This window comes from Oratosquilla oratoria, chromosome 28 (genome assembly GCF_046742065.1).
Source record: "Oratosquilla oratoria isolate Oo_2021 chromosome 28, ASM4674206v1, whole genome shotgun sequence".
NCBI classification, from domain to species: domain Eukaryota; kingdom Metazoa; phylum Arthropoda; class Malacostraca; order Stomatopoda; family Squillidae; genus Oratosquilla; species Oratosquilla oratoria.
Genome location: NC_134804.1, coordinates 16,682,163 through 16,754,251, shown reverse-complemented (window position 1 = coordinate 16,754,251; position 72,089 = coordinate 16,682,163). Strand labels below are relative to the sequence as shown.

Genomic DNA, 72,089 nt, shown 5'->3' with positions numbered 1-72,089 from the left:
AGTCTTCCATCCAATTTAGCAATTTACCTTGTATTCCTCCTTCATATTCTAATTTCTTAAGCAACTTCTTATGTGGTACTTTGTCAAAAGCTTTTTTTAGGTCTAGAAATGCACAATCAGCCCATCCATCTCTTTCTTGTATTATATCTATTAGTCTTGAATAGAAACATATTAAATTGGTGACGCATGATCGTCCTTGTCTGAATCCAAATTGCCTTGGATTTAGTACGTTGTTTTTTTCCAAGTATTTTACCCATCTACTTTTGATAATTCTTTCACATATTTTTGCTATTGTACTTGTTAGAGAGACTGGTCTATAGTTGGTAGGTTCTTCTTTATTTCCTCCTTTATATATAGGTACTATATTTGCTTTTTTCCAATCTTCTGGAACTTTTCCTTCTTTTAAGGAACTGCTTATTATGCTATGTATTTTGTCTGCCAGTTCATTCCTACATTCTTTCAGAATCCAGTTTGCTATTTCATCTGGCCCATGCGATTTTCTGACATCAAAATTACCCAAGTGTGTCAATATTTCATTCTTCGTTACTTCTATTTCTTCCATAGGGGGGACTTTTTCCTTCCACTCAATCTCTTCAGGTTGTATATTTTCCCTTGTAAACACTGATTTAAAATGTTTGTTCATAATTTCTGCCATTTCCATTTCCTCAGTGTATTCAACTCCTCTTGTCTTAATTTCTCCAAGTCTTGTTTGTTTTTCAGTTTATTGTTTACAAATCTGTAGAATATTTTTGGTTGATCTTTACACTTTTCTATAACATCTTTTTCATATTTTCTTTTTTCCTCTCTGCACTTTTGTACATATTCATTTCTATAACCAGTATATATTTTCCATTTTTCAGGTCTTCTGTCTTTTTTCCATCCGGTCCAGGCTTTGTCTCTTTTGTCTTTTAACTCCCTACAACTTTTGTTGTACCAGCATTTTACATATTCTTTTTCTTGTTTTTGTCTTGGGACATACTTTTCCACTCCTTCTTTGTAAATTTTTGTCAAAATATTCCATTTCTCTTCCACTGATGTTTCTTCTTTGTATATTTCTTCCCAGTTTTCTTGTTGGAAGAATTCTCTTATTTTATCAAAGTTTGTTTTTTCATACATCATTCTTCCTTTTCTATATTGTTCATTTCTTTTCATATATTTTTCTTCATTAAGTTCCAGTTCAATCAATATGTGGTCACTTTTACCTATTGGTGTTTTATATTCAATCTTGTCCACTATTCTAGGTTCAGATGTAATTATTAAGTCTAGCCTCGATGGTTCTTCTTCATTTCTATACCTAGTGTTCTCTTGTATCCATTGTGTCATTGAATGGTCAGTAATCATCTCAAGTAGAGCATTTCCCCATGAGTCATCACCACTCTTTACTGTCATTTCTTCCCAGCAGATTTCTTTGCAATTAAAGTCGCCCATCATAACTATTCTTCCTCCGTCTTCCATTATTTTAGTTAATGCTATCTTTGTGTCCTCTAACATACTTTTATGTTCACTCTCCTCCCATGAGGCTGTTTTCGGAGGCACATAATTGATCACAAATTTTCTGCTCTTCTTATCTCGGTCTTCCACTTCTATCATAATCATCTCTACTGTATTCTTTCCATATATGACACCTTTCACGTTTATATCCTTCTTTGTCAGGAACATAACTCCACCCCCTTGTTTTTTCTCTCTGTTTCTAATCCAATAATTGTATGTATCATGTCCTACACTGTTGGGTGGTAGTGGGCCTTTTAATTTTGTTTCTACAATTCCCATTATGTCCGGTTCTTTTTCTTTCAAATAATCATTCAGTTCATTCAATCCTGTTATCAATCCATCTATATTTGTGTAAGACACTCTTAGTTTTCTGCCACTTCCATTGTGTTCTCTGTTTCCCTTATGTTTTTCTTTAGTATGTCGAACTGCTTTATTTTCATGTTCACTACTCTCCAATAGAATCTCTCTTTCTCTGACTCCGTTCTTTCCTCGTTTTTTGCCTTAGCTTCAATTCTTTTCTGCTTTTCTGCCTCTCTTTCCTCCTTATTCATTTCTCTTTTTATCCATACCTTTTTATATTGATCATTTGTTGCTAGTTTCCCTGTCTTGGATAGAATTTTCTCTGCCGTTGTTTGTGACCTGAATTTAATCTTAATTGGTCTGGTCTTATCTGTACTATATTTTCCGAGTCTGAATTTTTCCTCAATTTCCTTTATAATTTCTGGTTCATCTTCCTGGACTAATTTTAATAAACTGCTTACCCTTTCATTTTCCTCCTTGATTCTTGCGGTTCTATCTGGGTTATGTTTCTCTTCCATTCCTAATATAATTATACATTTCTTTTTGTCAGCTAATTCTCTTACTATATTCTCCTTCTGTCTCATCACTTTAATAACTGAGTCTTCATTATGTTCTTTCAATTGCTGTTTGACTATGTCAGTGAATGAAACCTTATTCCCTTCTTGAGTTATTCTCCAATTTTTAGCTTCTGTAGCTATTTTCTCACTGTTTTCATTACTATTCTTCTTCAATTTCTCATTCTCCTCCTTTACATTTCCTAACTGTCTTTTTAGGTCCTCTACTTCTTCAGTTAAGTTTCTGTTAGCCTTCTCTAGTTGTTCCAATCTTTCAATTCTCTGGAAAATGGAGTCTACATTACCTAACTTACGTTCCAAGTCCTCGATCACCTTATCAACTCTCTCCTCTAGTCTTATCAGTCGGGGGGGGGGTTGTGTCCCCCCCACCCTCTTTAAATCCCTGGAACATATTCTCGTCACTTTCTACTGTATTTCTCCTCTCTATACTTCTAATCTTTACATTTTTATTTGCCATTTCGTCATCCGGTGGTCGTTTCATGTTGACCTTACGCCCGTCTGCCTGGGCCAAGTCCTCCACATCCTCATTTCCTTCCATTTCCCCAGCAATCCCTCCCCTTCTCCTCTTTTCCTACTTACCTACTGCCTCACGAGCAATTTCCCCCCCCCCCTGCAAATACAAAAAGGCACTTCTCTTTGCGTTGGTATCCACAATCTGCACTTTTCTTCAGAGCGTTCGTCAAGCCGTCCGTTCGTTGAAAGTGTGTGTGTGTGTGTGTGTGTGTGTGTGTGTGTGTGTGTGTGTGTGTGTGTGTGTGTGTGTGTGTGTGTTTACCTAATATTTTACGGGAAGGGGAGCTATGCTCGTGGTGTCCCGTCTTCATATCTCATTTTATCTAGACTGTTTTTAAATTCGTGTATCGTTTTTGCACACACCATATCCTCATCTAACTTGTTCCAAACGTCTATTACCCTGAGGGGAAAGCTGTTCTTTTTCAGGTCTCTTCTATAACTGTCTTTCTTGATTTTCTTTCCGTGTCCTCTTGTATCTCTACCATCCCATTTTATTGGATCCTCTCCATCAATACTTTTTATGCCTTTCATGATTCTATGAATAGTTATCAAGTCTCCTCTCTCTCTTCTTTGCTCTAATGTCTGTAGCTCAAGTTTTGCTAGTCTCTCTTCATATGATAGTTCTGAGAGTGTTGGTGTCAATTTCGTAATTGCTCTTTGTATTCTTTCAAGTTTTGTTATACTTTTTTTTTTTTTTTTTCTTTTTTTTTTTTTTTTTTTTTTTTTGTACTTGGTGACCACGTCGTCGCTGCATATTCCAATCTTGGTCTTATCAAAGTGACTAGTATTTTCTTCACCATTTCTTCGTCCAGGTATGTAAATGCTACTTTGATTGTTCTTATCAAATTATAAGTTTCTTAAAAAATCTTGTTTATATGTTTCTCGGGTGACATATTATTCATAATAATGAGTCCCAGGTCCTCCTCATTTTCTACTTTTTTAATTTCTTAATTTCTTTCTCTCCTAATTTATATGATCTAACTTCTTTTTTTGCTTCTTCCAAATTACATTATACTACACTTCTTAATATTGAATTCTATCTCCCACTTCCTACTGCATTCCCATACTTTATTGAGATCACTCTGTAGCGAATCACAATCTTCTTCAGTGTTCACTTTTTTCAACAATTCTGCATCGTCCGCAAAGAAGCTCATATAACTTTCAATTCCTTTATCCATATCATTAATATATATAGCAAACATTATTGGGGCCAGAACTATTCCTTGTGGAACTCCACTAATCACTTCATCCCAATTACAGTGTTTGTCTCTTATCACCACTCTCATTTTTCTTTCATGCAAGACGTCTTCCATCCACTTCAGCAGTTTACCCTGCATTCCTCCTGCAGTGTCTAATTTCTTTAACAACTTCTTATGTGCAGGCACCTTATCAAAAACTTTTTTCAGGTCTAGAAATGCACAATCAGCCCATCCATCTCTTTCTTGTATTACATCTATTAGCCTTGAATGGAAACACATTAAGTTTGTGATGCATGATCGTCATTGTCTAAATCCAAATTGCCTTGGATTTATTACTTTTTTTTCCAAATGCTTTACCCATCTAATTCTTATCATTCTTTCACAAATTTTAGCTATCGTACTTGTAAGAGAGACTGGTCTATAGTTAGTAGGGTCTTCCTTGTTTCCCCTTTTATATATTGGTACTATATTTGCTCTTTTCCAATCTTCTGGAACTTTTCCTTCTTTCAATGAACTGCTTATTAGACTATGTATTTTGTCTGTTAGTTCATTCCTGCATTCTTTCAAAATCCAGTTTGCCATTTCATCTGGTCCATGCGATTTTCTGACATCGAGATTACTCAAGTGATTCATTATTTCATTCCTTGATACTTCTATCTCTTTCATAGGGGGGACTTTCTCCTCCCACTCGATATCTCTAGGTTGTATGTTCTCCCTCGTAAACACCGATTTAAAATGCTTGTTCATAATTTCTGCCATTTCTATTTCCTCTGTGTATTCAACTCCTCCTTGTCGTAGTTTCTCTAATTCTTGTTTGTTTTTCAGTTTGTTGTTTACAAATCTGTAAAATAGTTTTGGTTGATCTTTACATTTTTCTATGACATATTTTTCGTATTTTCTCTTTTCTCTGCACACTTGTACATATTCATTTCCATAACTAGTATGTATTTTCCATTTTTCAAGTCTTTTGTCTTTTTTTAATTTATCCAAGCTTTATCGCTTTTGTCTTTTAACTCCCTAAATATTTTGCTATACCAACACTTTACATTTTTTTTTTTTTTTAACATACTTTCCACTCCTTCTTTATAAATCTTTGCCAAATTTTCCATTTCTCTTCTGTTGTTTCCTCCTTGTGTATCCTTTCTCAGTCTGCTTTTTGAAAGAATTCTCTTATTTTATCAAATTTTTTTCATGCATCAATCTTCCCTTTCTATATTGTTCGCTTTTTTTCCATGTATTTTTCCTCGTTTAGTTCCAGTTCAACCAATATGTGGTCACTTTTACTTATTGTTGTCCTATATTCAATCTTGTCCACTATTTCGGGTTCTGATGTGATTATTAGGTCCAATCTCGATGGTTTTTCATCATTTCTATACCTAGTGTTCTCTTGTATCAATTGTGTCATTGTATGTTCTATAATCATATCAAGTAGTACATTTCCCCATAGGTTGTCTCCACCCTTTACTGTCATTTCTTCCCAGGAGATTTCTTTACAATTAAAGTCACCCATTATAACTATTCTTCCTCCATCTTCCATTATCTTATTTAGTGTTACCTTGTGTCTTCTAACATATTTTTGTGTTCTCTCTCTTCCCATGAAGCCGTTTTAGGAGGTGCATAATTTACTACAAACTTCCTGCTCTTCCCATCCCTGTTCTCCACTTCCATCATAATCATCTCTACTCTATTCTTTCCATATGTGACATTCCTCATATTTATATACTTCTTAGTCAGGAACGTAACTCCACCCCCTTGTTTTACCTCTCTCTTTCTAATCCATAATTATATGCACCATGCCCTACACTGTTGGGTTCAATCCTGTTATTAAGCCATCTATATTTGTGTAAGACACTTTTAATTTTCTGCTACTTCCATCGTGTTTTCTGTTTCCCTTCTGTTTTTCTTTGCTATGAACCATTTCCTCACTCTCATATCCACTACTCTCCAATAGAATTTCTCTTTTTCTGACTCTGTTCTTTTCTCGTTTTTTCCTTAGATTCTAGTCTTTTTGTTTTCTCATCCTTTCTTTCCTCTTTATTAATTTCTCTTTTTATCCATACATGTTTATATTGATGACTTTCTGCTAGTTTCCCTGTTTTTGCTAAGATATTCTCTGCTGTCTTTTGTGACCTGAATTTAACCTTAATTGGTCTGGTCTTATTGTATTTCCCTATTCGATATATTTCTTCAGATTCTTTCCTTGTTTCTTGTTCATCCTCTTGAACTACTTCTAATATTTTGTTTACCTTTTCCTTCTCCTCCTTTACTCTTGTAGTCCTATTTGGATTATGCTTCTCTTCCATCCCTAATATAATTATACATTTCTTTTTATCCACTAAGTCTCTTACTATATTCTCCTTCTCTCTCATCACTTTAATAAATGCGTCCTTAGTTTGTTCTTTTATCTGTTGTGTCACTATATCTTTAAATAAAATTTTGTTGTTCGTTTGAAGAAAAAAATCCAACCCTGTACTTCTTTTGCTATGGACTCTTTATTCTCTTTATTCTTCTTCTTTAATTTCTTATTCACATCTATTACTTCTTTTAACTGTCTTTTTTAATTATTCGGTTTCTTTAGTTATGTTTTGATTCTCCTTCTTTAGTTCTTCCAATTTATCAACTCCTTACGTAATCCTTGTAAATTGGCTGAATCTAACCTCCCAATGTTCGGTTATTTTCTCTAGTTTTTCCTCTAGACTTGCTAATCGGGGGAGGTTGGCATCCCCCCACCCTCATTAAATACATGGAAATTATTATCTCCACTTTCTATTGTGTTGTTCTTATCTATATTTCTAAACTTAATGCTTTTACCGATATTTTCGACTTTACCTGCACCGTCTGCAGCCCTCTTGTTGACATTTCTTCTGACGTCTGTGGGCGCCCGTCGTCTCCTTCCTCATTTCTTTTCCATTTCCCTCAGTAACCCCTCCCTTTCTCCTTTTTCTTCGCCTTCCCACTACACTACGAGCTTTCCCCTTCCCTACTAATACAATAAAGGTACTCCCTCGTCGTTGAGATCCACGAAAATTGCACTTCATTTCCGGAGTTTCAATCTTCGCCGTGAATCCGACGTACGTGTGTGTTTGTGTGTATATAAGAGGCTAGTAGAAATGGGTTGAAACAATGTAGAAGGTGTGGGTTTAATTTTTATGAGTTGGATGTTTGGTAAACAAAATTTCGTAAGCGAGCGGTTGTATAATTTCATTCTCTGCTTAGAGTAATAAAAATGGCCGGGGGTCTGATTCCCATTGATTACATATATATGTTTTGCTGACTTGTAACCTAAGTGAGTTATGTGGTGATTCAAGATTACTAAAGTAAACAACATTGCATATAGACTTGTAACAACGAACTTGATTGGGGGAAAGGATGTAGGAAAACATTCAATTGGTTCGCGAGTGTAAGATCACGCCCTTTTGGGAAGATCTTAAAGATAAAGACAATTGAACAAAATAATCATAACATCACAGCAAAACTTACGTAGGGCCTAAAATGGGTGTTCTCGGGAGTGGTGGATGAGATTGTATATCTATATATATGTTCTACCTATATATATATATACATACATATACCAAGGCTTTTTTCCCCTTACAAGGGAGGTAGCCAAAAAGGAAAAGGCATAAAATTATTTCCACCCATTCCATCCCTGAATACAATCCACACCCCTCCACCCTCCCTCTTATCTTAGCACCTCCTGAATGACGGGTCATCCCTGCACCTTGTCCACTGCCCTGGGTCAGAAGCAGTGTCACAAGACACAGCACATCCACAGCAAGGCCGCTTCATTAAATCGGCGACCCCCCCTCCCCGTCCCCCCATTGCATAAAAGGAGAAGACGGGGGAGAAATCCCTTCGGGCTGCATCAAATTTTGCTCACACATACTACCTCACCCCCCCATCCCCCCGCCCATTCCACCTCATGCAATCACAACATCATCCATATACAACCATTCTCCATTCACCCCTATCTTCTGTCCTCTCCCGTCCTTCCTCAACAGACATTCCCCTCTTCCCCAAAGCCCCCTTCACCCCATTCATCCACCTGATCCTAGGACGTCCCCTCGTGTTCATTCCCTCCACATCTGCCTTCCATACCTCTTTTACTAGTCTTTCTTCACTCATTCTTTCCATGTGTCCAAACCATCCTAATATTCTTTCATCAACCCTATCTCCCAGCTCCCTTTCCACCCCTGTTCTCCTCCTCACCTCCTCATTTCTCACTCTATCTAGCCTAGTAACCCCCATCATACTTCTCAGACACCTCATCTCAAACACATTCAAACTCCTTCTCTCTTCTTCACTTATGTTCCATGTTTCTGCCCCATACAGTGCTGTTGGCACAATCACTCCTTCATACAGTCTCCTCTTCGCATCCATTCCCAAATGTCTATTCCTCATTACACTCTTCAATCCACCAAGGCATTTACTCGCTTCTCTCAATCTACATTCTACCTCCACCTTCACTCCACCTTTTCCTGCCACATTTGCACCCAAGTATCTAAAACTATCCACTTCCTCCAGTCGGTCCCCCTTAATGCTCACTTCCAGTCTACAGCCACTTTCACCCCTTGTACATCTCATCACCTTACTTTTACCCACATTTATCTTTATCTTTCTTCTATCACATATTCTCCCAAACTCTGTCACCAACTTCCTCAATCACTCCTCCGATCCTGCCACAAGTACAGTGTCGTCCGCAAACAACAGCTGACTCACCTCCCACTTTCCATTTTCTTTAACCATCTCCAATCCCTGACCCACTACCCTTGCATTTACCTCTCGCACTACCCCATCCATATATAAGTTGAACAGCCAGGGTGACATAACGCATCCTTGACGAAGTCCCACCTTTACCTCGAACCACTCACTCTCTCCATTTCCAATCCTGACACAAGCTCTACTACTCTCATAAAAACTCTTGACAGCTCCCACAAGCTTTCCTCCTATCCCGTATATCTGCATAACCTCCCACAGTGCCTTTCTGTCTACCCTATCATAAGCCTTTTCCAGATCCATAAAAGCCAAAAAAAAAAAAAAAAAAAAAAAAAAAACACCCTTCACCTTTCCTATAGCTTTCTCAAATATCTGTCTAACCACAAAGATCTGATCTACACAACCTCTACCTGTCCTAAATCCACACTGTTCCTCACCAATTACTCCTTCAGTTCCTCTCCTAATCCTCTCAATCAAGATCCTCCCATAAGCCTTCCCAACTACACTTAACAAGCTAATCCCTCTGAAACTACTACATTCACACTTGTCCCCTTTTCCCTTGTAAAGAGGAACTATACAGGCACTACTCCAGTCCTCCGGCACTCTACCCTCTCTCCAGCAAACATTAAATAACCTCACCAGCCAGTCCACCATCACTGTACCTCCCTTTTTCAGACATTTTTTCATGGCATCCATCCAGACCAGGTGCCTTACCTGCTTTCATCATCTTAACAACTGCCTTCACCTCATCTTTCCTTATTTCTCCTCCATTTTCCTCACTCATCACTCTCATTTTCTTCGCATTTCCCACTGCAGCTATCTTTCCCTCCCTATCCTCCTTCACATTTAGCAACTTCCTAAAATATTCAGCCCATCTTCCCCTTACTGCCTTCTCTTCCATTATCATCTCTCCATCTGCACCTTTTACCTTTTCTTTTCTACTTGATTCGCCTCCTCTTCCTCCCTTGATTTCTTGATTTCTTTCCAAAACATCTTTTTATTACTTTCAAAAATTTCTGTCATACTATTACCCCATTTCACATCTGCTCTCCTCTTTGCCTCCTTTACCTTTTGCTTTACTTCTCTTTTCTTTTCTTTGTACCTCTCATATGACTCCCTCGTCCTATTTTGTAACCAATCTGTGAAAGCTCGCTTCTTCTCTTCTACAACCTTCTTTGTTTCCTCATCCCACCATTCACTACCCTTTCTTCTATTTCCCACTGTCCTTCTTGTTCCACACACCATCCTTGCACACTTTATGACTCCCTCCTTGAACCATCCCCATTCCTCCTCCACACCCAGCTCTACTCTATCCTTCACTCCCTCCCACTCCTCCTTCAGCTTCTTTTCGTACTCCTTCTCCTTTTCCTTTTCCCTCTTTCTCCATTTATCCTCCACTCTCAACTTACCTTCCACCAAAAAATTATCTGATATTCCCCCACTCTCTCCCCTTAGCACATGTACATCCTTAACTCTTCCTATCATAATCCTATTTACCACTACATAATCCATTAGCGCTCTATCTACCACCCTTCCCTCCACCACCCTCTCCCATGTGTACTTATGCTTGACTTTCTTCCGAAACACTGTATTTACTATCATCAACTCTCTAGACACATTTCCACCATCAACTCTCCACTACGATTCTTTCCTGGAACTCCACATTTCCCAACTACTCCATCGATTGGATCATTTCCTACCCTATCATTAAGGTCTCCCAGTACTATTACATTGACATTTCTTCCTAAATCCTCTATGCACTCATTTAAATCTATCCAAAAGGCCTCCCTTTCTTCTACACTCTTCTCACTGCCAGGCCCATATGCACTTACAAAAACCCACATCTCCTTTCCCAGTTTCACCTTCATCCACATTATCCTTGAGGAAACCTCCTTCCCCTCCACTACACGTTTACCTATCTCTTCACTTACTAGTATAGCCACTCCTTCCCTCCCTCGCCCTCTCTTCACTCCTGAAAACCTCCCACTTACTCTCCCAAACTTACACTCACCCTTCCCTTTCAACTTAGTTTCACTCAAAGCCAACACATCCATTTTTCTTCTCACAAACATATTACCTATCTCTTCCCTTTTACTCTCATCTGTACCACATCCACGCACATTAAAAGACCCAAACCTTAGGGTGCTGGTCGGAAAACTCCCAGACCCTCTTATGCCTTTACTTTTTCGTTTAGGAATGTCCCCTGTGGGGCTACAAGGAGAAGGATGCCTAGTCCCAATCCCCGTCCCTATATATATATATATACCAAGGGCTTTTTCACCTTTACTAGGGAGGTAGCCAAAGTCAAAAGGCTTATACCCACTCCCACCCATTTCATCCTCACCCATTCTACTCCCATCCACCACATTTTCTTCCCTCTCATCATGGCTCCTCATGGGTGATAGGTTGCTCCTGTATCTTTCCCACTGCCCTGGGTCAATAGCAATGCAGCAAGACACAATGAATCGGCGATCCCCCCCCTCAGGCTCTACTATCGTCAAAACTCTTGACTGCCCTTAACAGATTTCCTCCTATTCCATATATCTGCAATACCTCCCACAAAACCTTCCTGTCTACACTGTCATAAGCCTTTTCCAAATCCATAAAGGCCCAAAAATATCCTTCCATTTTCCTAAAGCTTTCTCGCATATCTACCTTACCACAAAAATCTGATCTATGCAACCCCTGCCTGTCCTAAACCCACACTCTTCCTCACCAATTACTCCTTCTGTTCCTCTCCTAATCCTCTGAATCAGAATAAGCCTTCCCAAATACACTCAACAAACTGATCCCCCTGAAACTACTACACTTATACTTGCCCCTTTTTCCCTTGTAAAGTGGAACTATACAGGCACTCCTCCAGTCCTCTGCCCTCTTTTAGACAAACAATAAACAACCTCACCAGCCAGTCCATCACTGTACCCCCCTTTTTTTATACACTCCACATGACACCCTTCTAACTCAGGTGCTTTACCTGCTCTCATCATTTTAAAAACTGCTTTCACCTCATCTTTTCTTATTTCTCCTCCATTTTCCTCTCATCACTGTCATCTTCTTAGCACTTCCCACTGGAACTACATCTCCCTCCCTATCCTCCTTCACATTGAGCAACTTCCTAAAACACTCTGCCCATTTTCCTCTAACTGCCATCTCTCCATCAGCACATTTCACCTTTTTTCTCCACTTGATTCACCTCCCCTTCCTCTCTTAATTTCCTTCCAAAACATATTTTATTACTTTCAAAATTTCCTGTCATACTTTTACCCCATTTAACATTTGTTCTCCTTTTTGCCTCCTTTATCTTATGCTTTACTTCTCTTTTCTTTGAACCTCTCATGTGATTCCCTCGTCCTATTTTGCAACCAATCTGTGAATGCTCGTTTCTTCTCTTTGATAACTTTCTTTGCTTCATCCCACCACTCACTACCCTTCCTTCTATTTCCTGCTGTCCTCCTTGTTCCACACACCATCTTTGCACACTTTGTGAGTACCTCCTTGAACCATCTACATTCCTCCTCCACTCCTAGTTCTACTCTATCCCTCACTCCTCTCTCAGCTTCTTCTTGTACTCCTTCTCCTTTTCTTTCTCTTTTAAACAGTTTACTCTAAGCACCTCCCTACTTTCTGTCCTTTTCCTCTTTCTCCATATATCCTCCACTCTCAACTACCCTTCTACCAAAATATGATCTGATATTCCCCCACTTTGTCCCTTAAGAACATATACATATACATACACACACACACACACACTTCAACGAACGGACGTCTTAGAAGACGTTCTGAAGAAAATTGAAGTTTTGTGGATCCCAACGCAAAGAGAAGTGCCTATTGTATTTACAGGGTGGGGGAAATTGCTCGTGGGGTAGTAGGAAAGTAGGGAAAGAGGAGAAGGGGAGGGATTACTGAGGGAAATGGAAGGAAATGAGGAAGGAGTAGACTTGGCCCAGGCAGACAGGCGAAAGGTAAACAAACGGCCCCCAGACGACGATGAAATGTCTAATAAAAATGTAAAGATTAGAAGTATAGATAAGAGCAATACAGTAGAAAGTGATGAGAATATTTTCCAGAGATTTAAAGAGGGTGGGGGGGACACAACCCCCGACTGACAAGACTAGAAGAGAAGGTCGATAAGATGATCGAGGACTTGGAGCGTAGGTTCGGTCATGTTAACAACATTCTACAAAGAGTTGAAAAATTGGAAGAACTAGAAAAGGCGAACAAAAACTTAACTGATGAAATAGAAAACCTGAAAAGACAGTTAAAAGAAGTAAAGGTGGAGAATGAGGAATTGAAGAGGAATAGTAAAGAAAACAGAGAGGGATGGAAGTCGATAAAAGAAAACAGTAAAGTTGCATTTACTGATATAATTAAACAGCAAATGAGAGAACAAACTGAAGACTCAGTTATTAAAGTGATGAGACAGAAGGAGAATATAGTAAGAGACTTAGCTGACAAAAAGAAATGTATAATTATATTAGGAATGGAAGAGAAACATAACCCAGATAGAACCTCAAGAACCAATGAGGAAAATAAAAAAGTAAGCAGTTTACTAAAATTAGTTCAGGAAGATGAACCAGAAATTATGAAGGAAATTGAGGAAAAATTCAGGCTCGGAAAGTATAGTACAGATAAGACCAGACCAATTAAGATTAAATTCAGGTCACAAACGACGGCAGAGAATATCTTATCCAAAACAGGGAAACTAGCAACAAGTGAACAATATAAAAAGGTATGGATAAAAAGGGAAATGAATAAAGAGGAAAGAGAGGAAGAAAAGCAGAAAAGACTTGAAGCTAAGGAAAAAAACGAGAACAGAACGGAGTCAGAGAAAGAGAGATTCTATTGGAGAGTAGTGAATATGAAACTAAGGCAGTTCGACATACAAGAGAAAAACAAAAGGGAAACAGAGAACACAATGGAAGTGACAGAAAACTAAGAGTGTCTTACACAAATATAGATGGATTAATAACAGGATTGAATGAGCTGAATGATTATTTGAAAGAAAAAGAACCGGACATAATGGGAATTGTAGAAACAAAATTAAAAGGCCCACTACCACCCAACAGTATAGGACATAAAGCATATAATTATTGGATTAAAAACAGAGAGAAAAAACAAGGGGGTGGAGTTATGTTCCTGACTAAGAAGGATATAAACGTGAAGGGTGTCATATATGGAAAGAATACAGTAGAGATGATTATGATAGGAGTGGAAGACAGAGATAAGAAGAGCAGAAAATTTGTGATAAATTATGTGCCTCCGAAAACAGCCTCATGGGAGGAAAGTGAACATAAAAGTATGTTAGAGGACACAAAGATAACATTAAATAAAATAATGGAAGATGGAGGAAGAATAGTTATAATGGGCGACTTTAATTGCAAAGAAATCTGCTGGGAAGAAATGACAGTAAAGGGTGGAGACGGCTCATGGGGAAACGCTCTACTTGAGATGATTACTGACCATACAAAGACACAATGGATACAGGAGAACACCAGGTATAGAAATGAAGAAGAACCATCGAGACTAGAATTAATAATTACATCTGAACCTAGAATAGTGGACAAGATTAAATATAAAACACCAATAAGTAAAAGTGACCACATATTGATTGAACTGGAACTTAATGAAGAAAAATATATGAAAAGAAATGAGCAATATAGAAAAGGAAGAATGATGTATGAAAAAACAAACTTTGATAACATAAGAGAATTCTTTCAACAAGAAAACTGGGAAGAAATATACAAAGAAGAAACAACAGTGGAAGAGAAATGGAATATTTTGACAAAAATTTACAAAAAAGGAGTGGAAAAGTATGTCCCAAGACAAAAACAAGAAAAAGAATATGTAAAATGCTGGTACAACAAAAGTTGTAGGGAGTTAAAAGACAAAAGAGACAAAGCTTGGACCAGATGGAAAAAAGACAAAGGCCTGAAAAATGGAAAATATATACTTGTTATAAAAATGAATATGTACAAACGTGCAGAGAGGAAAAGAGAAAATATGAAAAAGATGTCATAGAAAAGTGTAAAGATCAACCAAAACTATTTTACAGATTTGTAAACAACAAATTGAAAAAACAAACAAGAATTGGAGAAATTAAGACAAGGAGTTGAATACACAGAGGAAATTGAAATGGCGGAAATTATGAACAAACATTTTAAATCAGTGTTTACAAGGGAGAACATACAACCTGAAGAGATCGAATGGAAAGAGAAAGTCCCTCCCATGAAAAAATAGAAGTAACAAAGAACGAAATATTGAAACATTTGAGTAATCTTGATGTCAGAAAATTGCATGGACCAGATGAAATAGCAAACTGGATACTGAAAGAATGCAGGAATGAACTGGCAGACAAAATACATAGCATAATAAACAGTTCATTGAAAGAAGGAAAAGTTCCAGAAGATTGGAAAAAAGCAAATATAGTACCTATATATAAAGGAGGAAATAAAGAAGAACCTACCAACTATAGACCAGTCTCTCTAACAAGTACAATAACAAAAATTTGTAAAAGAATTGTCAAAAGTAGATGGGTAAAGTATTTAGAAAAAAACAACGTGTTAAATCCAAGGCAATTTGGATTCAGACAAGGACGATCATGCGTCACCAATTTAATGTTTCTATTCAAGGCTAATAGATATAATACAAGAAAGAGATGGATGGGCTGATTGTGCATTTCTAGACCTAAAAAAAGCTTTTGACAAAGTACCACATAAGAAGTTGCTTAAGAAATTAGAAACTGAAGGAGGAATACAGGGCAAACTGCTTAATTGGATGGAAGACTTTTTGCAAGAAAGGAAAATGAGAGTAGTGACAAGAGACAAACACTCAAAATGGGATGAAGTAATAAGCGGTGTTCCGCAAGGAACAGTTCTGGCCCCAATAATGTTTGCTATATACATTAATGATATGGATGAAGGAATTGAAAGCTATATGAGCTTCTTTGCAGATGATGCAAAACTACTGAAAAGACTGAACACGGAAGAAGATTGTGAATCACTACAGAGTGATCTAAATAAAGTATGGGAATGGAGTAGGAAGTGGGAGATGGAGTTCAATACAAAAAAGTGTAGTATAATAGAATTTGGAAAAAGCAAAAACAGAATAACAGGAGCATATAAATTGGGAGAAGGAATAAAAAATGTAGAAAATGAGAAGGACCTGGAAGTCATTGTTATGAATAATATGTCACCTGAGAAACATATAAATAAGATTTTTGGAGAAACTTATAATTTAATAAGAACAATCAAAGTTGCATTTACATACCTGGATGAAGAAATGGTGAAGAAAATTCTAATCACCCTGATAAGACCAAGATTGGAATATGCACCAATGATATGGTCACCAAGTACAAAAAAATGTATAAAATTTTTTTGAAAGAATACAAAGAGCAATTACAAAATTGGCACCAACACTCTCAAAACTATCATATGAAGAGAGACTAGCAAAACTTGAACTACAGACACTAGAGCAAAGAAGAGAGAGAGGAGATTTGATAGCTATATACAGAATCATGAAAGGCATAGAAATTACTGATAGAGAGAATCTGATCAAATGGGATGATAGAAATACAAGAAGACACGGAAAGAAAATAAAAAAAGACAGCTATAGAAGAGATGTGAAAAAGAACAGCTTTCCTCACAGAGTAATAGACAGTTGGAACAAGTTAAATGAGAAAGTGGTGTGTGCAAAAACAATACATGAATTTAAAAATAGTTTAGATAAAATGAGATATGAAGACAGGACACCACGAGCATAGCTCCCCTTCCCGTAAAATACAACTAGGTAAATACATATATATATATAAATATATATATATATATATATATATATATATATATATATAATACATATATACATATATAATATATATATAGATATATATATAATATATATATATATATATATATATATATATATATTTATATACACAGTGGTACCTCTACTTACGAAATTAATTCGTTCTGGAAATCGTTTCGTAACGTGAAAATTTCGTAAGAAGAAACGCTTTTTACCCTATAAATGCCCTAATCGGTTCCAAGCCCCTTAAAAATCGGACATAAATTTTTTATAGATTACAAAAATGCATGAAAACCTGTAACAAATACATGTTAGAATTAAATTACTGCACAATAAACATAAAAATGAGAGTTGTACATAATGTAAAGATTTTTTTTTTTTCATTTAATTTTTCTCATGTTTTAACTGCTATTGTTGTCACCTTTCGCCTTCTTCGGTTCAGGTTCACTCTCAGCAGTGGTTTTTGCCTGACATTTTGTAAAGAACCAATCCAAGATCGTTTGCTTTTGTCGGCTTTTAACAATCTTTCGAAAATGTGCAAGGCAAACATCATCATAGTGAGCGATAGCCCGACTAGTGAACATTTTTTCTGGGTGATTCTTTTCAACAAATTCCGAAACTTTATAGAATTTTCCTAAAATGTCTTTTATTCGGGCTGTCGGAATAATGGCTGCCTCTTCTTCGTCTTTACTGAACTCCTCTTGCACTGCCGTGTGTTGCATCGCCTCCAACTCCCTCAGCTCCTCCGTCGAATGCTCCTCGTGGTACTCCTGAATCAACTCGTCGATGTCCTCGTCATTCACCTCAAGCCCCATGCACTTTCCCAGCGAAACAATTTCGTCAACTTCAGGCTCAACTTTACCCTCCAACTCCACCTGGAACCCCTCAAAATCTCGTGGGGCAACAGCATCGGGTCACAGCTTTCTCCAAGCCGCATTAAGGGTACGCCTGGTCACCTCCTGCCAAGCCATGACGATTATCTTGAGGCAAACAACAATATCGAAGTGCTGCTTCCAAAACTCACGAAGGGTAAGCTGGGTGTTTTCAGTGATGTCGAAACACCTCTTGAACAAGTGTTTCGTGTAGAGTTTCTTGAAGTTCGAAATGACTTGTTGGTCCATGGGCTGGAGGATAGAGATGGTGTTAGGTGGGAGGTACAGCACCGGGCGGGTGGGCAGGTGCATTATCGAGAATGAAGAGGCAATTGATGGGGAGATTGTTCTCCTCTAGGTACCTCTTAACAGCAGGGCCAAACACCAAATTGACCCACTCAACAAAAAATTGTCTGGTAACCCAGGCCTTGGCATTGGCCCTCCATAGCACCTGAAGTTTTTCTTTTAACATTTTGTGGGCCTTAAATGCTCTGGGATTTTCGGAGTGGTACAACAGCAGGGGCTTGATTTTACAATCCCCACTGGCATTGGCACAAAGGGCAAGTGTAAGGCGGTCCTTCATGGGTTTGTGGCCTGGCATTTTTTTCTCTTCTACTGTGATGAAGGTACGGCGAGGCATCTTTTTCCAAAAAAGGCCAGTCTCGTCACAATTAAAAACTTGCTGTGCAACGTAGCCTTCATCGATCACCAATTGTTCAAATTTTCGCACAAATTCGTCGGCCGCTTTCTGGTCGGCGCTAGATGCCTCGCCATGCCGAACAACAGAGTGAATTCCAGTCCTCCTTTTGAACTTCTCGAACCACCCACGCGATGCCTTAAACTCCTGGTGTGGTTCTTGCGCCTAAGTTCCCTCGCCTGCATCCATCTTTACGAGGTCATTAAAGATGGCGGTCGCCTTTTCGCAAATTATGGTCTCGGTCACTGTGTCTCCAGCTATCTCTTTCTCCTTTATCCACACGAGTAACAACCTCTCCATCTCATTGTTCACTGCCGACCTCCTCTTCGAAATGACAGAGAGGCCTTTGGAAGGAGTCGTAGCTTTTAGGGCTTCCTTTTGTTTTAATATCGTGCCGATCGTAGGTGGATTACGGCCATATATTTTGGCGAGATCAACCAAATGCATCCCTTTTTCGTACTTTTCTATTATCTCTTGCTTTGTTTGTATGGACAAAACAACTCTCTTCTTCTTCTCACCACTTTTCTCCATCACTTTCTTGGGGCCCATAGTGAATAAAAGTTAATACACACACGTAAAGTTGCAATAAACACTAACAAAAGCTGACGAAAAACTGTCCGAATACTTCGTGCTTTACTGAATTTCGCTAGTGTGAGACTGAGGCTTCGGTGATCCTCGTGGGCCGACGGGAAAACGAAGAGGATTCTGGGTATACGCACATACACACAGAGGTCCCTCCTAGCCAATGGGATGCCAGGAAGATGCTGGGTAATAGCCAATGGCAGAGCAGCTCGGACACGCCACTCTTAAACCAAGATACAGGATGCTACAAGTATGTTTACGTTCGGTAGACTCTGGGAGCTGTGAGTAGCAGCGCGTATTTTGAAATTTTCGCCTTTTGTATCCTGAAATTTCTTTCGTAACAAGAGGCAATATTTTTCCGAAGAAGTGTTTCGTAACCTGAAAATTTTGTATGTAGAGCCTTTCGTAAGTAGAGGTACCACTGTATATATATTACATATACTGTATATATATATACAAAGAGCATTTTTCCCATTATAAGGGAGGTACCCGAGTCAAAGGCATGTACCATTCCATTCCCCTTTCCTCACTCTTATCTTATTTCCTCATGGCTGACAGGTCATCCCTGTATCCCGCCCACTGCCCTGGGTCAGAATCAATGTAGCAAGACATAGTACATCCACAGCAAGGCCGCTTCAATCAATCAGCGACCCCCCTTGAATTTAATGGAGTATGGTTACATTTTACTGAAAAAATATTATTGCAATGTCTGACTACTTTCATTTAATTTTTCGAGCATTTTTTTACTATTCCTTCATGACAAATTAGTTTCATTGGACCCCCAGTTACCTGTGGGACCTAGGCCAATGGCCTACTATGCCTATAATTAAATCTGAACCTGATCTTTTTCCTAATCCCTTCACATTTACTTCCTGTACCACCCTATCCATATACACATCGAAAAGCCATGACATCATAACACAAACCTGGTGCAGCCCCACCTTCATCCCAAACCATTCATTCTCATTACTCACAACCCTAACACAGGTTCTACTACTCATGGAAAAGCTTTTGGTTCCCTTTAACAATTTTCCCCTTATCTCATATATTTGCAATACCTGTCTACAGTTATATACTTTCTCTGTATCCAATAAATGGAAAAGCTTTTGGTTCCCTTTAACAACTTTCCCCTTATCTCATATATTTGCAATACCTGTCTACAGTTATGTACTTTCTCTGTATCCAATAAATAGAAAAGCTTTTGGTTTCCTTTGACAACTTTCCCCTTATCACATATATTTGCAATACCTGTCTACAGTTATATAATTTCTCTGTATCCAATAAAGGCCCAAAAAACATCTTTACCTTTTGCCAAAAACTGCTTTCACATATGCCTTACCACAAAAATTTTATCCACACACCCTCTACCTTTCATAAAATCAAAGTTCCTTACCTATTACTCCCTCTGTTCCTCTCCTAATCCTCTAAATTAACACCCTCCAATATGCCTTTCCAAACACACTTAATAAACTGATCTCTCTAAAGCTACCGCATTTACATTTGTCCCCTTTTCTTTTGTAAATTGGAACTATACAAGTACTCCAAATCTTGAGCCTGGTCTGACGGCCAGCCCTCCAGAGCATTTTCAGGTGGAGGCATGGGTATTCATGGGTACTTAAGACAGGTAGCAAGAAAATTATTCTTTGCTCTGTCTATATCACATGACAATCACTCATAAATAAACACTCACTGTTGGTAGCCATCTTTTATTATGGTAAAAAAGCATATAAGGTGACAATCATTAATACTTTATTCACAATTACCTTGAAATTACAACTCTTTAACAATTATATGACATATTTTGTTTCCAAGGCCAATTTTTTTTGCACTTCATTATCACATATAACAAGTGAAAAATAGTAGGTTCTTACTAATACTCTTAAGCTAGAGTCTTTTCTACAGAAATTACAACAAAAATACTTCTTGAGCCTATGCCAGAATAAAAAAACTTGTTCATATAATATTCTTCAGATCCCATTAAGGCCACCTGATCCCAAACTCCTTCAATACACTCCATCCACATGTTGTACTTCAAGATCCAAGTTTTCTTCCATTTTTAAGCCTATCGGTGATGGATAATCCCTCCAATTTGTCCATGTGTAGCCCCAGTACTTTGGGTTAGCAGCCTTGTCAAAAGGTTTATTTCTTGGAGGAACTGCAGTGGCATTGTACTTTTCCAGAAACCCATGGAGAACATTCATGATATCAGAATGGTCCTCTGACAAATCATGATACTCACAAGGATCTGTAGGGATGTGGAAGAGGCAGGGACTGGTAGGGTCTTGGCATGACTTTGTGGCATCAGAGGGCACTGGACCACATAACACCTGTGAATTCAAAAGTTTAGAATTTAGTCTCAGATTTCCCATGATTTTAGGTATATTTGATATTTATCTTCATAAATAAATGGTATCTTATGTGTTGCAGAAATTTAAATTATAAAAAATATATATTATTTAATATATAAACAAATCTTAATGGTTCCAACCTTATTTTTCATTACTGTTTAGGAGTAAAACATACATCAATAAGATCTTCATATCAAAATTGACTGTTGATGTTTCCTACAAATATCCTGGCATATACATACATATACCAAAGTCTTTTTCACCCTTACAATGGAGGTAGCCAAAAAACAAAGGCATAAAAACCACTCCCACCCATTCCCTCCCCTACATACTCCACTCCCCTTACCCTCTTCACTCCCTCTTATCTTGGCACCTCCTGGAGGACGGGTCATCCCTGCATCTTGTCCACTGCCCTGGGTCAGAAGCAGTGCTGCAAGATACAGCACATCCAGCAAGGCAGCTTCATTAAATTGGCGAACCCCTCCTCTCCATCCCCTCATGCAGGAAAGAAGACAGGAAGAAATCCCTTCGGGCTGCATCAATCTATTTCTCATACATACTCCCTCACCCACCATCCCCCACCCATTCCCCCTCATGCATCACAGCATCATCCAAACACAACCATTCTCCATTCACCCCTATCTTCTGTCCTCTCCCATCCTTCCTCAACAGACATTCCCCCCTTTCTAAATGCCCCTTTCACCCCATCCATCCATCTCATCCTAGGTCAATCCCTCATGTTCACTCCTTCCATCTCTGCCTTCCATACCTCTTTTACTAGACTTTCTTCACTCATTTTTTCCATGTGTCCCTGCCTGGGGTATTGGCTGCATGTTACTGTGACAAAGTAACATGCAGTTGATACTTTAGGGTCTATATGGGACAGCCCTACAGACCAGAGTCAAACATAATTTTGTCTATGATAGAGGAGGACTCTGTTCAGAGAGCAATGACGACGCTTTTATTATACTGTGACTGTCAGTCCATTATGCTGTCCCCCAACCCCTTGTTACTGTCCTGTACCATAACTCTGAATATTCATTTCCTTTTTTCGCCTACCCTATGGTGGGGGGTAGATTACTACCAACAACTATTCCCACTTGAATCATAAAGAGGCGAGAAAAACGGGACAGGGATTAGACTAGGCATCCTTCTCCCTACCCCACAGAGGACATTCCTAAAAAAAGTAAAGGCATAAGAGGGTCTAGAAGTTTTCCAACCAGTACCCTAAGGTTTGGGTCTTTTAATGTATTTACATACATACATACATATACCAAAGGCTTTTTCCCCCTTAATCAGCAACCCACAAATATATACACTATCACAAATCCCATATCATACCTCAGCAGCTTTCCTTGTCTCCAGAATATTCTTGAAGGCTTTTGGGATGACTGTTTTAACTGCATCAGCAGCTGGAGATTCTAAGATTTGGTAGAATATATTTTCAAGTTTTGTTTCCTTTGCTGTTTCATTTCTGCCAGATGGACCATACCAGCCATTCCATCGCAAATCACTACCCATGGGCCCTATGGAAACAAAAGTTAATAATCAATTTTTCTGTCTGAAATATCTGATTGCAGATAAAATTAGCCCTGTCACTGCAGCTGACAACTTCTACACTTATTCTATCTGCCACCAGATTATTTTATTCATCTAAGGAAAAAGATGAATAGAAAAACAGTAGCTGTTATATTATTCATATTCACAAAGTAGATACAACAAATGTATACTAATTTTCTGATAAACTCTACACACAAAGTATGAACATGAATGAACTTCCTTTAATATCTGAACCAATGCATCCATTATCATTTATATAGTTTATATTGTCATGATTCAAAAGAAGCAAATGCCAAATGTTTGCAAATGGTACTTACCTTTTTTGAAAGGGGGTGCAGTTATGTCAAAGCACACACCATTATAAAGATATACTGGGCACTGGGTGATATAAGAACATTTACTATTGTTGTCATACTTTCTTCAATTCACAATCTCCCTCCATTCATTAATATTTTTTGCACTCTCTCTTCCCTGCTCAACATAAATACCATATGCATTCACAAAAACCCACATCTCTCATTCCAGTTTCACCTTCACCTACACAAACCTTGAAGATATTTACCACAACTCCACCACACACTTTCCTATTTCATCACTCCCCTTCCCTCCCTCACCTCCCTCATCATTTCTGACACTCTCCCCACCACACTCCCAAACTCAAAATTACCTCTCCCTTGAAAGAGTTGTTCTAAACCAGGTACAGGTAATTCATGAATCTAAAAAAGTTAATAATAAACAATATATTCTGTCCCGATTAATTTTGTAACTTAATATGCTTCAGTGCTTGACATGACATTCCTCTTGCATCCAATACATCCTTTACCACATCTATCTACCTCATTCTTGGTCTTCCCCTTAGTTCACCCCATTCACTTCTTATTATCCACTTTTTTCAGTATTTCTTCATTCATTCTTTCCAGATACCAATACCAAGAATGCTGAGATGGTTTGGGCATGTGGAAAAAAATGTGTTAAAAAATATCAAAAGGGTGTGTGTGAGGCAGTTGTCCTCACATCTTCTCACAACCCCTCAATCTACATGATGCCCCAGGGAATCAATTGCATCACCCTTCCGCATGTGTGTGTGTGTGTATGTGTATGACATGCACAAAAAATTGTAGAATCTGAAACTTACTATATACAAGCTTCCAGTCACCAACCCTGATTGCAGCACCTCCAAGCATTGGGTCAATATTAATCAAGAACTCAATGCGAGGTGATATTTTGTCATTAACTAGGGAGTTCCACATATCCATTCCATCAATTGAGCCAAGAGCCTGTGAATTTCCACCTGCAATATATTGAACTTTCTATATAACCATGGAATAAGTTGCTTTATGTTAAGCAATGCATTTAAATGAATAATGTAAATTAACAGAATAACATATGTAATAAAACAAATATGTAACCCAACTGGTCAATAACAATGTATTCGTACACATTATTATGAATTCGATCACCTATATGAAAGGACCAATGATGGGTACTTGGTAGTGGTGTTACCACAAAATGGACAGCAGTGAATCCTTTCCCTGCTACCCATTTTCAAATCTTGTCAACCTCTCCTCACCTCCATCTGGAAGTGCAGCCTCAGGGGGCTGGCACTCAGTCTTCAGACCATGACCAAGATCTCTATCTATTTTTACTGTATTTCTTCCTCCTATTCATATAATGAGAGTTGTCAACCAGCAATTGTTCCTTTCCTCTTACTACATTTAGTCAGTGACAGAAACAGTCCCACACTAATACAACACAGACAACAGTCCATAATTTCATCCCAGAGCTATTGTAGGGCAAGAGGTTTCCAGTTTGTGAGGCTAGAGGTAAAAATTACTACTATTATTACCCATAAGAATAAAATGCTAACAATTAAATTTACTAAGTCCTTTAGACATGCAGCTATTTACTCCCTTTAATTTCATATATTCAAGCTTAATGGGTCTGTCTTTATATTAAAACTAGAGCAGAGATGGGTGTGGAGGAGGAATGGGGATGGTTCAAGGAGGGAGTCTTAAAGTGTGCAAGGATGGTGTGTGGAACAAGAAGGACAGGGGGAAATAGAAGAAAGGGTAGTGAATGGTGGGATGAGGAAACAAAGAAGGCTGTAGAAGAGAAGAAGCGAGCATTCACAGATTGGTTACAAAAGAGGACAGGGGAGTCATATGAGACATACAAAGAAAAGAAAAGAGAAGTAAAGCAAAAGGTAAAGGAGGCAAAGAGGAGAGCAGATGTGAAATGGGGTAGGAGTATGACAGAAAATTTTGAAAGTAATAAAAAGATGTTTTGGAAAGAAATTAAGAGAGGAAGAGGAGGCGAATCAAGTAGGGAAGAAAAGGTAAAAGGTACAGATGGAGAGTTGATAATGGAAGAGATGGCAGTGAGGGGAAGATGGGCAGAATATTTTAGGGAGTTGCTGAATGTGAAGGAGGATAGGGAAGGAAAGATAGCTGCAGTGGGAAATGCGAAGAAAATGAGAGTGATGAGTGAGGAGAATGGAGGAGAAATAAGGAAGGATGAGGTGAAGGCAGCTGTAAAGATGATGAAAGCAGGTAAGGCACCTGGTCTGGATGGATGTCATGCAGAATGTCTGAAAAAGGGAGGTGCAGTGATGGTGGACTGGTTGGTGAGGTTATTTAATGTTTGCTGGAGAGAGGGTAGAGTACCGGAGGACTGGAGTAGTGCCTGTATAGTTCCTCTTTACAAGGGAAAAGGGGACAAGTGTGAATGTAGTAATTTCAGAGGGATTAGCCTGTTGAGTGTAGTAGGGAAGGCTTATGGGAGGATCTTAATTGAGAGGATTAGGAGAGGAACAGAGGGAGTAATTGGTGAGGAACAGTGTGGATTTAGGACAGGTAGAGGTTGTGTAGATCAGATCTTTGTGGTAAGACAGATATGTGAGAAAGCTATAGAAAAGGGGAAGGATGTTTTTTGGGCTTTCATGGATCTGGAAAAGGCTTATGATAGGGTAGACAGAAAGGCACTGTGGGAGGTGTTGCAGATTTATGGGATAGGAGGAAAGCTTTTGGGAGCTGTCAAGAGTTTTTATGAGAGTAGTAGAGCATGTGTTAGGATTAGAAATGGAGAGAGTGAGTGGTTTGAAGTAAAGGTGGGACTTCGTCAAGGATGCGTTATGTCACCCTGGCTGTTCAACTTATACATGGATGGGGTGGTGCGAGAGGTGAATGCTAGGGTAGTGAGACAGGGATTGGAGATGGTTAAAGAAAATGGAGAAAAGTGGGAGGTGAGCCAGCTGTTGTTTGCGGACGACACTGCGCTTGTGGCAGGGTCAGAGGAGGGATTGAGGAAGCTAGTGGCAGAGTTTGGGAGAGTATGTGATAGAAGAAAGCTAAAGATAAATGTGGGTAAAAGTAAGGTGATGAGATGTACAAGGGGTGAAAGTGGCAGTAGACTGGAAGTGAACATTAAGGGAGAGCGACTGGAGGAAGTGGATAGTTTTAGATACTTGGGTGCAAGTGTAGCAGGAAAAGGTGGAGTGAAGGTGGAGGTAGAATGTAGATTGAGAGAAGCGAGTAAATGCCTTGGTGGTTTAAAGAGTGTAATGAGGAATAGACATTTGGGAATGGATGCGAAGAGGAGACTGTATGAAGGAGTGATTCTGCCAACAGCACTGTATGGGGCAGAAACGTGGAACATAAGAGAAGAAGAGAGAAGGAGTTTGAATGTGTTTGAGATGAGGTGTCTGAGAAGTATGGTGGGGGTTACTAGGCTAGATAGAGTGAGAAATGAGGAGGTGAGGAGGAGAACAGGGGTGAAAAAGGATTTGGGAGACAGGGTTGATGAAAGAATATTAGGATGGTTTGGACACATGGAAAGAATGAGTGAAGAAAGACTAGTAAAAGAGGTATGGAAGGCAGATGTGGAGGGAGTGAACATGAGGGGACGTCCTAGGATGAGGTGGATGGATGGGGTGAAGGGGGCTTTGGGGAAGAGGGGAATGTCTGTTGAGGAAGGAAGGGAGAGGACGGAAGACAGAGGTGAGTGGAGAATGGTTGTATATGGATGATGATGTGACTGCATGAGGAGGAATGGGCGGGGAAGTGGGGGGTGGGGTAGTATGTGTGAGTAAATTTTGACGCAGCCCGAAGGGATTTCTCCCCGTCCTCGCCTTATATGCAAAGGGGGACGGAGAGGGGGGGTCGCCGATTAAATGAAGCGGCCTCGCTGTGGATGTACTGTGTCTTGCGACACTGCTTCTGACCCAGGGCGGTGGGCAGGGTGCAGGGATGACCCGTCATCCGGGAGGTGCTCAGATGAGAGGAAGGGTGGGAGGGGTGTGGAGTGTATTTAGGGGTGAAATGGGTGGGAGTGTTTTTATGCCTTTCCCTTTTTGGCTACCTCCCTTGGAAGGGGGAAAAGGCCTTGGTATATGTATGTATGTACAATACATCCCTTGAAAGTCAATCACAAACCACTAGTCTTTTCTCAGAATCAGTAACAAGTGTAGTGTCATTCACAAATATGAAATTTGAGACAAAATATGAAAGAGGGAATTCCTAAACTTTAAAGATAGATCTAGTTTTAATAAAGTCTATCATAGTATTAATGTAATGTTGCTTCAAGTTCTATGCCATAAGATTGTTGTAGTAGGAGAGAACCAATAGCCAGTTGTCAGCTTTCTCTGTCCAGAAAGATGAAGGAAATATAGTTGAAATTGATAAAGGAAGATCTTGGGCCTGATCCAGAGACCAAATGATAATACCTCCAGATGGAGGTGAGGATGTTAATGGACCCTCATTTGTAGGTACTTATTGGTCTCTTGTCTGGCAATTAATCAATGACCTCCACTTCTTAGGTAATCTGCATCATCTAGCATCTGTCACAAGATCTATATAATGTGTAATGGTTGCAGTGAAAATTATAAAAATTATGCCTATAAACACACCATCACAGATGCTATATCTACAACAAAACAAAAATAAATTTGTCAAGCATTTACCAGCTGCTGAAACAAGTGTCGGCAATATGTCAGTGATGTGCATCATGGAGTTGTACACACGTCCTGGCCTCTTCAGCAATGGAGACCAAATAAATCCTGCTCCCCTTACTCCACCTTCCCAAAGGCCAGATTTTACCTATGAAGAGTGACAATGTAAATATGCATTTCAGGAAAATTCTAAGATGTTTGGTTAAATATATACATCACAAAAAAATATGTATACAAAAAAACAATCATGGTTTGGTCATGTTATGAAAATAGATGGGATTTCATATCTTCACAAAATACACAAATAAGTAGTGCTGAAACTGAAAGAACCATGGCCTTCAGGTAATTGGCAATGGCTTCTGGGTGGGTCCACAATTCACTCAGTTCAAGATATATTGTGTTGCTGTCTAGCAAGTGTTACTGTGAGGCACTGTAATTTAGTATGTGTTCTGTATTTACTTAATTGTAGTACACAGGAAAGGATCAACATTCATTGGGTCCTATCTCCTACTCTAATTTATCCTACCTAGCTTCAAATTCATGTTAAGTTCCAATTGATTCTATATCCTTGATTTCCAATTATCATATTGTTGTGGTGTGGTGGTTGCATCTGGGGCAGATGAAATTTGTGGCCAGGCCTATTCTGTGCTGGTATTGTTTCAATACTGGATGGTGTCCTGATTGCATGCATCCCAGTATGGTTCTTACAAGGTGTGGGAGGGTTTTCTTCTGAGAGTTGTTGGTAGCATATTGAGTTTGTGTGTCTGTGTGTATTTTACCAAGTTGTGCATACATACATATACCAAAGGCTTTTTCCCCCTTACACGGGGGGTAGCCAAAAAGAAAAAGGCATAGAAATCACTCCCACCCATTTCATTTCCCATATATTCCACTCCCCTCCACCCTCCTATCTTGGCACCTCCTGGATGACAGGTCATCCCTGCATCCTGTCCACTGCCCTGGGTCAGAGGCAGTGTCACAAGACACAGCACATCCACAGCAAGGCCGCTTCATAAATTCGGTGACCCCCCTCTCCGTCCCCTCATGCAGAAAAGGAGAAGATGGGGAGAAATCCCTTCAGGCTGCATCAAATTTTTTCTCATACATACTTCCTCACCCCCCATCCCCCACCCACTCCCCCTCATGCATCACAGCCTCATCTATACACAACCCTTCTCCATTCACCCCTATCTTCTGTCTTCTCCCGTCCTTCCTCAACAGATATTCGTCTCTTTTGTAAAGCCCCTTTCACCCCATCCATCCATCTCATCCTAGTACGCCCCCTCATATTCACTCCTTCCACCTTCGCCTTCCACACTTCTTTTACTAATTTTTCTTCACTCATTCTTTCCATGTGTCCAAACCATCCTAATACTCTTTCATCAACACTATCTCCCAGCTCCCTTTCTACCCCTGTTCTCCTCCTCACCTCCTCATTTCTCACTCTATCTAGCCTAGTAACCCCTTATCATACTTCTCAGACATCTCATCTCAAACACATTCAAACTCCTTCTCTCTTCCTTTCTCATGTTCCATGTTTCTGCCCAATACATTGCTGTTGGCACAATCACTCATTCATATAACCTCCTCTTAGCATCCATTCCCAGACATCTATTTCTCATTACACTTTTTATCCCAATTTAGTAAGTCTTCTCTATCAAGGACTTCCATACCCCTCATGATTCTATAGATGGCCAACAAATCTCCTCTTTCTCTTCTTTGTTCCAAGGTTGGTAACTCTAGTTATGACAATCTCTCTTCATATGACAGTTTTGAATGTGTGGGGGCCATCTTTGTAGTTGCTCTTTGGATTCTTTCAATTTTCCTTATATTCTTTTTGGTACTGGGAGACCATAGTGTCACTGCATACTCCAGTCTTGGCCTTATCATTTCTTTGTCCAAGTATGTAAATGCCACCTTTGTTGATCTCAGCAAGTTGTAGGTTTCTCTGACAATTTTGTTTATCTAATTATCAGGAGACGTCCTTTGTGAAGATTACTCCCAGGTCTTTTTCAAATCCCACTTTCTTTACTTTCCTTTCACCAATTTTATGTTGTCCTGATATCCTGTCTTTACTTTTTCCAAATTCCACTATACTACATTTCTTAATATTGAAGTCCATTTCCCACTTCTGACTCAATTCCCAAACCTTGTTCAGATCTCTGCAGTGACTCAGTCTATTTCAGTATTCACTTTTCTCAAGAACTTTGTGTCATCAGCAAAGAAGCTCATGTAATTATCCACACCTTTGTCCATGTCATTCACATAAACAGCAAACATTATTGGAGCCAGTACCAATCCCTGTGGAACTCCACTAATCACCTCTTCCCAAGTAGTACTCTAATCTTTGATCACTACTCTCATTTTTTTCCATGCAATAAATCTTCCATCCATTCCAGTGGTTTACCTTGTACCCTTCCGTTTTCAGGTTTCTTAATAGTTTTCTATGTGGCACTTTATCAAAAGTTTTTTGTAGGTCTAGGAAAGCACAATCAGGCCATCCGTCCCTTTCCTGTATTATATTTAATAGTCTTGAGTAAAAACAAATCAGATTTGTGGCACATGATCTTCCCTGACTGAATCCAAACTGTCTTGGGTTTAGTATGTTGTTCTCCTCCAGATGTTTTGTCCATCTATTTTTGATAATGTTTTCGCAAACTTTAACTATGGTACTTGTAAGAGAAACCAGTCTATAATTTCTTGGGTCTTCCTTGTTTCCTCCTTTATATATTGATATGATGTTGGCCTTTTTCCAGTCTTCTGGTATTTTTTCTTCTTTAACCCCTTCCATACGGTACCGCATACGTAGGCGGCATGAGGAGCAAGTGGATACGCGAGGCTGCCATATTGGCGTCTTGATTATATTTATTGTAGTTGCCCCTGCGTAATGACATACTCTCTAAACTGTCTTCATCACATTTTCTATGGTTATCAAAATTCACGGGTGAAAGAGAGAACGATCTATATAAGCAGTGACTATATTTTATGATGCGAGTATTATTACGACACACTGTACGTCTGGCAGCTAATGCTGCCCGCGAGATTTTGGCCCATACTGAAGAGGTTAAGTAAGCATCTTATATATTTTGCCTACCAGTTCTTCACTCATTCTTTCCATGTGTCCAAACCATCCCAATACTCTTTCATCAACACTATCTCCCAATTCCCTTTCCACCCCCGTTCTCATCCTCACCTCCTCATTTCTCACTCTATCCAGCCTAGTAACCCCCTACCATACTTCTCAGGCACCTCATCTCAAACACATTCAAACACCTCCTCTCTTCCTCTCTTATGTTCCATGTTTCTACCCCATACAGTGCTGTTGGTACAATAACCCCTTCATACAATCTCCTCCTAACATCCATTCCCAAAAGTCTATTTCTCATTGTGCTTTTTAATTCTCAAAGGCATTTACTTGTTTTTCTCAATCTACATTCTACCTCCACCTCTACTCCTTCCTTTCCCACACAAGTATTTAAAACTATCCACTTCCTCTAGTCTCTCTCCCTTAATACTCACTTTCAGTCTGCTGCCACTTTCTCCCTTTGTACACTACATCACCTTACTTTTACCTACATTTATCTTCAACTTCCTTCTTTTGCACACCTTCCCAAACTCCGTCACTAACTTCCTCAATCCCTCCTCTGGTTCTGCCACAAGTGCAGTGTCATCAGTAATCAACAACTGGCTTATCTTCCACTTTTCTCCATTTCCTTTAACCATCTCCAATCCCCGACCCATTACCCTTGCTTTTAACCACTTCACTCCGGGACTTAAATCTCGCGGGCAGCAGCCAATGCCAGCCGTATGACGTGTCGTAATAATACTCGCATCATATAGTCACCGCTTATATCGATCGTTCTCTCTTTCACCCGTGAATTTTGAAAACCATAGAGAATGTGATTAAGGGCAGATTAGGGAGAATGTCAAAACGCAGGGGCGACTACAATAAATATAATCAAGACGCCGATATGGCAGCGTCGCGAATCCACTTGCTCCTCATGACGCCTACGTGTACGGCACCGTATGGTAGGGGTTAACTTTCGCACTACCCATCCATGTATAAATTGAATGGCCAAGCCAACATAACACATCTCTGGCAAAGTCCCACCTTTACCTCAAACCACTCTATTTCCAATTCTAACACAAGCTCTACTACTCTCATAACAACTTGACTGTTCTTAACAGCTTTCCTCCTATCCCATATATCTGCAATACCTTCCTGTTTACACTGTCATAAGCCTTTTCCAAATTCATAAAGGCCCAAAAAATCATCCTTACCTTTTCCTAAAGTTTTCTCACATACGAGTGGCAGCGAAATTCGTGCCGAATCTGCTGACGGCGGCGCAAAAGCAACTTCGTGTTGAAGTCTCACAGGATATGCTGGACTCCACAAACAATGACCCCGACTTCATGAATACCATAATCACTGGTGATGAGTCCTGGGTGTACGGGTATGACCCAGAAACCAAACCCCAGTCGTCATTTTCCTTGCAATGAAAAACTGCCAAGAGTACTACACATTACCTCATGCAAATGCTGCTTGCCAGCAACTGACGCTATCGACAGGTAGGAAAAAATTAACGCATGCGCATGAAGGTTCAAGGTCAGCTTATGCAAGCACACTTGATTCAAATCCATCAGGTTTTTGCAAAAAAAAAAAAAAAAATATTAATAAAGTCGGATACTTTTCCAACAAACCTCATATGTCTTACCACAAAAATCTAATCTATGCAGCCCCATACTGTTCCTCACCAACTACTCCCTCTGTTCCTCTCCTAATCCTCTCAATCAAAATCCTCCCATAAGCCTTCCCAACTACACTTAACAAACTGATATAGTTCCCTTGTGAAATGGAACTATACAGGCACTCCTCCAGTCCTCTGGCACTCTTACCTTCTCTTAAAAAAACATTAAATGACCTTACCAGCCAGTCTACCATCACTGTATCTCCTTTTGTTAGACATTCTGCATGACACCCATCCAACCCAGGTGCTTTACCTGCTCTCATCATTTTCACAACTGCCTTCACCTCATCTTTCCTTATTTCTCCTCAATTTTCCTCACTCATCACAGTCATTTTCTTAGCACTTACTACTACAACTACTTTTCCCTCCCTATCCTCCTTCACATTTAGCAACTACCTAAAATACTCTACCCAGCTTCCTCTTACTGCTGTCTCTTTCATTATCATCTCTCCATCTGCACCTTTTGCCTTTTCTTCTTTACTTGATTTGCCTCCTCTTCCTCTCTTAATTTTTTTCCAAAACATTTTTTTATTACTTTAAAAAAATTCTGTCATACTCTTACCCCATTTCACATCTGCTATCTTCTTTGGCTCCTTTATCTTATGATTTCTCTTTTCTTTTTTTGTACCTCTCATATGGTTCTCTCTCTCAGAGTAAATGAGAACTAGTAATACAGCAGTGACTTTATATTTTATCATGTGAGTAGTGTGATGGATCCTTCATATGGCAGCCGATGATGTGTGTGAGAATTTGACTCATACCGAAGTGCTTAAGAGCAGTCAAGAGTTTTTACAAGAATAGTGGAGCCTGTGTTAGAATTAGAAATGGAGAGAGTAAGTGTTTTGAGGTAATAGTGGGACTTCAACAGGGAAGTGTCATGTCAGCATGGTTGTTCAATTTGTATGTGGATGGGGTGGTGTGACAGGTAAATGCAAGGATAATGGGTCATGGATTGGATATGGTTAAAGAAAATGAATATAAATGGGAGATAAGCCAGTTGTTGTTTGCTGACGACACTGCACTTGTGGAATTCGAGAAGGGATTAAGGAAGTTAGTGATGGAGTTTGGGAAGGTGTGAGAAAGAAGGAAGCTGAAGATAAATATGAGTAGAAGAAAGGTGATGAGATGTACTAGGGGAGAGGATGGCAGCAAATTGAAAGTGAGTATTAAGGGAGAGAGGCTGGAGGAAGTGGATAGTTTTAGATACTTGGGTGCAAATGTGTCAGGAAAGGGAGTGGAGGTAGAATGTAGATTGAGAGAAGCAAGTAAATGCCTTGAGGGATTAAAAAGTGTAATGAGAAATAGACATTTGGCAATGGATGCTTAGAGGAGATTGTATGAAGGTGTGATTGTGGCGACATAGGCTGGATAGAGTAAGAAATGAGGAGGTGAGGAGGAGAACAGGGGTGGAAAAGGAGTTGAGAGATAGGGTTGATGAAAAAGTATTGGGATGGTTTGGACACATGGAAAAACTGAGTGAAGAAAGATTAGTAAAAGAAGTGTGGAAGGCAGAGGTAGATAGAGTGAACGTGAGGGGACGACCAAGGATGAGATGGATGGATGGGGGTAAAAGGGGCATTGAGAAAGATGGGGACATATTGTTGCAAGATGATTGAAGGGAAGATTCAATCCTTTAGATGTCTAGCGTACACACACGCACACATTTGGTGTAAGATGGAACATCTGAAAGCTTCAGATAACTCCCGAGGGACCCACCATTTTGGTCGGATCTGACAGTGGTCAGTGGGGTCAGGCACTTCTGACCTCACCTGGACACCTGGCCAAGCAATTGAAAAATCTGCATCCAACATTGCCAAGATAGGAGTGAGTGGAAAATGGTTGTGTATGGATGATGCTGTGATGCATGGAAGGAAGTGGATTGGGGATGGAAGGGAAAGTTAGGGAATATGTTTGAATGATATTTTCATGCAGCCTGCAGAGATTTCTCCATGTCTTGTCTTTTGCTACATGAGGGGACAGAGAAGGGGGTTTGCCGATTAAATGAAATGGTCTTGCTATGGATGTGCTGCATCTTGCTGCACTGCTTCTGACCCAGGGCAGTGGACAAAATGCAGGGATAACCCATCATTCAGGAGCCAAGAAATGAGGGAGGGAGGAGTGGTGAATTAGAATGGAGTATGTGGGGATGAAATGGGTAGGAGTGGATTTATGACTTTGACTTTGGCTACCTCCCTTGTAAGGGAGAAAAGACCCTTGGTATATGTATGTATTTACCTAGTTGTATCTACCTAGTTGTAATATACGGGAGGGGAGCTATGCTCGTGGTGACCCGTCTTTGTATCTCTCCGCATCAAGTTTTATCTTAAAATCTTGTATAGCGTTAGCACATACTGTTTTGTTGTCTAATTTGTTCCATGTATTTATCGCTCTGTGTGGGAAACTGTTTCTTTTCAAGTTTTTTCTATAACTATCCTTTTTCAATTTTTTTCCATGTCCTCTTGTTTTACCGTTGTCCCACATTAATAGGTCGTTCCTGTCTAAAACTTCCATTCCTTTCATTATTCTGTAGATAGTTAGCAAATCTCCTCTTTCTCTTCTTTGTTCCAGAGTTGGTAGGTTCAATTTGGATAGTCTTTGCTCATATGTTAGTATATATGTATCTTTGATACCTTGACATCAGTTAGACAACACAACAAATATTAAACTGCAAGAACATGCAAACCTACTTCAGTGAACTAGAATAACTGTTTACACAAAACAGGATATTGATGTCCTCTAATAAATCTTCAGCTACACTAGTCTCCCCAGACAAACATGAATCATCAGTACCCTGTGGTCAATGAATAGACAGCACCTACCACTAAATACTGAGTCCATTTTGGGATTAAAGCATGCATACATTTGTCCTTTACACAAGGAACACCATAGTGAAGACAACCAAGAGATTTAATGTGTTCAGACTGGAAATGTTATCAATTTACAATTAACTTACTCCTCTTAATGGCCAATTAGAAGCAGCATTCTGATTGAAACCTTCAGCTGGTCCACCATTGTCTGTGGTGAATAATATGATACTGTTGTCCAACATATTCTTCTCCTTTAGAGCCCCAACAACTGCCCCAACTGATTCATCAAGCTTCCATAACATACCTGTAAGAATAAACATAATATGACATTGTGTACTGATTTCCCCCTGTAAGGGATACTGACTACATAAGTTTTATGAACCCAATATTTTTCTTTTTGGCTACCCCCCATGTAAGGGGGAAAAAGCCTTTGGTATATGTATGTATGTAATATTTTACATATTTAGTGACACCCCAATGGACCAAAGTAAAAAGCATTTTTGTAATTATGATTGGAAACTAATTTCCATTCACTCAGGAATGAATCACTTAACTTCTACTAACAATCTTTTCAGGAACACTTTTTCAACCTCCCCTTTACTACTCCCTATGACTCCACCTATTCATCTTCCCTTGACATGAGAGGTAGCCAACCAAAACTTGCACCTACACTCCACCCATCCCACACCTGTTTTCCTTCTAAAAATCCCTTAGTTCCTAAATTCCTATTTGTCTGGTATGAGCAACATTGGTTAATTTTTTAATTGAGATTTCCACTGTTAACTTTAAGCCATTGTTCTAGCTTATTCATGTAGGCCCAGGTATTTTTTACTGCTATTCTGTATTTACTATGCAGAACTATTATTGTCAGGTTATCTGCATATGAGAGAACACTGATTTTTAGTTAAGGCTCTGGGGTTAGGTGATCACTCATGAAGAGATTGAACAATACAGGCATAAATATTGCACCCTAAGGGACTCCCTTGTATAGTCTTTTTGTTCCTGATATTTGGTTGTTTTGGGTTACTCTGTTCTCATTACCCTTTAGGATAGTATGTGTCTAGGAACCTTGTCAAAAGCCTTGTTTATGTCAATGGCTACTATAATGGTTCTTTCTAGTGGGGCTTTTTTTGTTAAATCCTTCCAGCACTTGCGTGATATTTGTGATCGGTGTGCTAGTAGAGCACACTTGAATAAATGTTGGTTGGGGGAGGTAGGTATTTCAGTTTTGTTTCTTCTTGCTATTACCCTTTCCAGGAGGTGCCAAGATAAGAGGGAGGGAGAAGGGTGGAGGGGAGTGGAATATATGGGAAATGGAATGGGTGGGAGTGGTTTCTATGCCTTTTTCTTTTTGGCTACCCCCTGTGTAAGGGTGAAAAAGCCTTTGGTATATGTATGTATTACCCTTTCCATCAGCTTAAATATTGTGGATCATGAGGTCTGTATGATTCAGGGTTTTCAGAAGGTTTGTTTGGTTTCAAAAATAGGATTATGCTAGTTTTTCTCCAGATAAAAATATCAGTTAATGCTCTTATGGCTGTTTGGCCAAGGTGGCAAGTTTCAGTGTTTCACATTTTCAGTGCCGACAACAGTGCATGAAGTGGAGACTTAGAGTTTAAGAGAGGCAGAGAGGAGAACTTTAAATGTGTATGAAGCTAAACATCTGCAAAGTATGGTGGGGTGACAAGGTTGGATAGAGGGAGAAACAAGGGGATGAGGAGGAGGAGAGTGGGGATGGAAAAGGAGATGGGAGATAGGTCTAAAGAAAGAGTTTTGGGATAGTTTGGACACATGGAAAGAATGAGAGAAGGAAGTTTAATGAAAGAGATATGGAAGACAGAGGTGAATGGAGTGAACTTGAGGGGATGACCGAGACTGAGATGGATGGATGGGGTGAAAGGGGCTTTGAGCAAGAGGGGAATGCCTGTTGACCAAGGAAGGGAAATGGCAGGAGATAGGGGTGAGTGGAGGGTGTCTGTATATAGATGATACTGTGATGCAAGGGAGGGAGGGGGCAGGGGATGGAGGAGGGGTGGAGTGGGGAGTGCTTATGTGTCAATGATATTTTGAAGCAGTCCAAAGGGATTTCTCTCTATTTTCTACATGAAGGGATGGAGAGGGGGGGTCACTGATTAAGTAAAATGGCCTTGCTGCATTGTTTCTGACCCAGGGCAGTGGTTGGGAGACAGGGATGACTCCTCATCCAGGAGGAGCTAAGATGAGTGAGAGGGAAGGGTGGATGGTAATGGAATGGATGGTAGTGGAATGGATAGTAGTGGAATGGATGGAAGTGGAATGGGTGGGAGTGGGTACATGCTTGTTGACTTGGCTACCTCCCTAATAAGGGAAAAAAAGCCCTTGATATATAGATAGTTTCAGGTGGAGGTTTGAGATTCTGTATGGGTCTTCAGTTTGGGAATTTTATATTCTCTTTACAGTCCCTCCTACATCTTTACTGATGAAATATCAATAACTTACCTCTACATTTGATGTGAAATATTACTAAATTACCTCTTTACATTAGTTACATGAAATCTAAATGTACACAAAGACAATAATTTAGCAAGTTAATCATACTTTTTTGCCCCAACTCTATATAGGAAAAAAAATACAAAAAGAGGGGTTCCTAGTCCCTTCATTCCATCCCATTTAGTTACCTTTTATGGTATGCAGGAAAACAAGATGGAAGTACTCTTGTCCCCTGCTACAGGGTGAGCACAAAATTTAATTACCAGCAAATTTTCGACGATGTTCATTTTCTATATAAGAGAACTTCTTAACAACTTCCGCAGGTGCTTGCAGAGGAGCATATGGGTTGGCTGAGTGCACAGCCAAGTGTGCAAGATAGAGGAACAGTGGAGCTGAAGTGTTGTGTTGAGTAATAACATGAACAGCTTCCTCAGTAAACAAATCAGTTGTATATTTACCTGCAATTAAACACCAAGAACATGTATCTGCAAAAATAATTCATCAGAGAATAAAATTGAAAAAACTGACAGTAACGAAAATATAATTGCTCTTTAAGTCACACTAATAAACTTGTTAAAAGATCAAATATGCTGAAAAGAAAAATAAAACTATTCATATAGAGAATTAAATAGACATACCATAAGCATCCCTGGCAACACTCATATTTCTTCTCATATCATAACCCCAGTATCCAGGCTGAAATATAAACACAAAAATAAATATCAAATATCATACCAATATAAATACATATTTCAGAGAAATCTCTACAGTCAAGTTTGACGTTTTGTGATCAACTTCATCAAATCTTTAAAACAAGGTGAAACTGAAATATAAGCTTCAATACAGAAAAACAAACTTAAAAAAGCAACTCCAAAGTAATAATTATTTTTCAGATAAAAAAGGAAATAATTACTTTGGCAAAACTGGTCACTCTAAAGTAAAAAGTAAATCATATTGCACATGATTTCTGGAAGCCACCATCTGACAGACATCACCCTTGACCTCAATTTAGATGACAAAGCACAATAAAACCACTCACAAGTCACATTTACTTGCCAACATTTGGATCACCATTCAGTACTAAAACAATTTATATTTTCTATCTAAATATGTACCAATGGCCTCTTCCCCATTATAAGGGAGGTAGCCAGCCAAAGCATGTACCCACCTCCACCAATTCTGCTCCCATCCACCATCCATTTGTTTCCCTCTCATATTAGCTCCTCATGGATGAAGGTTCATCCCTGTCTCCTGCCCAGGTCAAAAGCAACACAGTAAGACACAATGCATCCACAGCAAGGCCAGCTACTCCATTTACACATAGACCCTCCATCCTCATGCCCTCCAGCAAAAAAATAGAGAACATACATACATACATATACCAAGGCTTTTTCCCCCTTCCAAGGGAGGTAGCCAAAAAGGGAAAGGCATAAAAACACTCCCACCCATTTCATCCCTAAATACACTCCACACCCCTCCCACCCTTCCTCTCATCTGAGCACCTCCTGGATGACGGGTCATCCCTGCACCCTGCCCACCGCCCTGGGTCAGAAGCAGTGTCGCAAGACACAGTACATCAACAGCGAGGCCGCTTCATTTAATCGGCAACCCCCCCTCTCCGTCCCCCTTTGCATATAAGGCGAGGACGGGGAGAAATCCCTTCGGGCTGCGTCAAAATTTACTCACACATACTACCCCACCCCCCACTTCCCCGCCCATTCCTCCTCATGCAGTCACATCATCATCCATATACAACCATTCTCCACTCACCTCTGTCTTCCGTCCTCTCCCTTCCTTCCTCAACAGACATTTCCCTCTTCCCCAAAGCCCCCTTCACCCCATCCATCCACCTCATCCTAGGACGTCCCCTCATGTTCACTCCCTTCACATCTGCCTTCCATACCTCTTTTACTAGTCTTTCTTCACTCATTCTTTCCATGTGTCCAAACCATCCTAATATTCTTTCATCAACCCTATCTCCCAAATCCTTTTTCACCCCTGTTCTCCTCCTCACCTCCTCATTTCTCACTCTATCTAGCCTAGTAACCCCCACCATACTTCTCAGACACCTCATCTCAAACACATTCAAACTCCTTCTCTCTTCTTCTCTTATGTTCCATGTTTCTGCCCCATACAGTGCTGTTGGCACAATCACTCCTTCATACAGTCTCCTCTTCGCATCCATTCCCAAATGTCTATTCCTCATTACACTCTTTAAACCACCAAGGCATTTACTCGCTTCTCTCTATCTACATTCTACCTCCACCTTCACTCCACCTTTTCCTGCTACACTTGCACCCAAGTATCTAAAACTATCCACTTCCTCCAGTCGCTCTCCCTTAATGTTCACTTCCAGTCTACTGCCACTTTCACCCCTTGTACATCTCATCACCTTACTTTTACCCACATTTATCTTTAGCTTTCTTCTATCACATACTCTCCCAAACTCTGCCACCAGCTTCCTCAATCCCTCCTCTGACCCTGCCACAAGCGCAGTGTCGTCCGCAAACAACAGCTGGCTCACCTCCCACTTTTCTCCATTTTCTCTAACCATCTCCAATCCCTGTCTCACTACCCTAGCATTCACCTCTCGCACCACCCCATCCATGTATAAGTTGAACAGCCAGGGCGACATAACGCATCCTTGACGAAGTCCCACCTTTACTTCAAACCACTCACTCTCTCCATTTCTAATCCTAACACATGCTCTACTACTCTCATAAAAACTCTTGACAGCTCCCAAAAGCTTTCCTCCTATCCCATAAATCTGCAACACCTCCCACAGTGCCTTTCTGTCTACCCTATCATAAGCCTTTTCCAGATCCATGAAAGCCCAAAAAACATCCTTCCCCTTTCCTATAGCTTTCTCACATATCTGTCTTACCACAAAGATCTGATCTACACAACCTCTACCCGTCCTAAATCCACACTGTTCCTCACCAATTACTCCCTCTGTTCCTCTCCTAATCCTCTCAATTAAGATCCTCCCATAAGCCTTCCCTACTACACTCAACAGGCTAATCCCTCTGAAATTACTACATTCACACTTGTCCCCTTTTCCCTTGTACAGAGGACCTATACAGGCACTACTCCAGTCCTCCGGTACTCTACCCTCTCTCCAGCAAACATTAAATAACCTCACCAAACAGTCCACCATCACTGCACCTCCCTTTTTCAGACATTCTGCATGACATCCATCCAGACCAGGTGCCTTACCTGCTTTCATCATCTTTACAGCTGCCTTCACCTCATCCTTCCTTATTTCTCCTCCATTCTCCTCACTCATCACTCTCATTTTCTTCGCATTTCCCACTGCAGCTATCTTTCCTTCCCTATCCTCCTTCACATTCAGCAACTCCCTAAAATATTCTGCCCATCTTCCCCTCACTGCCATCTCTTCCATTATCAACTCTCCATCTGTACCTTTTACCTTTTCTTCCCTACTTGATTCGCCTCCTCTTCCTCTCTTAATTTCTTTCCAAAACATCTTTTTATTACTTTCAAAATTTTCTGTCATACTCCTACCCCATTTCACATCTGCTCTCCTCTTTGCCTCCTTTACCTTTTGCTTTACTTCTCTATTCTTTTCTTTGTACGTCTCATATGACTCCCCTGTCCTCTTTTGTAACCAATCTGTGAATGCTCGCTTCTTCTCTTCTACAGCCTTCTTTGTTTCCTCATCCCACCATTCACTACCCTTTCTTCTATTTCCCCCTGTCCTTCTTGTTCCACACACCATCCTTGCACACTTTAAGACTCCCTCCTTGAACCATCCCCATTCCTCCTCCACACCCATCTCTGCTCTATCCTTTACTCCCTCCCACTCCTCCTTCAGCTTCTTTTCGTACTCTTTCTCCTTTTGCTTTTCATTCAAGGAGTTCACTCTAAGAACCTCCCTACCTTTTGTCCCTTTCCTCCTTCTCCATCTATCCTCCACTCTCAGCTTACCTTCCACCAAAAAATGATCTGATTTTCCCCCACCCTCTCCCCTTAGCACATGTACATCCTTAACTCTTCCTATCATAATCCTATTTACCACTACATAATCCATTAGCGCTCTATCTACCACCCTTCCCTCCACCACCCTCTCCCATGTGTACTTATGCTTGACTTTCTTCCGAAACACTGTATTTGCTATCATCAACTCTCTTTCTAGACACATTTCCACCATCAACTCTCCACTACGATTCTTTCCTGGAACTCCACACTTCCCAACCACTCCATCGATTGGACCATTTCCCACCCTAGCATTAAGGTCTCCCAGTACTATTACATTGACATTTCTTCCTAAACCCTCTATGCACTCATTTAAATCTATCCAAAAGGCCTCCCTTTCTTCCATGTTCTTCTCACTGCCCGGCCCATATGCACTTACAAAGACCCACATCTCCTTTCCCAGTTTCACCTTCATCCACATTATCCTTGAGGAAACCTCCTTCCACTCCACTACCCCTTTACCTATCTCCTCACTTACTAGAATAGCCACCCCTTCCCTCCCTCGCCCTCTCTTCACTCCTGATAACCTCCCACTTACACTCCCAAACTTACACTCACCCTTCCCTTTCAACTTAGTTTCACTCAAAGCCAACACATCCAACTTTCTTCTCACAAACATACTACCTATCTCTTCCCTTTTACTCTCATCTGTACCACATCCACGCACATTAAAAGACCCAAACCTTAGGGTGCTGGCCCGAGGCCCTCCAGCACCCCTTATGCCTTTCCTTTGATTTTTAGGAATTTGCCCCTTGGGGCTACAGGGAGAAGGATGCCTAGTCCCTCTCCCCATCCCTTTCTTCTTGCCTCTTACGATCCAAGTGGGAAAACTTGGTGGCAGTATTCTTTTCCCCCACCACAGGGAATTCCCCCAATCAGAAAGAGAATACTCAGAGAAATGGTACAGGACAGCAACAAGGGGTTGGGGGACAGCATAACAGAGGGACAGTCGTAGTATAAAAGTGTCATCATTTCTCTATGAACAGAATTTCTTCTATCATAGACAAAATGATGTGTGGCTCTGGTCCGTAGGGGCGCCCCATATAGACCCTAAAGTATCGACTGCATGCTACTTTGCCACAATAACAAGCAACCAATACCCCAGACAAGGAGAAATCCCTTCAGGCTGCGTCAAATTATCACCCATACACAACCATTCCCCACTCACGCCTCTTCCCTGGACATTCCCTACTTGCTCAAAGCCCCTTTCACCCCCATTCATCCATTTCACTCTTGGTCTTCCCCTCAAATCCACTCCATCCACCTCTGCTTTCTACAATCTTTTTGCTAATCTTTCCTTACTCATTTTTTTCATGTGCCCAAACCATCTCAATAATCTTTCATTAGTCCTACCTACCATCTCCCTTTCTACCCCTGCTCTCCTCCTCACCTCTTCATTTTGGACTCAGCCCATCCTTGTAACCCCCACTATATTTCTCAGACATTTCATCTCAAACACATTTAAGTTTCACTAAAACAATATTGATACAAAACAGACTTGGTCCCACACACTATATACCCAAATGCTCAAATCACACAAGATTAATCAATGTGTTGCCCCTGGTCTCTCTTGTAGAAGATCCAGTCTTCTAAACAGAAAACACTAAGTACTGCCCAACAGTCATCAAACACATACAACAGTATCATAATTCATCACTGAGAAATAATAACAATAAGTGTTGCCTCATAATTCACTGACTGGAAACCTGCAGTCTCATTGCAATCTGTAAAGGTTCTTGGGCTCTCCAACAGATCTCTCTTGGAGGAGACACTACACTGTTGCTTGTGTTGCATGACTGTAGATCTGTTTATGTCACCAGTTGGCAGAAAGAAAAGGAGGGAAGCAGTTGCCAGTTGTTAGCTCTCCTTAGGTGAAAACATGGAGGAAAGACAGTCAAAGCTAACTGAGAGATTTTAGACTTAATCCAGAAACAATAGAAAACACCCTCACACACCAGTCAAGAACCACACTAGCACGCCTGTGCTCAGGTCACCATAACTCACTGAGACCGTACCAGCACAGAATAGGCCTAATTTAAAATATGTTATATAAATACTGTTAACTTCAGTAAAGTAGTTAATCCACATAAAGTACAAACATATATTAAAGGCTTTTTCCCCCTTAAAAGAGAAGTAGCCAAAGTCAAAAGACATAATTCCACTCCCACCCATTCCACTCCCATTCACCACACCTCTCTCCATCTCATCTTAGCTCCTCCTGGATGAAAGGTCATCCCTGCATCTTGCCCATTGCCCTGGGTCAGAAGCAATACAGCAACACAGTATATCCACAACTAGGCTGCTTTATTTAATCAGCAACCCCCTCATCTCCATCTCCTCATCAGATATATTGAAGACAGGGAGAAATCCCTTCAGGCTGTGTCAAAATGTCATTCATGCATAACCACTCCCTACCCTCCATATCCCTCACCCACTCTTTCCCATGCATCACAGTATCATCCATACACACCCATTCTCCACTCACCCTTATTTTCTGCCTTTTCCCTTCCTTTCTTAACAGATATCCCCTCATGCTCAATGCCCCTTTTACCCCATTCATCTATCTCATCCTTGGTCACTCCCTAATGTTCATTACATCCATCTCTGCCTTCCACACTTCTTTTACTAATCTTTCTTCACTCATTCTTTCCATGTGTCCAAACTTATGTCCATAACTTGTTCATCAACCCTATCTCCCATCTCCTTTTCCACCCCCACTCTCCTCTTCACCTTGTTTCTCACTCTATCCAACTTTGTAATTCCCACCATACTTGCCATACACTTCACCTCAAACACATTTAATCTCTTCCTCTCTTATGTTCCATATCTCTGCCCCATTCAGTGCTGTTGGCACAATCACCCCTTCATATAATCTCCTCTTAGCACCTATTCCCAAATGTCTATTTCTCATTACATTAATCCCCCAAGCCTACTTGTTTCTCTCAATCTACAATCTACCTAATTATACTATATGCAATCTACATAAAGTAATTAGAAAAAAAAACATTCCATGCGTTTATGAATGCTAAAACTGGATTTTTTTTAATGACCAAATTGACTGAGACAAGCATGTGAAGCCAGCATGCTATGAGATTTTAAGTTTGCATCAAGTAGGTTTTAATGTGGGTGAATTTTCTGACCTGACCACCCTCTTATAAGAAAGGACCTTTAGCATACATGTTAGTAAAAAGAAATCTTATGTCCACTCCTCCAGGATAGGGGTTCTTTATGATATGCATTGCAAATCTCTGTCACTTTTCAAGAGCGATACAATAGATTGACAATCTAGCAGAAGATTAGCCCATGCAATTTATGATAATGTATACAACAACCAAATACGCAACCTTTTCCAAAGATGTATGATCATAGTAATCAATGCGTCCTGTCCAGTAGCCAAAGTGCGACTCAAAACCTCTATGTGTTGGGGTATACTCTTTCTGGAAAAACCCTAGGTGCCATTTGCCTACATGATGTGAAACGTAGCCATTCTGAGACAAGTGAGCAGGGAGCAAAGTTTCATCTAAACTCAGGCCATATGGATGAGGTCCTCCAATTGTGAAGTCCTGAAGCCCTAAGAATGATTTTAATTCTTTAATTCATACATACATACATCATATACCAATAGCTTTTTCCCCCTTACAAGGGAGGTAGCCAAAGTCAAAGGCCTAAATCAACCCCCACCTACATCATCCCCACATACTCCACTCCCATTCACCACCCCTCCCTCCCTCTTTTCTTGGCTTCTCCTGGATGATGGGTCATTCCTGCATCTTGCCCATTGCCTTGGGTCAGAAGCAATGTAGCAACACACAGCACATCCACAGCAAGGCAGCTTCATTTAATTGGTGACCCTGCTCTCCGTCCCCTCATGCAGAAAAAGAGAATGGGGAGAATTTCAACTAGCAGATGTGGAGACAGGGCCAAGGAACAAATCACACGGGAAAGGTAGACTTAATTTTGGAAGACAAACTTCTTAGGCTTGAACAAATTCTTTGAAGAAGATAACTAAGAAGAATTCATGAATAACATTTGAACTTTGAGGAAATGGGAAATCTTACTTTACATTTACAAACTGAGAGTGAAGAAACATGTGCCAAAGATTAGTGGAAGAACAGTGCAATAAAAGGTAAGAAATACGAAAAAATCATATGTAAACATATGGTTAAGAAATCACAAAAATGCAAATGACACTATAATAACTTCTAATGAGAAAATGACTGTTAAATTGATGGATATTTGGGAAGGTTGGCTATCTGGACAACACAAGGATGGAGATCACCCTGTGAGTGAGATCAATATCAGAGAATCTTGCTACTTGTCCATACAGCCAGAGCTGATGTTCACAAATTATGCTGATAACAGGCCTTGTCTGAGTCTAACAAGTATTTGCTGGCTTATACCTGTCATTCTAGCAATATCCAATGATTCTCCTAAGACATGTCCAAAGATGCCACAGTACCCCTTCAAGTCCAATCAGCATCCATGTGTCACAACCATATAGCAAATCCTGGGCACAAGAAATTTTAAGATTTATATCTTAATTCTCCTGTATAAACATCAACAGTGCTCTGGTTTATCATGTCCATAACATTATGGGCCATGTCAATCCTTCAAAGGACTTCTTGACATGACCAACCACTGTTATGCTTTATATGACCAAGATATATGAAGCTTTCCAAGACTTGAAAGTCCTCATCATATGCAAGGACATACTATACAGTATCATTCAATAAGCCTCAAAATACCTTGATCTTGGTGGGGCCAACAACAAGTAACTGTGTGAGGTGCTCTTGCAAGTAGGATGGTGGAGAGTTATCTCCTTGCTACATATCTTTAAATCTCATAATTTTCTTAATTTCCATTTGATGGTGCAGCCCAGAGGGGCTGACACTTGGTCTTCAGACTAGGCCCAAGATCCCTCTCTATCGATTTCATCTGTATTTCTTCCACTTTTAATCACATGGAAAACTGACAACTAATGACTGTTCTTCTCTTCCTACTATTTTCAACCAATGACACAAAAAGTCCCACACTATTACAATGCAGACAGTAGTCCAATGTTGATTTTATTTTTCACAGAGAGATTTATGGGGGAATTTAATGATCAAGGCCTGTGGTGCTCTGGGTTTCTAGTCAGCACAACTGAAGACAACAACTGATTGACTGACTTGGATCTTGGTCTTGGTCCTAAAAATGGAAAGACCTGCAGCCTCGTCTCCCTGTACAGTGAATCAACAGCTAAAACAAAGAACTCCAAATACTCCACAATAAGTACATTATCATTAACAAAGACAAATTCAATGACATCATTAACAAAGACAAATTCAATGACCTTAGTGTTGCCAATGGATATTCCACAACGATAATGACCAACAACCCTGTCCAATTCAATGCATACATACATACATACATAACCAAAGGCTCTTTCCCCCTTCCAAGGGAGGTAGCCAAAAAACAAAGGCATAAAATCCACTCCCACCCATTCCATCCCCACATGCTCCACTCCCATTCACCCCCCTCCCTCTCTCTCATCTTGGGCCCTCCTGGATGATAGATCACCCCTCCATCTTGCCCACTGTCCTGGGTCAGAAGCAGTGTCAAAAGACAAAGCACATCCATGGTAAGGCCACTTCATTAAATCAGTGACCCCCCCCCCCTCTTCGTCCCCTCATGCAGAAATGGAGAAGACAGAGAAATCCCTTCAGGCAGTGTTAAATTATTTTTCACACATACTCACCCCCCATCCCTCACCCACTCCCCCTCATGCATCACAGCATCATCCATACACAACCATTCTCCATTCACCCCTCTCTTCTGTCCTCTCCCATTCTTCCTCAACAGACATTCCCCTCTTTCCCAATGCCTCTTTTACCCAATCCATCCATCTAATCCTTGGTCACCCCCTCATGTTCACTCCTTCCACCTCTGCCTTCCACACCTCTTCCACCAATCTTTCTTCATTCTTTCCATGTGTCCAAACCATCCCAACACTCTCCCATCAACCCCATTTCCCCTTCCATCCCCTTTCTCCTCTTCACCTCCTCCTTTTTCACTCTATCCAGCCTAGTAACCCTTATCACATTTCTCAGGCACCCCATCTCAAACACATTCAAACTCCTCCTCTTTTCTTTTCTTATATTCCATGTTTCTGCCCCATACCGTGCTATTGGCACAATCAATCCTTCATACAATCTCCTTCCAGTGTCCACTCCCAATTCAATGCAAGGTTGAATAATGTTGAGGTGAGGACACACAACTGCCTCACTCATTCCTCACTCATGCAGTAAATGATGTTATCAATCATTAAAGAAATTAAGGAATTCAACACTCCATTAAAAAGATTTCTGTACTGACAATAAAGCATGCAAGAGATGACAAGAGTACTATTATTCTATGAATGCAAAATTGCGTGCATAGCTGAAAAATAATTTAAGTGCACTTTTCGTGAAATAATTTTGCTTCAATATATTCTGAATTTTCATATGCTATTTTAAATACCCACTGCCTCTTGTGAAGTGTGGTCATAGTAGTCTTGATGTCCTGTCCAGTATCCATAATGAGACAGAAACCCTCGATGCAGTGGCGTCAGTTCTTTTATAGCCATTCCCAAGTGCCACTTGCCAACATGGAATGTCAGATAACCCAAATTTTGCAAGTACTGAGGGAGAAGTGTTTCTCCTAATGATATCCCATAGGGTTGAGGCCCATAAATCACATTGGACTGAAGACCTACAGAAAAATAATAGATGAAAAAAGTATATATATAGAATCCTTTAACAGTTTACAATTGTACTCAAATGGAAAAGAACAATGACTATATGACTAGGGCCCTCACATAGGGGGGGGGGGGAGATATGCCCTAGGGCGACAGTGCAGCACATTTTGGGGGGGCGGCAATTCTAGTCTGGACACGACACCCACAAGAATGACAAAATAATTATAATAAAAAAAAATTCCAAGGAGCCCTGAATACTTTACCATAATCGACGAATTTTGTGTTAGAATCAACATAATATGATATATTTTTCCCTTATCCTTTCTGCAACATTTTTAAAATCTGTTCAATTATTTTGCAAGCCAATAGCTATAATAGAGTAAGGAATGGTGGAGATGGAAGTGGTGATGGGAGAGGGGGAGGGCATCACTGAGAATTTTGCTCTGGGGCAGCACTTAGGCATGTAAGGGCACTGTATATGACACACTTTGGTGATAACATGAATCCAATAACAGGTGCCCTACCTGAATATGGTGGTCCTGCAAGATGGACAGCAAAACTGCTTATTTTCTAAACCTGTCAACTCCTTCACCTCCATCAAGAGCTGCAGCCTTGAGGAGCTGATACACAGTCTCCAGTCTAGGCATTCTCTAAACTTCAGATGTGTTTCTTACACTTTTTCACACATGAGAACCTGACAGAGAAACAGTGCCACACTGATACAACACAAGAGTTTCTTTCCAGAGATCTGTGGGAGGTTCCAAGGACCACTGCCAGCCATTCTAAGACTGCAGGTTTTCCACTCAGTGAAACTCAATGGAATGATTGATTGAATGACTGATCGGTGATACCAAAAAAATGTTTGTATTTGTACATGTCTCTGTGTAGTGAAACGAGATGTATTTAAAAGAAATTATTTGCGGATAACTAGGACTAGTTATGCACTGGTTATCAAAATCACCCAAAATATGTATTTGCATATAAAATAGAAAATTGCAAATTCTACATGATTTTGACAATAGGTACATAACTATTCAAGCCCTATTGATAACTATACACAGCCACCTCCCCACAGATAAATAAAATTTTCTGAAACTGAGAGCAATCAATCAATTTGTTACCCCTAGTCTCTCTTGTAGAAGACCTACAACCTTTAGGTTACTGGAAACAGCCTTCGGGCAGGTCCACAAGTCACTCTGGGCAGATATATTGTGTTGTTGCCAAGGGATTGTTAGTAATGAGCCCTGTAGTATGAGGTGTTCTATGTCTTCTGTGTGGTGGTTGCATCTGGGGCAGTTTGCAAAGGTATTTCATTCAGATTGGATTCTTGCTGTTATCAGCTTTTTCCTTAGTTTAGATATTGTAGTAAGATTGATCTGTAATATGTTTGATTTTCATGAGGTTTATTTGGTTTCAAGATTGGGATTATCCTACTTCTTTTCCAGATGCTTGGGATTTTGTTGTGTAACCAGCAGTTGAAAATGTCGGTTTAGGTTCTTATGGTTTGGCCAATGTATTTCATGTGGATGTTCAAGATCTTGTCTGGGCCTTCAGATTTGGAGATTTTTATTTTCTTTATGGCCCCCTCTATGTTTTTACTAGTCAAAGTGGGGGTGGCTTCAGTGTCAGGTATGCGTTTCCATATTTCTTTAACTATTTTCTTATTTTCTGATGTTATGGGATTGAAACTTGCTTTGGAGAAATGCTTGTTGATGATGTTGTATTGCTGTTTTGGTAATGGTATTTTACAATGAGATAGAATAACTGCTATGGGTGAAGGTAATTTGATTTTGAGATTTTTTATGTTTTTTTTACAATTCTCCATGTTTTGACATCTTCACTTTTTCATTATTTATTTTGTTTGTTAGTTCTCTCCACTCTTCTTCTTTCTGTTTGTTGTTCATTTGACTTGCAATGATTCTAATTAATTTGTTTAGGTTGTGTTTATTTTTTTAATTATTCCTTTTTTTCTTTAAGGAGGCTATCTCCTGTGTATAGCTGGAGTTTATTTTTTTTTTCTGTAGCCTCTGGGAATGTTTTTTACTTGCCTTACAAGGGAGGTAGCCAAAGTCAAAAGGCATAATTTCACTCCCACCTATTTCATTCCCATCCATTCCACACTCATTCACCACTCCTCCCTCCCTTTCATCTTAGTTCCTCCAGGATGATGGGTTATCCCTGCATTTTGCCCATTGCCCTGGGTCAGATGCAACACAGCAATACATAGCACATCCACAGAAAAACCACTTCATTTAATCAGCGACACCCTCTGTCCCCTTATGCGGTAACAATGAAGATGGGGAGAAATCCCTTTGGGCTGCATCAAAATACCATTTATACATAACCATTCCCTCACTCCTCCCCTACCCCCTACCCACTTCCTTCCATGCACCAAAGTATCATCCATACACAACCATTCTCCACTCACTCGTATCATCCATACACAACCATTCTCCACTCACTCCTATCTTCTGCCTTCTCCCTTCCTTCCTCAACAGACATTCCCCTCTTTCCCAATGCTCCTTTTACCCCATCCATCTATATCATCCTTGGTTGGCCTCTCACATTCACTCCATCTACTTCTGCCTTCCACACTTCTTTTACTTCCTTCACTCATTCTTTCCATGTGTCCAAACATTCCAATATCCTTTCATCAACCCTATCTCCCATATCCTTTTCCACCCCTGCTTTCAGTCTGGCCAAGTGGACTCTATCCTTTCTGGGTAGTGAAGATTCAGAGGGATGGATATCAGTGGGTCTGGCATGCAGCAATGTATTGTATTTTACCAGTAGTTTGTTGATGGAGCAATGAGTGATATGATTATGGATATGGTTCTGGAGGCAGGTGTCTGGTGGTTGTGGAGGGAAAAAAGGGAGTATTTGTATGTGATATAGGTATTTGGGTGTTGTTTAAGTGTTTCTTGGTGTGTGTGGGTGTTTTGCTATCTAGTGTATTTACCTAATTGTAGTATACAGGAAAGGAGCAATGTTCATTGGGTCCTGTCTCCTATTCTCTAATTTTCTAACATACCTAGACTCAAATTCATGTACTGTTCCAACTTAATCTATATCTTTGATTTCCAATTATCATATTCAGATTTGAACACATGTATTGTTTGAGCTTGAGCTATATCATCTTCTAAGCTATTCCACATATTTATACATCTATATTGAAAAATGTATTTCTTCACATACTTCCAACATGTGGTCTTTTTTAATTTACTTCCATGACCTCTTAAAGTCCTCCCATCTTTAATCACAAAATCTCTTCTATCAATGCAATCTATCCCTTTCAGTGACTTCAACACTGTTATTATGTCACCTTTTTCTTCAATCTTTCAAAGTTGGTAGATACAATACTTTTAGTCTTTCCTCATATGGTCTATCTACCAAGCTGGGGACCAGTTTGTATTCTCTCAATCTTGCTTATGTCCTTCACTCTGTGTGGGGACCATACTACTGACACTTATTCTAGTCTTGGACATACCAGGGTTTCAGTGAGTTTTTTCATCATCTCTTCATATGATGGAACACTACTATTGCCCATTTCCAGTACTTTGCATTTTTTTGGTATTGAACTTCATTTACCATCCTTGGCTCCATGTAAAAACAGTATCTAGATATAGTATCTAATTTTTTCACTCTTCTCATGATTTTTGCACTATCTGTTGCCCATTTCCAGTACTCTGCATTTTTTTGGTATTGAACTTCATTTACCATCCTTGGCTCCATGTAAAAACAGTATCTAGATATAGTATTTAATTTTTTTCACTCTTCTCATGATTTTTGCACTATCTGCAAACATGTTGGCATAGCTTGTTGTTCCTTCTATCATGTCGTCATTAACATAGACAAGAAACATTATTGGTGCAAGCACTGAACCTTGTGGAACTCCACTCACTACTGCTCTCCACCTTGACATCTTGTCCTTTACTACTGTCCTCATGTATCTTTCCTTCAAAAAATAGTTTGCCTCTCAGTCCTCCAACATGCTCCAATTTTTACATACATCAAATGTGAGGTACTTTATCAAATAACTTCTCTATATCCAGGTACACACAGTCCACTCACCCCTCTCTTTCTCACAGCACATGGTGTAGTGGTTGTGCTGTGTTTGTGCAGGCAGTGGAATGTGTCAGTGTGCCTCTAATATCAGGGTGATCACTGTTTTGAGGACTTCATTTCGAGGTATAAATGGTCTGTAGGTGTTGTATTTGTGCAGCCTGTAATTGTCTTTAGGGCTTTGTTTTGTATGGTCTGAAGGGTGTTGTGGTGTGTCTTATTGAGATTAGGGGTCCAAGTGGGGCTTACATAATTCATCACCGTAGTATTAGTTTATTTTGTCTAAATGTTGTTCCTGCAATTGATTTAAGCATGTTAAGCCTAGGTTGCTAAATGTGAAGGAGGATAGGGAGGGAAAGGTAGTTGTAGTGGGAAGCACTAAGAAAATGAGTGATGAGTGAGGAAAATAGAGGACAAATAAAAAAAAGATGAGGTGAAGGCAGTTGCTAAGATGATGAGAGCAGATAAGGCACCTGGGTTGGATGGGTGTCATGTGGAGTGTCTAAAAAAGGGAGGTACAGTCAAGGTGGACTGGCTGGTGAGGTTATTTAATGTTTGTTTAAAAGAGGGTAGGGTGCCAGAGGACTGGAGGAGTGCCTGTATAGTTCCACATTACATGGGAAAGGGGGACAAGTGTGAGTGTAGTAGTTTCAGAAGTATCAGTTTGTTAAGTGTAGTTAGGAAGGCTTATGGGAGGGTTTTGATTGAGAGGATTAGGAGAGGACCAGAAGGGAGTAATTGGTGAGGGATGGAAATCCTTGATAGAGATGACCTACTTAAATGGGACAGAAGAAATACAAGAGGACACGAGAAGAAACTTATGAAGGACAGTTACAGAAGAGATTTGAAAAAGAACAGCTTTCCACACAGAGTAATAGATACATGGAACAAATTGAAAGAGAAAACAGTGAGTGCTTTTATACTACGACTGTCCCTCTGTTATGCTGTCCCCCAACCCCTTGTTGCTGTCCTATACCTTTTCTCTGAGTATTCTTTTTCTGTGATGGGGGAATTCCCTGTGGTGGGGGAAAAGAATACTTCCACCAAGTATTCCCACTTGGATCGTACGAGGCGAGAAGAAAGGGATGGGGATTGGGACTAGGCATCCTTCTCCTTGTAGCCCCACAGGGGACATTCCTAAACAAAAAAGAGAAGGCATAAGAGGGTCTGGAAGTTCTCGTGGATGTGGTACAGATGAGAGTAAAAGGGAAGAGATAGGTAGTATGTTTGTGAGAAGAAAGATGGATGTGTTGGCTTTGAGTGAAACTAAGTTGAAAGGGAAGGGTGAGTGTAAGTTTGGGAGTGTAAGTGGGAGGTTATCAGGAGTGAAGAGAGGGCGAGGGAGGGAAGGGGTGGCTATTCTAGTAAGTGAAGAGATAGGTAAACGGGTAGTGGAGTGGAAGGAGGTTTCCTCAAGGATAATGTGGATGAAGGTGAAACTGGGAAAGGAGATGTGGGTTTTTGTAAGTGCATATGGGCCTGGCAGTGAGAAGAGTGTAGAAGAAAGGGAGGCCTTTTGGATAGATTTAAATGAGTGCATAGAGGATTTAGGAAGAAATGTCAATGTAAAAGTACTGGGAGACCTTAATACTAGGGTAGGAAATGGTCCAATTGATGGAGTGGTTGGGAAATGTGGAGTTCCTGGAAAAATATACATAATTTTAAGAAAGAACTGGATGCGGAAAGATACAACTATGGATCACTACGAGTATAGCTCTTCTGCAAAATACAACTAGGTAAATACTACAACATCTTTCCTGAGTGATTTGTGGACATACTCTAAGATTGTTACAATTTATCTGAAGGCTGCAGGTCTTCTGTAAGAGACCTGGGGCAACAAATTGATTATCAAAAAATCAATTTCTATTATTCATTTACAGAGCAAGCATAAAAGAATAGGATACATAATTTTACTTAAATACCTTAGTAGTGGATGTGTGATCATAGTAATCTATGTGGCCTCCCCAGTATCCAAAATGTGACAAAAAACCACGGCTTGTTGGTACATAGTCTTGCAAGAAAAAACCAAGATGCCACTTTCCAACAGCTCTTGTGTCATATCCAAGTTTACTCAAGTGTTGAGGAAGGACAGTACTTGTCAATGGCACTCCCCATGGTTCACTATCATATATCACATTTGACTGCATTCCTGGACAAAGTTATATACTTAGCAAATATATACTTGCTCATCAGTTGAATTATTACACCAGTAAAAAAAAAAAAAAAAAAAAAAAAAAAACAATGTAATATATTGTTGCTAACAGTTCACCAGATCTTTTATTCTTATGGACAATATTATACCACCAATATATACTGTATTTTAATTTCAAGGCGTTGGTTTAACTGGCAGTGAGTATGTATGGGAGCATAGTGTTCCTGAGCTATGAAAATGTTTATATGTTAGATGGTGTATATCATGTGAAGTAATTGTAGTTTGAGAGCAGGTCTGATTGTCTCCAGATTGGGTCCAATATCTCTACTATCAATTTAACTATACTTTCTGCATCTTTTTATATAAGGACATCAGACAACAAGCAACTGCTTCCCTCCTCCTAATACTTTAAACCAATGACAGAGAAATAGTCCCACACTAATAATGTAAAACACAGTCCAAAGTTCCTTCCCAGAGAGATTTATAGGAGGGCTTGAGAACTGTTGACATCTGTTGTAGGGCTGCAGGTTTGCAATCAGCCAAATAAAGAATGGTTGCAAAGGAGAAAAGGGGGAAACATCTGACAAGACCAGAACAAAGAGGGTGGAAATAAAATGCAAGGTATGGGAGGCCCAGAAATAAAGAAATGTAAGGTGGGATAGGTAAGTGACAGAGAATTAGATAAAAATAAATAAATAAATAAATAAATAAAATAATAATTATAATAATGATAATAAATCAATTAATCAATAAATAAACAAGTAAAATATATAAGTAAATAAATTAATAAATATGTAAGTAAATACATAAAAAAATATTGTCTACAAAGGAAGCAAATAGAAGGGGGGGGAATTGGGTATTAAGAAGATAAAAGCAGTAAAGGAAAGACAGGTAGAGTACTTTGGAGATTTGTTGAATGCATAGAATAAATGTTATGATTGTGGCAGTGAGAGATGTCACGAAAATTACCGTTCTGGGAGAGAAGAATGACAGAACTGTCTGAAAATTTGAAATAATGAATTGGTGAGGGTAAACCAGCTTCAGCTGAAGTGAGAGAAAACTATTCTCTACAATTCTATGACCAGTGAAAGATTGAATACCATGGTGCTCTCAAGTGAAAAGCAAATGGAAATTGATTTAGGCTGTTTTGCTGAAGAATTTGATAGCCACCTTGATAATCATAAGACCTGGACTAAATATACTGTTGCTCTGTGGCATTGGGTCTAAAGTAGTATGTCCATGATCGATTGTCCCAGGTCCCTCTAAAAAGAGACCAATGGCTCCCTGGTAAGTAGCAACAGCAATTGAAATGGCCCATAAGTCACCTATAGAAGAAATGTTGTGCTGTTGTCTGGATAGGGCTAGAATAATGTAGGATGTGCTTGGTGTCTTTTGTGTGTTGGTTAAACCTAGAGAAATTTGTTTCTGTGGCCAGTTTTGGTGCAGGATCCTTAACACAGTCTTGCTGGTGTGGATCTTGTTTCTCTTGAGAGGCATTTTTGCATTAAGCTAATGTCTGGAGGGATTTGCAAAAAAAGACCTTATTGATACTTTCTACTACCCTAGGTTGCACAACAGAAATCCAGGAATCTGGAAAGATTATATATAATACCAATATTAAAATCAAATAAACTACCAGAAATCCAAGCACCCCACAGACCAATCTCATTATCATTTGCCATGTCCAAGTTAATGGAAAGACTGATCAGTAAAAGAAACATAATTAATATGCCCACTTCTTCAAACCAACATGAATTCAAGGACTGCCATTCCATCAGCATGTTTCTCACAAACATCTCATGAAAACTGCTGGATGGATTTAACAAAACAGCACCACCAGAAAGAACTGTAATTGTGGTAACAGACATACATTCATACATATACCAAAGGCTTTTCCCCCCTTATAAACAAAGGCATAAAAACCACTCCCACCCATTCCATTCCTATCACACTCCACTCCTATGTCTGTCTCTAGACATATGCATAAACAACAACCTATGACATATAAACTTGTAACCTAAAACGACCAAACTTCAGAGAATAGAAGACTATTCAATGAAGTCCCCCAAAAGAGCAATACTCTCACTTACTTACATTATTCATCAAGTAATCTCCCCGTCTGGGGTATTGGCTGCATGTTGCTGCATGTTGTTGTGGAAAGTAGCATGCAGTTGATACTTTAGGGTCTATATGGGGCACCCCTACAGACCAGAGCCACACATCATTTTGTCTGTGATAGAGGAGGACTCCACTCACAGAGAAATGATGACACTTTTATTATACTGCTACTGTCCCTCCGTTATGCTGTCCCCCAACCCATTGTTGCTGTCCTGTACCATTTCTCTGAATTTCATTTCCTTGTTTTGCCTACCCTGTGGTGGGGGAAAAGAATGCTGCCACCAAGTATTCCCACTTGGATCGTAAGAGGTGAGAAAAACAGGACGGGGATTGGGACTAGGCATCCTTCTCCCTGTAACCCCACAGGGGACATTCCTAAAAAAAATGTAAAGGCATAAGAGGGTGTGGGAGTTTTCCAATCAGTACCCTAAGGTTTGGGTCTTTTAATGTGTGTGGATGTGGTACAGATGAGAGTAAAAGGGAAGAGATAGGTAGTATGTTTGTGAGAAGAAAGATGGATGTGTTGGCTTTGAGTGAAACTAAGTTGAGAGGGAAGGGCAAGTGTGAGTTTGGGAGTGTAGTTGGGAGGTTCTCATGAGTGAAGAGAGGGCGAGGGAGAGAGGGGGTGGCTATACTAGTAAGTGAAGAGATAGGTAAACGTGTAGTGGAGTAGAAGAAGGTTTCTTCAAGGTTAATGTGAATGAAGGTGAAACTGAGGAGATGTATTTACCTAGTTGTATTTTGCGGGAAGGGGAGCTATGCTCGTGATGTCCCGCCTTTGTATCTCGCAGTGTCTAGTTTGTTTTTAAACTCATGAATGGTTTTTGCGCATACTATTTCATTGTCCAGTTTGTTCCAAGTGTCCAAAACTCTATGAGGAAAACTGTTTTTCTTCAGTTCTCTTCTATAGCTATGTTTTTTTATTTTCTTTCCATGTCCTCTTGTGTTTCTTTTGTCCCAGTTAAGTAAGTTCTCTCTATCGAGTACCTCTGTGCCTCTCATGATTCTGTAGATGGTCAATAGGTCACCTCTCTCTCTTCTTTGCTCCAGTGTCGGTAACTCCAGTTTAGCCAATCTCTCCTCGTATGTGGGTTTTTGTAAGTGCATATGGGCCTGGTAGTGAGAGGAGTGTGGAAGAAAGGGAGGCTTTTGGATAGATTTAAATGAGTACATAGAGGGATTAGGGAGGAACATCAATGTAGTAGTATTGGGAGACCTTAATGCTAGGGTAGGAAATGAACCAATAGACAGAGTGATTGGAAAGTATGGAGTTCCAGGAAAAAATTGTAATGTAGAGGGTTTATGATAGCAAATACAGTGCTTAGGAAAAAAGTCAAGCATAGGTACACATGGGAGAGGGTGGTGGATAGAAGTGTGGTAGAGTATTAATGGACTATATAGTAGTAACCAGGAGTATAGTAGGAAGAGTTAAGGATTTACATGTTCTAAGAGGAGAGAGTGGGGGAATATCAGATTATTTTTTGGTGGAAGGTAAGTTGAGAGTGGAGGATGGATGGAGAAAGAGGAAAAGAGCAGAAGGTAAGGAGGTACTTAGAGTGAATTGCTTAAATAAGAAAGAAAAGGAGTATAAGAAGAAGTTGAGAGAGGAGTGGGAGGGAGTGAAGGATAGAGTGGAACTGGGAGTGGAGGAGGAGTGGGGATGGTTCAAGAAGGGAGTCATAAGGTGTGCAAAGATGGTATGTGGACCAATGAGGGCAGGAGGAAATAGAAGGAAGGATAGTGAGTGGTGGGATGAGGAAGCAAAGAAGGGTGTGGAAAAGAAAAAGCAGGCTGTCACTGATTGGTTACAAATTAGGACAAGGGAATCATATGAGAGGTACAAAGTAAAGAGAAGAGAAGTAAAGCATAAGATAAAGGATGCAAAGAGGAAAGCAGATGTGAAATGGGATAAGAGTATGACAGAAAAGTCTGAAAGTAATAAAAAACAATTGAAAGAATTTAAGAGAGGAAGAGGAGGTGAATCAAGTAGAGAAGAAAAGGTAAAAGGTGCAGATGGAGAGATGGTAATGGAAGAGAAGGCAGTGAGAGGAAGGTTGGCAGAGTATTTTTGGAAGTTGCTGAATGTGAGGGAGGATAGGGAGGGAAAGGTAGTTGCAGTGGGAAGCACTAAGAAAATGAGCATGATGAGTGAGGAAAATGGAGGAGAAATAAGGAAAGATGAAGTGGAGGCAGCTGTAACACTGATGAGAGCAGGTAAGACACCTGGGTTGGAGGGCTGCCATATGGAATGTCTGAGGGGGGGAGGTGCGGTGGTGGTGGACTGGCTGGTGGGGTTGTTCGATGTTTGTTTGGGAGAGGGTGGAGTGCCGGAGGACTGGAGGAGTGCCTGTGTGGTTCTGCTTTACAAGGGAAAGGGGGACAAGTGTGGGTGTATTGGTTTTGGGGGGATCAGCTTGTTGGGTGTGGTTGGGAGGGCTTGTGGGAGGGTCTTCACTGAGAGGATGGGGGGCGAGCAGAGGGAGTGGTTGGTAAGGAACAGTGTGGGTTTGGGATGGATGGGGGTTGTGTAGATCAGATTTTTGTGGTGGAACAGATGTGTGAGAGGGATGTGGGAAGGGATGGGGATGTGTTTTGGGCTTTTGTGGGTCTGGAGGGGGCTTGTGACGGGGTGGACAGGGGGGAGCCACTGTGGGAGGTGTTGCAGATGAGTGGGATGGGAGGAGGGTTGTTGGGAGCAGTCAGCAGTTTTTGCAAGAGTGTTGGGGCTTGTGTTGGGATTAGGGGTGGAGGTAGGACTTCATCGGGGATATGTTGTGTCGCACTGGCTGTTCAATTTGTGCATGAACAGGGTGTGTGAGGGGTGAATGCAGGGATGGTGGGTCAGGGATTGGAGATGGTGGGTCAGGGATTGGAGATGGTTGGGGAGGGTGGAGGAGGGGGGAGATGGGCCAGTTGTTATTTGCTGGCAACACTGCGCTTGTGACAGGATCGCAGGAGGGACTGAAGAGGTTGGTGATGAAGTTTGGGAGGGTGTGCGGGGGAAGGAGGTTGAAGATGGGTGTGGGTGTGGGTAGGGTGATGAGCAGCAGACAGGAAATGAGTGTTGGGGGAGAGAGATTGGAGGAAGTGGATGGTTTAGGATACTTGGGTGCGAGTGTGGTGGGGGGGAGTGGGGAGGGTGGAGTGTGGATTGGGAGAGACAAGTGAGTGCCTTGGGGGATTGGGAGGTGTGGTGGGAGGGAGATATTTGGGAATGGATGCTAGTAGAAGAATGAATGAAGGAGTGATTGTGCCAACAGCACTGTGTGGGGTGGAAACATGGAATGTGAGAGGGGAAGAGAGAAGTTTGAATGTATTTGAGGTGGGGTGCCTGGGAAGTGTGATGGGGGTTGCTGGGTTGGATAGAGTGAGAAATGAGGAGGTGAGGAGGAGAACAGGGGTGGAGGGGGAGTTGGGGGAAGGGGTTGATGAGAGACTGTTGGGATGGTTAGGGCATGTGGAAGGAGTGAGGAGGGACTATAAAAGAGGTGTGGAAGGCAGAGGTGGAAGAATGAACATGAGGGGGTGACCTAGGATGGGATGGATGGGTAGGGTAGGGGGGGCATTGGGAAAGAGGGGAATGTCTGTTGAGGAAGGATGGCCGAGGACAGAGAATAGGGATGAATGGAGAGCGGTTGTGTATGGATGTTGCTGTGATGCATGAGGGGGAGTGGGTGGAGGATAGGGGGTGAGGGAGTATGTATGAGAAATAAATTGATGCAGCCCAAAGAGATTTCTCCCCGTCTTCTCCTTTTCTGCATGAGGGGACAGAGAGGAGGGTCACCGAATTAATGAAGTGGCCTCGCTCTGGATGTGCTGTGTCTTGTGGCACTGCTTCTCATCCAGGGCAGTGGACAAGATGCAGGGAAAACCCATCATCCAGGAGGTGCCAAGATAAGAGGGAGGGAAGAGGGTAGAGGGGAGTGGAGTATGTAGGGGATGGAAAGGGTGGGAGTGGTTTTTATGCCTTTGTTTTTTGGCTACCTCCTGTGTAAGGGGAAAAAAGCCTTTGGTATATGTATGTATGTATGTAACATACAATATCATTACAGTTAAAAAATTAATTGTACATTACTGCAGATTCCTTTGTCCATTCATGAATTTTACTAATTCAATATACAAAATCAAAACAATTAAAAAATTTATCATACATTACTGCATACTTATTTGCTATCAAAACAGTCAAAAATGAATAGTATATTATTGCATGTTCATTTACTGATTCACATGCAAATTATATGCATCAATAACTGTGTTTTTGTTTTATCTGTTCCCTCCTCCATGTTTTACATTAAATGAAAAATATACTTCCTCCTCCATATTTTACACTCAATGTAAAAATATAGTTTACATTACCCACTTAACTAACCTGTGTGAATTGGATGTTTCCCTGTCATGAGGGCACTCCTTGATGGTGTACAGATAGGTTGCACATAATAATTATTCAGGATGACTCCAGAGTATGCCAAAGCATCAATGTTTGGTGTTGGGATCTGAGTGGATCCATGGAAACCCACATCATTCCAGCCCTGTTAAACCAAAAATAAATACATATATCAATGGGGCGGTTTTCCCTTACAAAGAAGGGAGCCTAAGTCAAAGGCATAAATCCTCATCTCCTTGTTTCTCATTCCATCCATCCTAGTAACACCTATCATACTTCTCAGGCACCTCATCTCAAACACATTTAAACTATTCCTCTCTTATGTTCCATGCTTCTGCCCCCAAACAGTGCTGTCAGCACAATCACTCCTTAATACAATCTCCTCTTAGCACCCTTTCCCAAATGTCTATTTCTCATTACACTTTTTAATCCCCTAAGGCATTTAGTTACTTCTCTCAATCTACATTCTACCTCCAACTCCACTCCTCCCTTTCCCACCACATTTGCACCCAAGTATCTAAAACTATCCACTTCCTCCTGTCTTTCTCCCTTAATACTCCATTCCAATTTGCTGCCATCCTCTCCCCTTGTATATCTCATCACATTACATTTACCCACATTCGTCTTCAACTTACTTCTTTCGCACACCTTCCCAAACTCTGTCACTAATTCCTTAATCCCTCCTCTGATTCTGCTACAAGCACAGTGTCATCAACAAACAACAACTGGCTTATCTCCCACTTTTCTTCATTTTCTTTAACCATCTGCAATCCCTGGCCCATTACCCTTGTGTTTATCTCTCACACCACCCCATCCATGTATAAATTGAACAGCCAAGGCAACATAACACATCCCTGGCAAAGTCCCAACTTTACCTCAAACCACTCACTTTCTCTATTTCCAACTGTAACACAGGCTCTACTACTCTCGTAAAAACTCTTGACTGCTCTTAACAGCTTTCCTCCTATCCCATATATCTGCAATACTTCCTATAGTGCCTTCCTGTCTACCCTGTCATAAATCTTTTTCAAATCCATAAAGGCCCAAAAAACATCCTTACCTTTTCCTAAAGCTTTCTCACATATCTACCTTACCATAAAAATTCTGATCCATGCAACCCTTACCTATCCTAAGCCCACACTGTTCCTCACCAATTACTCCCTCTGTTCCTCTCCTAATCCTCTTAATCAAAACCCTCCCATAAGACTTCTCAACAACACTACCAAATATAAAATACAAAAAGAAAAAACATATTTCAGATGATGACATCAACAAAAATCAGGGGAACTAACTATGGCATTGTTTTTCTTTCACTATAATAAATAGGGGAATAGTGTACACTACTGATAATCTTCCCAAATTACTATTAGCAATTCTTTTTAGAAATGCTCATCAAAGACATAAACTTGATTAATGTACAAAAGTTAAATTTAATATAGCAAATTCAACATGATCAGATTATCAATAAAAGCATAATTACCAAGTCATCTGCTACAATGATAATTATGTTTGGTGGAGATGGGTTTGCTGCATTCAGTCCAACCAGAAGCCAGCTGAGAATCAAAAAAGTTGTGCTTTTCATAACTTGGTCCATGATTACATCCTGAGGATAGAAAAAAAAAAATTATGTTGAAGCACTCATAAGTGTGACCTCATTATTGATCATGCATTTCTCCACAGGGTTGACCCAATCATGTATATATTGGGAAGTGAAACCATTACAAAAACAAGAGAGAGACTTGGTAGTGTTGATAAAAGACAACCTGTCACCTGATGGACATATCAGCAAGATTGTGAGAGAAACATACTGACTACTCCAGAAGACCACAGTGGCATTTCACTATATGGATGAAGAGATGATGAAAAAAACTAATTGAAACCCTAATCAGTCCAAGACTATATGTGTCAGTAGTGTGGTATCCACACATAGAGAAGGATATGAGCAAGATCATGTAAATTTTTAGAAGTACACATCTACACAATATAGAAATATATACATATACCAAAGGTTTTTTCCCCCCTTATATCGGAGGTAGCCTCACTAATTACTCCCTCTGTTCCTCTCCTAATCCTCTCATTCAAAACCCTCCCATAAGCCTTACCAACTACACTATCAAAACTACAAACATACATACATATACCAAGGCTTTTTCCCCCTTACAAGGGAGGTAGCCAAAAAGGAGAAGGCATAAAATAATTTCATCCATTCCATCCCTGAATACACTCCACACCCCTCCACCCTCCCTCTTATCTTAGCACCTCCTGGATGACGGGTCATCCCTGCACCTTGTCCACTGCCCTGGGTCACAAGCAGTGTTGCAAGACACAGCACATCCACAGCAAGGCCACTTCATTAAATCGGCGACCCCCCCCTCCGTCTCCCCATTGCATAAAAGGAGAAGACGGGGAGAAATCCCTTCGGGCTGCGTCAAATTTTGCTCACACATACTACCTCACCCGACCATCCCCACCCATTCCACCTCATGCAATCACAACATCATCCAAACCATCCTAAAATTCTTTCATCAACCCTATCTCCCAGCTCCCTTTCCACCCCTGTTCTCCTCCTCACCTCCTCATTTCTCACTCTATCTAGCCTAGTAACCCCCATCATACTTCTCAGACACCTCATCTCAAACACATTCAAACTCCTTCTCTCTTCCTCTCTTATGTTCCATGTTCCTGCCCCATACAGTGCTGTTGGCACAATCACTCCTTCATACAGTCTCCTCTTAGCATCCATTCCCAAATGTCTATTCCTCATTACACTCTTCAATCCACCAAGGCATTTACTCGCTTCTCTCAATCTACATTCTACCTCCACCTTCACTCCACCTTTTCCTCCCACATTTGCACCCAAGTATCTAAAACTATCCACTTCCTCCAGTCGCTCTCCCTTAATGCTCACTTCCAGTCTACTGCCACTTTCACCCCTTGTACATCTCATCACCTTACTTTTACCCACATTTATCTTTAGCTTTCTTCTATCACATACTCTCCCAAACTCTGCCACCAACTTCCTCAATCCCTCCTCCGATCCTGCCACAAGCGCAGTGTCGTCAGCAAACAACAGCTGGCTCACCTCCCACTTTTCTCCATTTTCTTTAACCATCTCCAATCCCTGACCCACTACCCTTGCATTTACCTTTCGCACCACCCCATCCATGTATAAGTTGAACAGCCAGGGCGACATAACACCTCCTTGACGAAGTCCCATCTTTACCTCAAACCACTCACTCTCTCCATTTCCAATCCTGACACAAGCTCTACTACTCTCATAAAAACTCTTGACAGCTCCCAGAAGCTTTCCTCCTATCCCGTATATCTGCAACACCTCCCACAGTGCCTTTCTGTCTACCCTATCATAAGCCTCCTCCAGATCCATAAAAGCCCAAAAAACATCCTTCCCCTTTCCTATAGCTTTCTCACATATCTGTCTTACCACCAAGATCTGATCTACACAACCTCTACCTGTCCTAAATCCACACTGTTCCTCACCAATTACTCCTGTTCCTCTCCTAATCCTCTCAATCAAGATCCTCCCATAAGCCTTCCCAACTACACTTAACAAACTAATCCTTCTGAAACTACTACATTCACACTTGTCCCCTTTTCCCTTGTAAAGAGGAACTATACAGGCACTCCTCCAATCCTCCGGCACTCTACCCTCTCTCCAGCAAACATTAAATAACCTCACCAGCCAGTCCACCATCACTGACCAGGTGCCTTACCTGCTTTCATCATCTTAACAACTGCCTTCACCTCATCCTTCCTTATTTCTCCTCCATTCTCCTCACTCATCACTCTCATTTTCTTCGCATTTCCCACTGCAGCTATCTTTCCCTCCCTATCCTCCTTCACATTTAGCAACTCCCTAAAATATTCTGCCCATCTTCCCCTTACTGCCTTCTCTTCCATTATCATCTCTCCATCTGCACCTTTTATCTTTTCTTCTCTACTTGATTCGCCTCCTCTTCCTCTCTTAATTTCTTTCCAAAACATCTTTTTATTACTTTCAAAAATTTCTGTCATACTCTTACCCCATTTCACATCTGCTCTCCTTTTTGCCTCCTTTACCTTTTGCTTTACTTCTCTTTTCTTTTCTTTATACCTCTCATATGACTCCCTCGTCCTATTTTGTAACCAATCTGTGAAAGCTCGCTTCTTCTCTTCTACAACCTTCTTTGTTTCCTCATCCCACCATTCACCACCCTTCCTTCTATTTCCTCCTGTCCTTCTTGTTCCACACACCATCCTTGCACACTTTATGACTCCCTCCTTGAACCATCCCCATTCCTCTTCCACACCTAGCTCTACTCTATCCTTCACTCCCTCCCATTCCTCCTTCAAAACTAAAATACAAAAAGAAAAAATATATTTCAGATGATGACACCAACAAAAATCCGATCCACACAACCACTACCTGCCATAAACCCACACTGTTCCTCACCAATTACTCCCTCTGTTCCTCTTCTAATCCTCTCAATCAAAACCCTCCCATAAGCCTTCCCAACTACACTCAACAAACTGATTCCTCTGAAACTACTACACTCACACTTGTCCCCTTTTCCCTCTGGCACTCTACCCTCTTTTAAAAAAACATTAAACAACCTCACCAGCCAGTCCACCATCATTGTACCTCCCTTTTTTAGACACTCCACATGACACCCATCTAACCCAGGTGCCTTACCTGCTTTCATCATTTTAATAACTGCTTTCACCTCATCTTTCCTTATTTCTCCTCCATTTTCCTCACTCATCACTGTCATTTTCTTAGTGCTTCCCGTTGCAACTACCTTTCCCTCCCTGTCTTCCTTCACATTTAGCAACTACCTAAAATACTCTGCCCATCTTCCTCCTACTGCCATCTCTCCCGTTATCATCTCTCCATCTGCACCTTATACCTTTTCTTCTCTACTCAACTTGCCTCCCCTTCCACTCTTAATTTCCTTCCAAAACATCTTTTTATTACTTTGAAAAAATTCTATCAAACTCTTACCCCATTTCACATCTATTCTCTTCTTTGCCTCCTTATTCTTATGCTTTACTTCTTTTCTTTATGCCTCTCATATGATTCACCTTTTGTAACCAATCTGTGAATGCTCGTTTCTTCTCTTCTACAACCTTCTTTGCTTCATCATTACACCAATCACTACCCTTCCTTCTATTTCCTCCCATCCTCCTTGTTCCATACGCCATCTTTGCACACCTTGTTACTCCCTCCTTGAAACATCCCCATTCCTCCTCCACTCCCTGTTCTACTTTATTCTTCACTCCTTCCCACTCTTATCTCAGCTTCTTCTTATACTCTTTCTCCTTTTCTTTCTCATTTAAGCAGTTTACTCTAAGCATCTCCCAATCTTCTTTCCTTTTCCTCTTTCTCCATCCATCCTCCACTCTCAACTTACCTTCCACCAAAAAATGATCTGATATTCCCCCACTCTCTCCCCTTAGAACATGTACATCCAAAACTCTTCTTACTCTTCTCCTGGTCACCACTATATAGTCCATTAAAACCCTATCTACCACCCTTCCATCCACCACCCACCCTCTCCCATGTGTTCTTATGCTTGACTTCCTAAACACTGTATTTGCTATCATCAACACTCTTTCTAGACACAATTTTTTCCTGGAACTCCATACTTCCCAACCACTCTATCTATTGGTTCATCTCTCACCCCAGCACCGAAATCTCCCAATACCACTACAATGACATTTCTCCCTAAACCCTCTATGCACTCATTTAAATCTATCCAAAAATCCTCACTTTACTCTACACTCTTCTCACTACCAAGTCCATATGTACTTACAAAGACTCATATCTACCTTCTCAGTTTCACCTCCATCGGCATTAACTTTGAAGAAACCTCCCTCCACTCCACCACATACTTACCTATCTCTTCACTTACTAGTATAGCCACCCATTCTCTCCATCCTCTCTTCACTCCTGACATCCTCCCAGCTACACTCCCAAACTCAAACTCACCCCTCACTTTTCAACTTAATTTCAAGCAATGCCAACACATCCATCTTTCTTCTTACAAACACACTGCCTACCTCTTCCCTATTACTTTCATCTGTACCACATCCACACACATTAAAAGACCCAAACCTTAGGGTTTTGGTTGGAAAACTCTTCCCAGACCTTTGAGGCTACAAAGAGTAGAATACCTAGTCCTAGCCCCGTCCCATTTTTGTCGCCTTTTATGACTGAAGTGGGAACACACTGTGGCAGTATTCTTTTTTCCCTATCACAGGGTTCGGCAAAAAAGGAAATGAATATTCAGAGAGTTGGGGGACAGCATAACAGAGGGTCAGTCACAGTATAATAAAGTAGCATCATTTCTCTATGAATAGAGATCTCCTCTATTACAGACAAAATAATGTATGGCTGTGGTCCATAGGGGCACCCCATATAGACCCTAGAGTATCAGCTGCATACGACCAAGCAGCTTTTAACCCCACAATAACATGTAGCCAATACCCCAGATGAGGATATGGCAATAGAAAATTAAATATTCATTTTGTAAATTATAATAGAACAATGTAATATATATATTTCTTGGTGGAAATCAATAATATTAAAAGTTGCTAATAGTAATACACTAACAAATGGAGCCATGACAACTGCTTGAGACACCATTTTTGTTTTGATTGAAGTGGAGGTCAAAGAAATTAAAGTATGATCAATTTGTTTTACCTAACCTAAGCTGCATTTAGTAATGTGGTACTTGTAATTCTAGAGGTCATCAGGGTTGTTGTCATTGTCTTTAGGGATGTTGATGGCCAGTTCTGGTATCCAATCAGATTGCAGGATGTAGAAGAGTTTCATAGTCTACAGAAAAGCATGAAGCTCGGCTCCATAGCACCATTTTAGAAATACATAGCAATCTACTTTTACCCTTTGCAACTACCTTGTGTATGTCTTGTGCTGGCTTCATATCTGACCTTGCAGCCTGTACTAATCTCCTTGGTTACTCCTACCAATATGCATCACTTTACTCTTTTCAATGTTAAAAGACAATAAGCCCTTGTCAGTACACTCATCCATTCTATTCATATCCCTTCTTAAAACCTCAACACCCTCCTCACACTCAATAACCCTATATATTTTTGTATCATCACCAAATGGAAATAAGCTTACATGCTTTTTTGTGTTATCCTCAACATTTGTAATTGTTATTTCAAACTATGTGTTCTTTTCATTATCTACACTTCATGTATACTGATTCAATGCCAAATAAAATTATTATTATTATTACCATTATTACAAAAAGCTAGTTTTGGATTCCAACACTTTAACTAAATAATTTACATAAATAAGGAAAAGTACCAGTCTCAACACACTTCCTTGTGGAACACCACTACAAACAACAGCCAACTTCATGTAGTACCTTTAATTTAAACTCTCTTATACCTATCTTCCAAGAAATTACTTAACCACATTAATAATTTACAACAAATACCATTTGCATAAACCTTAGATGATAATCTTTAGTGTTGGACTAACGCTTTCATAAACCTAAATATATAGCATCTGTATTCAGTGTTTCATCAAGAGCTTTAACATCTAAATAGTATAATAAATTTGTCACACATCTTAGGCCCTTCATATTGTTGAATAAACCTATAATAATAATAATAATATAATAATAAAGCCATGTTGATTGTCATTTGGGATGGACAAGTCTGTGGGTTCTTGTGTTAAACTGTGCCTATCATTTTCATATGATCTATGAGAGGGAATTTGGTTTCCAAGCATAATCTAATGTTCTACTAATATTTAAATAGTTTTAATATAGCCATTTAGGATTCTTACTTTTTTAATTGAGTTATAGATGGGTTATATTTGTTTTCTTAACTGTTGGACTCCTAAACATGCGGTATCATACTGTTATAAACTATGGTTGCTGCATGTTTTGCATGCAGGAAAGTAAAAATTTACCTATTCTAACTATTGCTGGGCTACTATAGTTATACGTTAGGAACATTCTTTTTGCCATTATTTCATCCGAGTTAACACCCATCATCCAAATTTGGTTAAATGATGATCCTCAACATTTAAACAATTTTTTTCATGATAACTAGTTAAAGTACACAATGCCCAGAACAGTTATATTTACATGATTACACTTTAGAAGAATGACAAGACTTGCAGATTAATATATAAAATTTGACTCAAATAAAAGTGCTTTGAATAAATAACCACTCAAAACACTTAACAACAGCATCGTTCCTGTTTTCACAAGAACAAAGACTATTGACGAATTCAAGGAAGAATAAAATAAAGAAACCAGTAATTATGACAAACGTTTGCACGTATACAATACCTCCAAGTTTTGAGTATGACAATGACACTTCAGTTACTGTAACGTATGTGCTACTCCAGGGGTATGGGTAAGTCGCATAAGCTGAATGTTGCCATTTATGATTATCATCATTTGTTTCGAATAATTACGTTACGCTACATCACAGTCAACTGATTGTGATAGAATCCTGGGTATTCCTCTCTTCATCTATGTAGACTAAACAAATGTTGACAAAATTTGTAAATAATAAATAAATATTTTATTAAAGTTTGCTGACATTTGTCGACTAAGATACGTTTATCTTTGTTTTGTCATAAACTGATGACTTAATCACAGTTATCTGGCCGAAAGTAAGCTCAAATACTAATATGGTTTGGATTTTGGACAGGCTCGATTATCGATGTCGTGCATTCGCTGCCTACTATACCAAAGAAAAATTTCGTAGGTCACATCCAAAAGGTAGCCCACATACTATACCGGCACCAATATTGCTTTAATAGTTTGGGAGCGCTAACCGCGGCCAAACTAAAGCGGAACGCACCGAGGAACGCGCCCAGCTCTGATAATATGGATAAACCACTGTTTTATAATTATCTACTGGATAATCTGCCTAATGATTGCATAAAACAAGGCCCGATAAAAAAATGTTTTATCTAACGCCAAATCGCCTCATTAGGCGAATTCTTCTTCTGTTGTCCACAAAGTTACTTTATAAACCTACATACATCGTATTTTTATCATATTCAGATCACAAATGCGAAAGAAAAACACTAGCGAAACGACCGAACAATGTAGCGAAACGACCGAAACGATGTAGCGAAACGACCGAACAATGTAGCGAAACGACCGAAACAATGTAGCGAAACGACCGAAATCCGAACATTGTAGCAAAAGAGCTGGTAGCGAACTGACCATGTAGCGAAACGACCGAAATCCGAACATTGTAGCAAAAGGGCTGGTAGCGAACTGGCCATGTAGCGAAACGACCAGATACCGTTCGGGGTTGTTTGAGAACGATGGTGAGTGTGCAAAGTTCATCATACGAGTCGGAGAATTTTATTTTTCAGTCGCACATATTCTGGGACCCATTTGAAGTGTTCCATGATAAATTGAACAAGTTGATTCCGAACCTCACATTCAAAACTGAATTGGGGAAAGGTCACCAAATCCCTTTCTTGGATATTTTAAGAAGAATTGATGATAATTTACAGTTTACAGTGTACCGAAATCCCACCCACTCAGGGAGTTAACTTCACTTTTTTAGTAATCACCCTGATAATGTTAAGAAAAGTGTTGCCTCTGGTCTTTTTTTGAAGTCTTTCAGGATCTGCAGTCCTCAATTTCTGGACCAAGAAATTGAGGTGATCAAATGTCAACTTAAGAAGTTGGCAAATCTACCTTGGTTTCTGGACCAAGCCCTCAGTAAGGCTAGAGCCAACCATTTCAAAATTTCCGTCCCCTCTAGTCATCACCACTCTTTTAAAGATATCTTAAAAATTCCCTATAGTTCTTCTACTAAGTTGTTTCCTTATGAATGTCTCACTATTGCCTATCACTATCCCAACACCGTGCGTAAGCAAATTGTGAACGTGTAACAAAAACTGAAGGAAGTAAAGTCACCCGGTGTTTATTGTTTGCCCTGCCAAAGTTGTGATTTGGTGTACTTGTGTCAAATCGGGAGAGACTTGAACACCAGATTGGCAGAGCATAAAAGATCAATTAGGTATGGGCAAGAAAATCCGGCCGTATTTCTTCATGTTAGAAATAAGAATCATTTTTTCGATTGGGTAAGGCCAGATTAGTGTTCAAGTCCCACTGCGGTTTCAGGAGAAAAATAATTGAATCAGCATTAATTGAGGAATGCCCCAACATTAATATTTCTAAAGGGCAGTGGACTCCTGATAGTATTTCCCGTGCGGCGGTTAGCAGGCTTGTTCGGAGCAAGGTCTAAATATACAGGTCAGACCGTTTACATTCTTCTGCGCAGCTTCTGACATCATTTGGCTGAGTCCATTTTCTCTTTGTGATACACTGAAGAAAACTGTGAAACGCCAAGGAAGACAGGAACTATAATATTTTATATATTATATATCATATATTCATATATATAGACAGGAACTATAATATTTTATATATATTTATATATATATTTTATATAATATTTGTCAGAATATAACTAATTGCGTGGAGCTGTGCGAGCGAAGGCGACGTCATTTTCGAACGACGGACCAGCTTCAACTGACAGCTATAGGACCCGCTAACCCCACTTTGAACAGCCAGGTGACGTTCACGGGCCCGCTGCGCCAACTCCCTCGAAATTCGGTCGGAAGTGGTTAGACCTTATATTCTTAGATCTTGGTTCGGAGCTTACAACCCCCTCCACCTCCACCTCCCCCCTCCCCCTGCCCCGCCACCCCATCTTACCCCGCGTCTGAGTAATGCCATCAGTCCACGTTCCTTTTTTCTTTTTCTTTTTTATCTGTTGCTAATAAGCCTCCTTTGTTCTCTGTCTTATGTACTTTTCTGAAGAGGGCTACAGTTGGTAGCCGAAATATAGAATCTTCTTTCATTCGTAGTTTATTTTCTCCGACTGTGGGTTTCTTTTGTTATATATATATATATATATATATATAATATATATATATATATATATATATATATATATATATATATATATATATATATATATACTTTCTTCTTCTTCTTCTTTTTCTTCTTTCTTCTTCTTCTTTTC

At 40.2% G+C, this 72,089-nt stretch overlaps 1 protein-coding gene across 6 annotated transcripts; it reads right to left on the bottom strand.

Annotated features, from left to right (window-relative positions):
* Positions 1–20,432: 20,432 nt before the first annotated feature.
* Positions 20,433–69,831, bottom strand: LOC143040251 (arylsulfatase B-like). Of its 6 annotated transcripts, none has more exons than XM_076211009.1 (11): positions 69,783–69,831; positions 62,527–62,649; positions 61,032–61,191; positions 48,118–48,344; positions 38,258–38,315; positions 37,883–38,077; positions 35,297–35,454; positions 27,608–27,743; positions 23,786–23,941; positions 22,432–22,616; positions 20,433–21,069 (listed from the first exon to the last, which is right to left on the bottom strand). In XM_076211009.1, the coding sequence occupies exons 2-11, from the start codon at positions 62,638–62,640 to the stop codon at positions 20,746–20,748; spliced, it is 1,713 nt and encodes a 570-aa protein (XP_076067124.1). In that variant the 5' UTR covers positions 62,641–62,649; positions 69,783–69,831; the 3' UTR covers positions 20,433–20,745. The 6 variants fall into 6 exon arrangements, with proteins under 6 accessions (XP_076067124.1, XP_076067126.1, XP_076067127.1 ...); XM_076211011.1 differs by lacking the exons at positions 48,118–48,344; positions 69,783–69,831 and adding exons at positions 54,315–54,541; positions 69,377–69,721; XM_076211012.1 differs by lacking the exons at positions 48,118–48,344; positions 69,783–69,831 and adding exons at positions 53,369–53,529; positions 69,377–69,720.
* Positions 69,832–72,089: the final 2,258 nt, after the last annotated feature.

Excerpts from the sequence above, each read along its gene's own strand:
- LOC143040251 (XM_076211009.1), bottom strand. The coding sequence starts at position 62,640 with ATGGACCAAGTTATGAAAAGCACAACTTTTTTGATTCTCAGCTGGCTT. Across the intron at positions 35,455-37,882 it reads ACATCGTCGAAAATTTGCTG|GTATGTTATGGAAGCTTGAT; the intron begins GTAATTAAATTT and ends TTATTCTTACAG. Across the intron at positions 27,744-35,296 it reads CTAATTGGCCATTAAGAGGA|GTAAAATCTGGCCTTTGGGA; the intron begins GTAAGTTAATTG and ends CACTCTTCATAG.